General features: G+C 43.8%; 4 protein-coding genes across 8 annotated transcripts in view; all 4 read right to left on the bottom strand.

Moving 5' to 3' along the window:
• LOC129830374 (lens fiber major intrinsic protein-like) overlaps positions 1-1,830 on the bottom strand; it is a 3,007-nt gene extending 1,177 nt beyond the window's left edge. The window contains exons 1-2 of the mRNA XM_055892904.1: positions 1,004-1,830; positions 236-400 (exon numbers count right to left, since the gene is read on the bottom strand). Of these exons, the coding sequence (XP_055748879.1) occupies positions 236-400; positions 1,004-1,363 (525 nt within the window). The 5' untranslated portion in view covers positions 1,364-1,830. The remainder of the gene's footprint in view (positions 1-235; positions 401-1,003) is intronic.
• A 1,769-nt stretch (positions 1,831-3,599) lies between these two features.
• LOC129830372 (aquaporin-4) lies at positions 3,600-10,130 on the bottom strand. Of its 3 annotated transcripts, none has more exons than XM_055892901.1 (6): positions 9,949-10,130; positions 8,173-8,367; positions 7,868-8,029; positions 7,592-7,756; positions 7,337-7,417; positions 3,600-7,115 (listed from the first exon to the last, which is right to left on the bottom strand). In XM_055892901.1, exons 1-6 carry the CDS (start codon positions 9,961-9,963, stop codon positions 6,900-6,902), a joined length of 834 nt encoding a protein of 277 aa, XP_055748876.1. In that variant the 5' UTR covers positions 9,964-10,130; the 3' UTR covers positions 3,600-6,899. The 3 variants fall into 3 exon arrangements, with proteins under 3 accessions (XP_055748876.1, XP_055748877.1, XP_055748874.1); XM_055892902.1 differs by having other exon boundaries at positions 8,173-8,364; XM_055892899.1 differs by lacking the exon at positions 9,949-10,130 and having other exon boundaries at positions 8,173-9,914.
• A 3,453-nt stretch (positions 10,131-13,583) lies between these two features.
• LOC129830371 (bromodomain adjacent to zinc finger domain protein 2A-like) lies at positions 13,584-50,832 on the bottom strand. 2 transcript variants are annotated; one of them, XM_055892897.1, is made up of 29 exons: positions 50,729-50,832; positions 49,770-49,899; positions 48,556-49,452; positions 33,218-35,464; positions 32,072-32,323; positions 31,544-31,942; positions 29,384-29,444; positions 29,063-29,171; positions 28,672-28,773; positions 27,505-27,730; positions 27,259-27,320; positions 27,091-27,156; positions 26,350-27,000; positions 25,942-26,156; positions 25,666-25,740; positions 25,368-25,536; positions 25,221-25,283; positions 24,939-25,083; positions 24,235-24,836; positions 23,895-24,114; positions 23,443-23,598; positions 23,016-23,176; positions 22,520-22,585; positions 21,772-22,055; positions 21,428-21,563; positions 19,054-19,200; positions 14,871-15,148; positions 14,538-14,681; positions 13,584-14,379 (listed from the first exon to the last, which is right to left on the bottom strand). In XM_055892897.1, the coding sequence occupies exons 1-29, from the start codon at positions 50,729-50,731 to the stop codon at positions 14,220-14,222; spliced, it is 8,226 nt and encodes a 2,741-aa protein (XP_055748872.1). In that variant the 5' UTR covers positions 50,732-50,832; the 3' UTR covers positions 13,584-14,219. The 2 variants fall into 2 exon arrangements, with proteins under 2 accessions (XP_055748872.1, XP_055748873.1); XM_055892898.1 differs by lacking the exon at positions 22,520-22,585.
• A 10,510-nt stretch (positions 50,833-61,342) lies between these two features.
• Positions 61,343-71,025, bottom strand: LOC129830369 (prostaglandin E synthase 3-like). 2 transcript variants are annotated; one of them, XM_055892895.1, is made up of 8 exons: positions 70,803-71,025; positions 67,399-67,512; positions 67,110-67,179; positions 66,870-66,968; positions 66,553-66,690; positions 66,364-66,420; positions 62,572-62,599; positions 61,343-62,411 (listed from the first exon to the last, which is right to left on the bottom strand). In XM_055892895.1, coding segments are annotated over exons 1-8 (528 nt in total). In that variant the 5' UTR covers positions 70,805-71,025; the 3' UTR covers positions 61,343-62,391. The 2 variants fall into 2 exon arrangements, with proteins under 2 accessions (XP_055748870.1, XP_055748871.1); XM_055892896.1 differs by having other exon boundaries at positions 66,601-66,690.
• Between the last annotated feature and the right edge of the window lie 120 nt (positions 71,026-71,145).

The raw sequence follows: 71,145 nt of genomic DNA, 5'->3' as shown, positions 1-71,145 counted from the left end.
CTGTTTTTTTGTGTGGATTCCACTATGAGTACCTTTTGTTCAGTGTGTGTTTGTTCCCCTATATCTGTGTGTGTGTGTGTTCCCCTATATCTGTGTGTGTGTGTGTTCCCCTATCTGTGTGTGTGTGTGTGTGTGTGTGTGTGTGTGTGTGTGTGTGTGTGTGTGTGTGTGTGTGTGTGTGTGTGTGTGTGTGTGTGTTACTCTGGGTGTGTGTTAGTGTCAGTGTGTTGCTCACCCCCATGAGGTGTCCGACGGTGACAGCGAAGCCGATGGACAGGGCAGCAGAGCCCATGCGTCCGTTCCTCCTCTCATCCGTCACGGCAAAGACACAAATCACCAGCTGCATGGTCAGAAACACCTCCACTGTGGTGCCCATGCCCAGACTGATGCCAGGCTGCAGCTGTAGATGGCCAGAGGAGAAAAATATGAATCAAACTTGAGGTCCTTTGTGGACAAGTCATTTTGTAAAATAAGTCTGTCCTCTTTCTATTGACGTGTATATTGTTTGCACAGTTAGATGTGGTCTTCAAGTTAGGTTCGTAACAGGACATGTCAGGAATGACTCAATCAAAGATGCAACACAAATCAACCCAAACTGTTTTTTACATACATTTTTTCATCAATGCTTACAGTGGCCTCACCGCTATAGCCTCAGTTTTACATAACACTGATGGCTTGGATTGTGCTCATTGTACAGTAGCAACTGTAGTTACCAGAAGGTTCCGTGATGATTCCCTAATCCCTGTTCATCTCTACCCTTTCTAAATCCCCAATTACATTCAAGAAGCCTCCCGAAGCTAAACCAAACAATTATCAAACCTTATCAACATTGTTGACTGTTGTTGATATATATATATATAATATTTTTTTGCTTATTTGAGCTAACAAGGGTCCAAAATGGCACCCTATTCCCTATATAGTGCACATATTTTGCAGTGCACCATGAAGGGAATATAGGGAATAGGCCCAGTGCTTTTTGAGATGTGGGTGAGTGGTGTCTTACCATGTTGAGAGCCATGTTGCCCCTCATGTTTTTTGGGGTGACCCCATAGAGCACGGCGACTCCGGCCACGGCCCCCAGAAACTGGGCAGCCCAGTAGAAAAAAGCGCGGAACAGGGACATCTGGGAGCCTACCAGATAGGCGAAGGTGACGGCCGGGTTAATGTGGCCGCCACTGATGTGGCCGATGGACTGGATGATGGTGGCAGCCGCCAAGCCGAAGCACAGCGCCACGTGCAGGATGTGGTGAGGCCCAGTGGTCCAGCGCAGCGCAGCGCCGATGCCGAAAAACACAAAGAACATGGTACCGAAGAACTCAGCGAAGACCGCCCGCCAAAACGCCATGGACCGGAACTCCCACATGCTGACCGTTCACTGGACGCTCCTCGGAACGGGAAATGTTCTTGGGGAAAAAGTTGTTGGGGTGAATCTAGAAAAAGCTTGTACCTTCTAAAAGTCTAAGTGATCTTTTTTGTACTGTTTCTGATGCACACACAAAAAAAAAAGTGATTTCCCTTTGGCAGTCAGCTAGCTGGGCTGACCTAAACGTTGTCTCACTGAGCCAATCAGTTGGAAGACAAACGGTTGAAAAAGTCAACAGAGGAATCCACCGACGGATCTATTTCTAATCTACGAACGATCTGGAGTTGCCTCGCAGGCAGTCGAACATCAACTCAGCTTTGCTTGCCTCCACTAGCCGCCTGTCGTAGAGACATAGGGGTGTGTGTGTGTGGGGGGGGGAGTGTGTGTCTCAGAATAGTTGTCAAGAGGTGTGCATTGATGCTAGAGGAGTGGTTCTAGAATAGAGACAGGGATAGACGGAGTGTCCTGTGGACGTTTTAGCCTCTCTGACGGAGGGGAGAGGGCCCGCCGGGGGCTTTATAACACCCCCCCAGGGGCCCCGAGTGACGCCATAATCCCCCCTCTGGGCCAGGGGTGGGGGGGGGCGGACATACAGGACGACCCGAAAATCAAACAAACTTAACCCCTCTGTCGCCCCCCCACAATACACAGAGCGGGAAGAGAGGGGGAGTATCACGGGATAGGGTGATTGTGAGGAGAGAAGGAAGGGAGGGGGGTGAGAGAGTAAGAGAGGAAGAGAAAATAGTGAGAGTGAGAGTGACATGAGAGGGAGGAGGGAATCAAGAGAGAGCAAGTGACTGGGTGAATAAGAACTAGGTATGGATATCGACCCCACAGAAGTGATGAGGGGAGTTTGTCTAGTTGACATAGTGGCATATGTACAGTACGTCATCTGTTGACATGTTATAACCATGATAACCATGGGGACAAGTGCTGATGGCGGGGAACGGACACACACACAGATAATACAGTGATCCATGGGGGGGGGGGGCAGACAGAAGAGCCTAACGCCAACAGTGTGCGGAATTAACATGTAGACTGAAATGCCTGACCTTGTGAAACCATTGTCTTAGCATCGAGCATGTACGCCGCATGTGAACAGCGGAGCTGCTTGGTTGATACAAATGTGTTCGTAGCCATCATTCATGACTGATAAGATGTCAGGAAGCGCGTGTTGTGCACAGAAGGGAGGGAAAACAAATGAATAGTTGACACAATCAGCTGTGGATTAGTATCATGTCTGTATGTCAGTCTGGTCTGTAACATCTACTAGGTAGAGGTGAATGCACTCACACAAAGCAGTGCATTTAATCACTGACCTCAAATCCAAACGGCGATGTTAACAGAGGTATTAAGCATACGTTAGTAGTTATAAGCAGTACTTAGGGGCTTTGAGCAAGACATTGGGACCTTAAATGTCTGCATATAATGTACAATAACAGGGCACTTCTTAGAGGTAATGAACTTGACATTGACACCCAAAGCACAGGACAGAGGCATGCATATGAACATATAAACGTTGACTACTGCTGCAAAGTGGTTGGAAACAAATACGTTTAGAAAAACGAACAGAATTAGTCGAACTATAAAATATCAGGACTTCCAGAACAGTCAGGTATAATTTAGACGCAGGTAGCCGTTTCGTCTCTTTCTCACTCTCTCTTCCTCGCTCTCCATCTCTCCAGGAGGTGCTGGGATGTTCAGTGGAGAATTGATTAGGCAGAGGTTTGTATTGTGTATGAGGGTGTGTGCCAGGCAGGAGGGGTGAGAGGCAGGGTGACCCGCTAGCAGCCAAAGCCCTGAAAAATCCCTGTATGGGTCTGGGGAAAGGGGGAGGGACAGGGCAGGACAGGAGTGGGGGACAGGGGAAACAGGGGTTATTGAGCTCCAACACTGGAGCATCGAGCTGACCAGTCCAGAGCCATCACTGGGCAGAGTGGGCTTTAAATGGAGAACGCTGAGCTCAGCATTTCAACTCTCTAAAAACACGCACAATGCAAAATGCTGACTGCACAAGGCAGTTATTTCCTATTGTTTGTTATGCGGAGTGAGAGTGTGTGTGTGTGTCTGTGCGCGTGTGTAGATTAGAAAGCAGATCCACGTGTGTTAGAAACTGAAGGTGCATTCGTATGAGTGTGCATGTTAGACGATGTCTGCGCGCACAAATTTCGAGCTAGAGTGTCTGTACGCTCGCGCAACTCTTGAGTGTGTGCAAGAAATATCATTATGGTTTCAATAACGATTGCCCAGTTTTTTATTCTTAAACATCCATAACTTTATAGAGTTAACAAAAAAACAATTCAAAAAGTTGTACATTTGCAACGAGACATCCATAACAATTCAGGTAACAAAACCCAAAATATATTCAAAAGGTATATCATCCCCCAAAATGCTAATTATAAACCCAAGAATCTTTTAGAAGGGGGTAGGGAAAAGCTGATCCCAAAACCGGTTTACACCTGGGCCATTAGAGGGCTCTTGTCTGAGGACTGATTTGACAGTGAATAGCAGAATAACAGAGCTTCGAGGGGAGCGAGCCTTAGGAAGATGACAGCGATGGTGGCCTATGTTAGCGTGTCAATGATCAGAGTACAGAACGCTAGCCTCTTTAGCATTTCAAAGCATTCACAGACAACAGGGTGAGTAATGCTAAAATAAAAGGATTCTGTGTTACAAAACGGACATTTCTTTGAGTGGTTGTTGGGTTATATATCACATTTCTGCGTAAATTAGTATAACATCACTGATAACACTGAATATTGATAAAATTGTGTAATAGATCTATAATGTATGTACAATTTTACATGTTGTGGCTAAGTGTGAAGGTTACACATTCATATGTATTTAGAAATTATAACTGTGTTGTCTTCATCATTATATGATCATATTGTATATTTAAGCAATAAGGCCTGGGGGTGTGGTATATGGCCATTATACTACGGCTAAGGGCTGTTGTTAAGCATGACGCAACGTGGAGTGCCTGGATACAGTTCTTAGCCGTCGTACGACGCAACGTGGAGTGCCTGGATACAGTTCTTAGCCGTGGTATATTGGCCATATACCACAAACCCACGAGGTGCCTAATTGCTATAATAAACTGGTTACCAATGTAAAAATAAATGTTTTGTCATACCCGTGGTATACGGTCTGATATAGCACAACTGTCAGCCAATCAGCATTCAGGGCTCGAACCACCCAGTTTATAATATTGCATTTATCTTATGCTAATGTACACAGAACATTCTCCAGTGTTAAATTAAACACTGGTCCAGTGTCTATACAGGTCCACACTTTTCAGTGTTAAATTAATACACTGCTTAGTGTAAAGTGTTATTTGCATATTTCCCAGAGTGCCTTGTCTTTCGAGTGAATTGTAGAATATTGATGAGTGAGAAAGTTACATAGGGTCAAAGGGCATACCCCCCAAGGAATACTAACGTCCCCTGTTATCCGTAAAGGTGAGATGTTAGCGTGTCTTGGGGGTATGATCTTTGACCCTATGTAACTTTCTCACTCATTATTCACAATTCATTCAGGATTACCGTAATCATGGTAGCATCCACATTAATGTAGAAGTGTTTAGAAACATATTCTATTCTTATTTACAATAAAAGTGACTCCAAAACGACACAACATTATTTACCATGAATTTCTTTAGGACACAAATCATCTGAAACACAACCAAAACAAACTGCAAATGCATCCAACAAGTTTGTAAAGTCACAAGCTTGATGTAATCATTGCATGGTAGGAATATGGGACAAAATACCAAACTTTTGACTACTTTATTTCCAAGACTCTTTAGATGAGTCAATAACTTTTACCCACCTTTTTTAGGGGAAAAAACATTACTTGCTAAACTAAATCTCTTTCTCTGTGCAATTGTGTTAGTATAAAATAATATAATTTTCCCTTTTTTTATTGGCACTTCAAAAAGTATGCATACCCCTTGACTTATTCCACATTTTGTTGTGTGACAGTCTGAATTCAAAATTGATTAAATAGATTTTTTTCTCACCGATCTGCACACAATGCTCCATAATGACAAAGTAAAATACATGTTTTTATAAATTTTTGCAAATGTATTGTAAAATGAAATACAGAAATATCTCATTTACATAACTATTCACACCTCCGAGTCAATACCTTGTAAAAGCACCTTTGGCGGTGATTACAGCTTTGAGTCATCTTGGGTATGTCGGTATCAGCTTTGCACATCTGAATTTGTGGATTTTCACCCATTCTTTTTTCAAGCTTTGTTAAATTGGATGGGGAGTGGCGGTGAACAGCAATCTTTCCACAGACTTTCAATAGGATTCAAGGATTCTTGTTCTGAAGCCATTCCAGCATTGCCCCAGTCTAAGGTCTTTTGCACTCTGAAGCAGGTTCTCATGAAGGATTTGCCTGTGTTTGGCTTCATTCATTGTTCCCTCTATCCTTACCAGTCTCCCAGTCCCTGCCGCTGAAAGGCATCCCCATAGCATGATGCTGCCACCACCATGCTTCACGGTAGGGATGATGTTAGATGGGTGATGAGCTGTGCCTGGTTTTCTCTGGACACAGCGCTTTGCATTCAGGCCAAAGAGTAACGTTTTTGTTTCTTCAGACGACAGATTCTTTTGCCTTTTTGCAAACTTTTTTGTGTGCTGTCATTTACCTTTTTGTCAGGAGTGGCTTCTGTCTGGCGACTCTCCCGTAAAGCCCAACTTGATGAAGTGCTGTAGAGACTTAGCAATCTGGCAGGTTCTCCCATCTCAGCCAAGGAACTCTGTAGTTCTGTCAGAGTGGTCATTAGGTTCTTGGTCACCTCCCTGACCAAGGTCCTTCTTGCCTGGTTGCTCAGTTTGATCAGACGGACAGCTCTAGTCAGAGTCTAGGTAGTTACATATTTTTTCAATTTCCCAATGGTGGAGACCACTGTGCTCTTGGAAACCTTCAACACTCTAGAAATTATTTTATACCCTTCCCCAGATATCTGTCTCATCACAATTCTATCTCAGAGATCTACGGACAGTTCCTTGGACTTCATGGTATAGTTTCTACTCTGACATGCACTGTCAACTGTGGGACCTTATATAAACAGGTGTGTTTCTTTCTAAATCATGTCCAATCAATTGAATTGACCACAGTTGGACTCCAATCAAGTTGTAGTGACATCAAGATATGATCAAAGGACATTGAATGCACCTGAGCTCAATTTGGAGTGTCATAGCAAAGAGGTGTGAATACCTATGTAAATGAGATATTTATGTATTTCATTTTCAATAAATTAGCAAAAAAAAATCTAAAAACAGGTTTTCACTTTGTCATTATGGGGTATTGTATGTAGATAGGTAAGAAAAACATCTATTGAATCCAGGTTTAATTCAGGCTGTAAAATGTGGAATAGGTCAAGGGGTATGAATACTTTCTGAAGTCAATTTAGCTCATTATTTGAATCATTTATTTTATACTGTTATTATTGCTCATCTTTATCAAGGGTGTCAATAATTTCAGACCCCACTATATATTGTTGTGTAGCATGATGTGTCCCTTTCTAGTTTTGCTCCTGTTTGTTGACCTGCTTAGCCCTCATGGCGGTCTGGGTGACGGTGGACAGGGAGGACCGGGATACGCTGGTTGCCTCCACCATCTCTATGTCCTTACAGGTCAGACACGCAACCAGCTTCTGCCTCGATGCACTGGGGGCAAAGAAGAACTCATGGGACACCCCGGCCAGCACTGCACCCAGCACCGGTCCAATCCAGTACACCTGGGGGAGGGATGTGGAAGGGGGGAGATAGTGGTTAGGACTGATGGAGACATGGATAGAAGAAAGAGGGAAAGAGCTGAAGGGAGGGAGTGAGAGAGGGTGGGAGAGATAGAGCAAGAGAGAAAGAGAGAGCAAAAGAGAGAGAGAGCAAGAGAGAGAGAGAATTTGTTCGGTATGCAGTTCAAGGTGATATTGTGACTAATAGATGTGGAGGGTTTTACCCAGTGGTTTTCCCAGAAGCCAGTGATGATGGCTGGACCCAGGGAACGTGCCGGGTTCATACTGCCTCCAGAGAACCGACCCTAAGAGGACACATACCCAATGATTAAAACATAGTACAGTAAACTGAACTAAACTACACTACACAAAACAACACTAATAAACGAAACGATTAAACTAAACTACTCTCAACTACACTAAACTTTTAAACTAAATTACATTAGAGATAAGAGGAATCAGACGTGAACAGTTCTGACCCCAATGAGCACGCCTGCGCTGAGAGAGAAGCCGATGGCCAGGTTCCCTGGTTCTGTGTTTTCCCTCCGACGGTGGTCCTCCACAGAGAACACAGTGAAGACCAGCTGGAACGTTGCCAGAAGCTCCATCCCTAGAGCCTGGGCCGCGTTCACCTCGAGAGGAACCTAGAATTGGAGGAAGGGAGGGGTGTTAGGGTTCCAAATGAAACAAAAAGTCTAAAAGAGTAACATGATTAGATTTAGATTCCCCCCCCCCCTCCTTTTACACACACTGACCCTGCTGACGAAGCAGTCTGCGTTGGTTTTGAGGGGCAGGGCGAAATAGAGAGCCCCGGCCCCCAGGGAAGCCCCCAGACACTGGGCTCCCACGTACACCAGGGCCCTCACCAGGTCCAGCCTCCGCGTGGCCAACAGAGACAGGGTAACTGCTGGGTTCACCTGCACCATGAGAGAGAGAGAGGCATAGAGTTAGAATTGACACTCAATCACAGTAATCAATTTACAGTCATTCTGTGGAGAAAGGTTAGAGACACACACATGCATACAGACACACAACCATAAGTCCAGAAAGGCAGGTTCACCTGGGCTCCGCTGATCTCTCCAAAACAGTGTCCCAGGGCAACAGCCACCATGCCTGCAGCCAGGGCTGGGTAGAGGGGCCCCGTGGAGGCCTCTCCAGGGCCCGGCACAGAGGCCCCCAGAACAGCACTCACAAACACCAGGGAACCCAGCAGCTCGGCCAGCATGGCACGCCAGAACTCACGACTACGCAACTCCTCAGGGAGAGGGAACAGGGCCACATGTTTTAATCCTCCTGAGACAAAGCAATTCATTTTTGTCCTCTCTAGTGGACATCAGTTCCCTGTGCATATCTCTGTATTAAGTCCTGTTGTCCTTTTGAGAAGACATTCTGGGCTTTTCAATCATATCACATATGTGGGGGCGTGACCTTGACAACTTTATCTTCCTGGGGCCAGACTCACAAAACCTTATTAAGAAGACATTTCTTCTTAAATGCCATTTTTTCCTTAACTATAGACTTAAGAAGAAAGTTAAGCAAAGTTGCTATTCCCTAAAAAGGTTATTGGAAATGTTCTTGCACAGAAAGTCAAGATTAAATTTATTTTCAAGAATCTAATTTTCTTAATTCCAAGATAGCTAAACCCGTGTATTAAATTCAGGGCAGTGAGAGAAAAAGCAATTGAAAGCAATTGAACATGTTTCATTCACTCACAAACTTCATCTGAAATTTTCAGTATTGATTCTTTTAAACCCAAGAACAGGTTTTAGAAACGTAATCTCAGCAAGAAATATGCTAATTGCTAGCTAGATAGCTAGCTAAATTGGTTGCCTAGCAAGAAAAATCTTAAGAATATTCCTAAGAAGATATTTGAGAAGTTCATAAAAAAAAAAATTACATCTGAGGATATTATTGAGGAATTGCACTTACAAACTATCTTATGAAGTTCTTTATCTTACATATTTTTTACAAAATAGTTTTTTTTTGTGAATCTGAGCCCTGGTTCTTAAAAAAAGGTAAAAATGTGCACATTTTATGGAAATTTGAAAAGAAGTGTGTGTAATTATTATCATTTTTGTGAGTTTGATATTCAAATTGTTTCTAGTAAGTAAATATATCAGAAATAGTTAAGTGAGTTGTCAGGCCTGTGTTATAATTTGTTCACATTAAATAAGAGCTAAATAAGAGATTATCAAGAAATGTCCTCTGTAGTGGACACCCGGATGCCGCAACTATGATTTTTACGTACTATACCCCCACAAAAAAATGTAAATCCCAAACCATTTTTTTCAGGATATAGCATTAAACTACCATTGTAAATACCATATCAAACCCAGTGTCTTGAATATAAAAATAAGAGTTTTATTAGCATGCTAACCAACCCACGCCTCTCTGATACTTCCATTTCGGCTTATCCTGAACACTTATCATTAGATTATGGTAGATGTGGGCACAATCCAAATCAAATGGCCTAGCAAGTTATAATGAAGTTATGGAACTAATCTGTGGATTGATCATTATCAATGTCTGAAGAGGCCTTACCGCCACGTTGATCCACGTTCAGGTTATTAAAATAACTTGACTAATTACCTGATAATGTCCAATCACTTCTTGCCAACCGGTGGTAAAAACCAAGCTTTCTTTTTTATACACACACACAGCCACACTCACAAGGCTGTCATTGTAAATCATTATTTGTTGTCTTGAACCAACATTAGTTAATTACAGGTGAAGTAAGATAAAGGAAAAGTAAGCATCTACATTGGGTTTATGGAAACTTTATGAATGTCTTTATAAGTTGTGTAGGAAGTTAAAAAATATATATATTTTAACTCACCTCACGTAGTGTCATGTTGAACAGGTTGAGTGCGTAATTATCTGTCTTGTTTTTCTCTCTGTCCGTTTCTGTCCTTCTGCGGGATCCTTTTCTCTGTCTGCCTGTCTCGCCTTCTGTTCGTGTGTTTCGTCTGTGTGACTGGTCTTTCCCTGGAGGAGCGTCTGAGTGGCCCAACCACAACACAAGAGGACTGCCCCCCTCTCTGTCCCCCTCCTCACCCCCCTCTCTCACCCCTCCTTTTACTGACCCCCTTCCTCTCCATTTTGCCTCCTCCCTCTCCTACCTGTGTGTTATGAATTAAGTGGAGTGATTGTCCAAGTGTGTTTGGGCACCATTCCCCCTCCCCCAGTATGAGGCTATGTTCCCCAAGCGAGGGCTTCTCCTCCTGGGCTGAGCTCAGCTGGAGTGTCCTGAGCACCTGGCACACATCATAGCTCCTCGGACTCATTTTCATATCAATGACACTGAGGAGAGGCCCATTACTGAGTAGAGATGGAGAGAGCTAGAGGAGCCATATCATGAACAGGCCATTTCATTACCAAACACAATTACATTGTCCACATTATGGGATGGACTGATCAGCAACTGTATATGGGTACAGTTTGATTGGATCCAACCACAAGGTCAATCTATCCCATATATTGTAATCAATACTTTTTTGAATGATTGATAGCTGTAACAACGTTATCATGTTGGCATAGAGAAACAGAGGCAGAGAAAAATATAGAGGCTGCAGTGATAGTGGGATGAGTGCAGGGGTGTCTGAAGGACAGTGAAAGGTTGACCTTGACGTCATGATCCTTCCACACGGAAAAGAACTGAACACTTTCCTGGTATTAAAAAGGGCAAAAGGTTTCTATCTAATCTAAAGTTTATCTTCAATGATCTAATATGTAACTGTTCATCTCCCACGCACCATGGCATCTCCTCCCGCCCCTCCTTTTTCTCTCTTTCATCAACCTACTTGTGAGGTACCATTCGAATCTCCATGGAGACAGTCTCTTTCATGATGCAGTTGCCATGGCGCCTATTGTGATGCTGGCTCAATGGATGCTTTTTCTCATCATCTTTGATAGGAAACAAATACCCCTGTGAAGATCCACCCTAAAAAAAACACACAGAGTTGCTGTGTTTTAACATTCACAATGTATTTACTTTTTGAGGTATTTGATAACCATTTTACAAACATCATCCTTGCAATAAAGTCAAGATATGAGCCAAATTGCACGGCCATGAGTCTCAAGTTGTGACGTGTTGTGCGACAGGCTGTGTGATAGTTTTGATTAGAACTGATTAATCAAACAGATCAGGCTTACATTTTTTAAATGGCTGATAGAGTGGTGTTTGGGGGACAAGAGGGGACCAGACGAGGTCAATGTCCAAGAGAAGCCCCCTAGGCTTCAGGGGCCCACTCCGTACAAGACCCGGTCCAGAATTAACTGGTTGGGGGGGAATGGTAGCGTGCCCCATTATGGGTGGATTACCCCACTTCACAGGCGTTGTTATGCCCCTTTTGTGGAGTTAAGCCCCCCTGTGTGGGGCAGGATGGGTGGGGTCGAGCAGTGGAACCCGCTGGCTGGGGAGTTTTCAGTCCCCTCCACCCAGAGTGCTGACACTAACACAACCATGTGCACACACACACACAAACCCCCACTCAGACCTCTAACTGGTTGCCACTAAAACCCCTCGAAAAGTGCCAGCTAAGGGATACAAGGGAGATATAGACCATCCATCAATCCCATAATAAAGAGTGCATGGATAGTGTCAGAAGAAAGTTACGCCGTTATCTCCCTCTTCCATAGCATCAACTTCTAAACGATCAGCACACTCACCCATTCTGGTTTCTGTGTGAAAGGTGTAAATGAGACCTCTTCCCCCTCGGTCCCATTTAAGAAGAGGAAGTCCAGCTGGCGCCGACTGGAGGGCCTTCCCTGCAGCATGTGCTCCAGACAGGGCTCACCAGGGTACTGAGGTGTACATAGGGTTGTCTGCAAGTGTGTACAGCGCCGCTCTTACACCTCCATTCAAGCGGAGGCTACTGTACGAGACTGCTACAGTGATTTAATAAAACACAAACAGGAGTGAAATGAGGACCCAGGGACATTTGGAGTGTCGTCTCTCTACTAGATGTTTTTTTATTCAACTCACAGTACATTCTACAGATGCACACGTGTTACATCACCTCGATACAACATGGTCTCGTAATACGTCCTCTTAAAAATGATAGATTGGTCCTAGAAATATAGAAAGGAACAAATTTAAAGTCACAAAAACTGTACATTATTAAAAATTCACTTAACACCACATTTGCTTTTATTTTCATGTCTTTTCTTTTTAAATATAGAAAAAAAGAATGTCCCTTTTGTGTAGCAAGGAACACAACAATGCATTTCCTATCGACTGGTTTCAGTTCAGTGTAAGAAGCTTTAAATAAAACCTGGATTGTGGAGTATCGCCCTGCCGCCGTCATACCTTTCCCATAACCCACCAAACATGCCACGCTATGGAGCGCAGTGGCCCCTTTACAGAGAAAAAAATGTATTCATAATAAGAACGTGAGGTTAGCTAAATGTGCACACACTTGTATAGACGCCTATTTTCAGCACGAGTCAAGAACAAAAGGTTTCTCCTAACACACAAGCTATGCCTGTTCTCTACTGCCAAGCTGCAGAAACCTACACACAAACACCTCTCAACGCACATTTCCTGTTATTCCGCAGTATTCAGAAAGAAAAGAGTAATAGCATCTCCCCAACCTGAAAGTTAAGCTTGTATTTTGTGGGAAGGGGGTTATGAGCTCTTGTTTTAGAAGCACAGGCCTGTGTCTCTACGTTAAGTATCAAATTGACGATTGAACATTTTCAGTGTTTCCCAAATACCTGTTAAGATCCTTTAAACTTAGAATGCAGATATATTTTTTAATTGCTAGGAAATATTGAGTGACATTTTTCCATAACATCAAAACAATTCTTCCAACAAAAGGATGTCGGTAAAAACATGACATATTGCTACAGAAGAGTCAACCAATAATATTTCAGCAGCGTGCTAGTTTTCCGCACAATTTGGCCAATATGGTAAGCTGCAACACAAAGCGAACAGTGTTTTAAACGGAGGTTTAAAATGGCGGTAGCGTCTTATTAGTCCTATTCACACAGTCTATGGGCACACCTCACCTGAAAATTCCCATTGCTGTGACTACCGGTCTTCGTTGTGATTACGAAGCAGTGAAAACACAAAACAGTAAAAAAAAAAAAGCCTCCAGTTTCTGAAACCAGTGTCCTTCACACAGCAGCAGGGTAATCGTGTGTATGTGTGTGTGTCTGTAGGTGTGTGTGTGTGTGAGTTAGGGGTTGGTTACGTGTGATGTGACAGTCTTTAGAGAGAAAAAAACGATCCTTTCCACTTTGTTTTACTGGCCTTTTCATAAATCGTCTAAACATCTCAACTAAGGAGTCTGTACATATTCACTACAAGCTATTGCTATTAAATAATCCCAGCTATTGTACTCTTTATATATATATATATATATATATATATATATATATATATATATATATATATATATATATATATATATATATATATATATATATATATATGTATAGAGAGAGAGAGAGAGAGAATATATAATAAAAATATATTGAGAAAAATTGCTTCTAGGCATAAGACCACACATTACATTTCCATTGAACAGTTAAGAGAGTATCCAATCCCAAAGTGTTTGAGTTTAGAGCGAACCGTAGGGTTTTGATCCACTTGTGGTCGAAACGAGGTCAGAGCATATCCGTCTGAAGCGAAGTGGTCGCATTGGTCTGGCAGACCTCCTGACCGGGACCATGACACAGGGCAGAATTTGAGAACCAATCAACTCAGGGCCTCAGCCCCTCCTCCCGCCCCCCAGAGCAAGGGATGGACCAATATCGTGGCCTTGTTATGAGAAAAGGGGTGAGGCTTAGGAGAGAAGGTGACGACAGCAGAATTCCAAGCAGGTGGTCAGGTGCAGAAGTGAGAGTGCAGTGGGAAGGCGGGAGGGAAGAGAGGTGGAGAGCTCAAACATCCCCCTCTCTGTCATCCAGAGAATTTCAACCCAACAGGGTCGAGGTTTGAAAAAGGAAAAACAAGAACGACAGACAAATAACCAAATCTATACATATCTATACAGCGCTGGAGGAGACTCCAGCCCAGACAGTCTTAGTAGTAATGGAGAGCATAAGCGTCAGGCAATGGGGTTAGGGCACTGTCCTTGGCCCCACCCCCAGCGCCCTGGGCTCCTATTTGTCCTTGCTCTCGTAGAACTCCGCCCAGCGGTTCTCGAAGAAGCCCTTCATGGAGTGTCCAGCCATGCCCACCTCGGACGTGTCCTCGTTGAACTGCTCGCAGTTGTTGAACACCAGATGGGCGTCCGCTGCAAACTCCTCACAGCTGCAGTACCTGGGAGCAGGGGAGGAGAGGGGAGAAAGACAGGTCAAATATAAAGGTGACAGGTTTTCAGTAACATTATGGAAAACGAGAGAAACGGGCCTCCTTAAGGAAGTTTGGGTCATGTTGTAGACTGACACACAGACAGAGAGTGAAGTAGTGCCCTGTACCCTCCCTGTAGCAGCCTCTCCCTCATGGTGAGGAAGTCCATGGGGTTCTTGATGATGCGTCGGTAGCCAGGCACCATGCGGGGGTTGACTGGCTCCAGGAAGGGCCAGGCGTCAGCGTGAGACTCCATCTCCATAAGGATGATTCTACACACACACACACACACACACACACACACACACACACACACACACACACACACACACACACACACACGTTAGAAGTGGTCCTACAGAAACCAGTGTAACAAGAAGTGATCTGAAGTCAGTAAATGGAAGCTCGTGGTCCTTTAACGACTAACACTGAGGAGATAACTGATCTAAGTTCAGACTCACTCGCAGTAGGTGAGGTCGGGCTGGTTGCGAGTGGTCATGCGGCGGCGCTTGGCGGGCGAGAAGCCCGTCGTGCATCCCCCGTCTCCCGAGTAACGGGAGGAGGAGGATGAGGTGGGGCCGCCGTCCTTATGTCGCATTGCCATGCCATCACCACCGCCACTACGTCTGCTGGGCACCGTCTCCTCGCCAGAACTGTCGTCTTCGTACCTCCTCTTCTTCACCCGGGTCCTCTGCTTGGAGGAGCGCTGGTTGCTATGTGGTGACTCACCGTCACTCGCCTTATAAACAACAACGGGACACAGTGAGACAGAGAGTAAATAACAGCCCTGGGGAAAGGTTAAGGAGGACTCAGGGCCACTTTACAGAGTAGCAGGTTTTGAAGGAGATGCGGGCGTACGGTAGCCTGGGTGACGCGCGGCCCACGTGACCACACAGCGAGCTGTGGGTAGAGAGGCTGGTGTTAGCATGACTAGGCCTAAGGGCCTCACTGCTACTGACAGTATTACGGTTTAATAACGGGTTCAGTTTAAAATTAAATTCGTCAAAACGACAGGGCAGATAATTGTAATCACATTGCATCAATGTGACTTTTTCAAAAAGTAATCAGTTTCTCAATCTAACCCAGGTTGAAAAGGCAGGAGATTTCTATCTGCGACCTTATGAACCCCTGCCCTCTGGTAGAGGCTTGGCAGACTTTACCTATTGGAACAAAACAAAACTCATTGCAGTACATGAATGTCGTTTTTCGTCACAAAATAAAGGGGCTCCTTGTAGTACGTAGGCCTGCCTACCTCGCTTTCAACTCAGTTTTGCTCCTCTCAAATTTTGAATAAAAAACTTTTTCAAATCTCTGGAGCAGCTGATATCTACCTTCATCTGGAATAGCAAACCTTCCAGAATAAAAAAAAAATGCTTCAAATAAACCACTCTGAAGGTGGTTCAGCTTGACCTAATTTCAAATTCTATTATTGGGCTGCTAACATTCAGAAACTCACATTTTGGCTTCATACCCCTGGGACAGACTGGTGCCTTCTAGAAGCTTGGTCCTTTCCTCTCTCACTTCCCTTAGCTCCACTAGACCCATTACTGCATCCAAATTTACTTCTAATCTGGTTGTAGTTTCTTCTCTTAAGATCTGGACAAAGTTTTGGGAACCATTTTTGGGTTTTAAAGGACCCTCTGTACTGGGATCCATTTGCAACAATCATTTTCTCCCCCTTCGTCTTTGGATTCTGCCTATTGTATGTGGAAAAACAAAGCCTTGATAAGCTTCAAAGACCTTTATGAAAATGAGGTCCTCTGCAGTTTTAACGATCATCTCTCTACCCTTCCCACTGAACGAACAATGACTACACTTAAGTAAACACAATTACGTTTAGATTTGACTCCCAATACAGTTAAGACGTTGAACTAAAATGCCTCTACCGCAATATATACACTATTACTTCTAATATGACAAGATCAACTGAAAAATGTATTCTCACTCATCTATTCTTATTTCCTTAAAAACAAAGCCATTTCTATTACATATATACAGTTGAAGTTGGAAGTTTACATACACCTTAGCCAAATACATTTAAACTCAGTTTTTCACCCTTTCTGACATTTAATCCTTGTAAAAATTCCGTCTTCAGTCAGTTAGGATCACCACTTTATTTTAAGAATGTGAAATGTCAGAATAATAGTAGAGAGAATGATTTATTTCAGCTTTTATTTCTTTCATCACATTCCCAGTGGGTCAGAAGTTTACATACACTCAATTAGTATTTGGTAGCATTGCCTTTAAATTGTTTAACTTGGGTCAAACGTTTCAGGTAGCCTCCTTGCTCGCACACGCTTTTTCAGTTTTGCCCAGAAATGTTCGATAGGATTGAGGTCAGGGCTTTGTGATGGCCACTCCAATACCTTGACTGTTATCCTTAAGCCATTTTGCCACAACTTTGGAAGCATGCATGGGGTCATTGTCCATTTGGAATACCCATTCACAACCAAGCTTTAACTTCCTGACTGATGTCTTGAGATGTTGCTTCAATATATCCACATCATTTTTCTTCCTCATGATGCCATCTATTTTGTGAAGTGCACCAGTTCTTCATGCAGCAAAGCAACCCCACAACGTGATGCTGTGACCCCCGTGCTTCACGTTTGGGATGGTGTTCTTCGGCATGCAAGCCTCTCCCTTTTTCCTCCAAACATAACGATGGTCATTATGACCAACAGTTCTATTTTTGTTTCATCAGACCAGAGGACATTTCTCCAAAAAGTACGATCTTTGTCCCCATGTGCCGTAGTCAGGCTTTTTTATTGCGGTTTTGGAGCAGTGACTTCTTCTTTGTTGAGCGGCCTTTCAGGTTATGTCGATATAGGACTCGTTTTACTGTGGATATATATACTTTGTACCTGTTTAATCCAGCATCTTCACAAGGTCCTTTGCTGTTGTTCTGGGATTGATTTGCACTTTTCGCACCAAAGTACGTTCATCTCTAGGAGATAGAACGCGTCTCCTTCCTAAGCGGTATGACGGCTGCGTCCACAGGCACACCTCCAATTGCATCAAATTATGTCAATTAGACTATCAGAAGCTTCTAAAGCTATGACATAATTTTCTGGAATTTTCCAAGCTGTTTAAAGGCACAGTCAACTTAGTGTATGTAAACTTCTGACCCACTGGAATTGTGATACAGTGTATTATAAGTGAAATAATCTGTCTGCAAACAATTATTGGAAAAATTACTTGTGTCATACACAAAGTAGATGTCCTAAACGACTTGCCAAAACTATAGCTGGTTAACAAGACATTTGTGGAGTGGTTGAAAAACGAGTTTAATGACTCCAACCTAAGTGTATGTAAACTTCCAACTTCAATTGTATAATTGGCTGTATAGATATGTTTATGATACAGATCTACCAGGGCCAAGACATCTTGTGGCATGCCACAGGGTATGACAATTGGACCTGTATTATTCCTAATCTATATCAATGACCTTGGTGCTGTATCTATCGTACTTCCCATTCTCTTTGCTGATGATACTAATTTGATTTTATCACACAAGAATTTTGATTCACAAATTAATGAAGCCAACAACAACACATGGCCACATTTTCTGAATAGTTCCAGAAAAACAAATTATTTTTAAATGCAATTTTTTCCCCCCAACTTTATTGTATTCACTAGTAAGAATACGAAAAATTGTTTAAAAAAAGAGCCAGAATCTCAATTGGTGGGAATGAAAAGGAACACGTTACATCCACTAGATTCCTCTGAGTTTTAATAGATTAAAAGTTTTCCTGGAAAGATCATATTCAATTTGTCTGCAGCAAAGTGATGAAATCTGTTGATATCATCAGAAAGATTAATGGTTTGGTTCATCAGGCTTGCTTCCTAACTCTATAATATAGCTTAATTTACCCATATCTCATTTACTGGTCAGTACATATGCCTCATACCTACACAAAATTACTCATAAAAAATACATTTGCAAGACTAGCCACCTTCTCTAATTACCTGGCTCCATCTATACCTTTGTTTAAGAAACTCAATATCTTGTCTATTTACAACAATGTACGACAATTATGTACTTCCCAGACAGTTTACCTAAACCCTTCAATGGATTCTTCCAGGTTAATACTGAAATACATCTATACAATTATCTTCACATAACATCATCCCTCAGCGAAGACTGGGGTCAGCCTGATGAACCAAACTACTAAGTAATCTCCTCCATATAGCCTAACTCTCTCACACTCACACACATTTAAACAAAACAAATATATATATTTTTTGTGTGATTACTAATCAATTAATTTATACTTAGGTTATGTTATCGGTTAAAATTTTTGTACTTATGTATTGAATATATTTTTTTGTGGTGTGGTTTTCATGTAAGCCCTTGGGCTTCCAACCACACATTGTTTTTTAAATAATTATTTTATCTGTATTGTTGTCTATCACTTGTTTTTATGGTGCAAATAAATACAACTAAATACAATTAAAACTATGCGATTCCAGTCTATTTTAAAATGGTAAAAACAGGTGCTAGCCATGTTGATCCCCAAAGAATCTGACTCCGGCAAACGCACGCCCTTTAAATGACCGAGTAAGCTGTGGATCGACCTTTAGGTGAACAGTGACCACTGCTGTAATCCATAAGGGTAGCCGAGCAGAACCCCAGTCAGTCCTCACCTTGGAGAAACAGGTGGGGCAGAACCAGTCCCCCTCTGGCACCTGGGTGACCTTTGGCCTCAGGCAGTACATGTGGCAGCCGCGGTCACAGCAGTCACACAGCAGCAGGTACTCATCATTATCACCCTTCCTGCACACTTGACACGTCTACAACAGACACACAGGTAGAGTCTTGAAGACAAAATTTCTGTTGCTGTCTTTGAGATTATGATAGTATACTGCATGTGTTTACTGGAAGCTGCTTTGGATTTTGTTATTTTTTTTATTTCATCTTTATTTAGCCAGGTAGGTAAGTTGAGAACAAGTTCTCATTTACAACTGTAACCTGGCCAAGAATAAAGCAAAGCAGTTCGACACATACAACAACACAGTTACACATGGAATAAACAAAACATAGTCAATAATACAGTTGAAGAAAATCTATATACAGTGTGTGCAAATGAGGTAAGAAAAGGGAGGTAAGGCAATAAATAGGCCATGGTGGCGAAGTAATTACAATATACCAATTAGACACTAGAGTGATTGATGTGCAGAAGATGAATGTGCAAGTAGAGATACAGGGGTGCAAAGGAGCAAGATAAACAAAATAAATAAATACAGTATGGGGATGAGGTAGTTGGATGGGCTATTTACAGATGGGCTATGTACAGGTGCAGTGATCTGTGAGCTGCTCAGACAGCTGGCGCTTAAAGCTAGTGAGGGAGGTAAGAGTCTCCAGCTTCGGGCCGCCCGGGTGGCGCAGTCGTCTAAGGCACTGCACCGCAGCGCTAGCTGTGCCACCAGAGACTCTGGGTTCGTGCCCAGGCTCTGTCGCAACCGGTCGCGACCGGGAGGTCCGTGGGGCGACGCACAATTGGCCTAGCGTCGTCCGGGTTAGGGAGGGTTTGGCCGGTAGGGATATCCTTGTCTCATCGCGCACCAGCGACTCCTGTGGCGGTCCAGGTGCAGTGCACGCTAACCAAGGTCGCCAGGTGCACGGTGTTTCCTCCGACACATTGGTGCGGCTGGCTTCCGGGTTGGATGCGCGCTGTGTTAAGAAGCAGTGCGGCTTGGTTGGGTTGTGTTTCGGAGGACACGTGGCTTTCGACCTTCGTCTCTCCCGAGCACGTACGGGAGTTGTAGCGATGAGACAAGATAGTAACTACTAACAATTGGATACCACAAAATTGGGGGAAAAAAGGAGGGTAAAATTAAAAATTTAAAAAATAATTTAAATAAGAGTCTCCAGCTTCAGTGATTTTTGCAATTCATTCCAGTCATTGGCAACAGAAAACTGGAAGGAAAGGCAGCCAAAGCAGGAATTGGCTTTGGGGGTGACTAGAGAGATATACCTGCTGAAGCGCGTGCTACGGGTGGGTGCTGCTATGGTGACCAGCGAGCTAAGATAAGGTGGGGCCTTACCTATTAGAGACTTGTAGATGACCTGAAGCCAGTGGGTTTGGCGACGAGAATGAAGCAAGGGCCAGCCAACGAGAGCGTACAGGTCGCAGTGGTGGGTGGTATATGGGGCTTTGGTGACAAAACGGATGGCACTGGGATGACACTGCATCCAATTTGTTGAGTAGAGTGTTGTGGGCTACTTTGTAAATGACATTGCCGAAGTCGAGGATCGGTAGGATGGTCAGTTTTACGAGGGTATGTTTGGCAGCATGAGTGACAGATGCTTTGTTGTGAAATAGGAAGCCGATTCTAGATTTAATTTTGGATTGAAGATGCTTAATGTGAGTCTGGAAGGAGAGTTTACAGTCTAACCAGACACCTAGGTATTTGTAGTTGTCCAAATATTCTAAGTCAGAACCGTCCAGAGTAGTGATGCTGGGCGGGCGGGCAGCAATCGGTTGAAGAGCATGCATTTAGTTTTACTTGAATTTAAGAGCAGTTGGAGGCCACCGAAGGAGTGTTGTATGGCATTGAAGCTCGTCTGGAGGTTTGTTAACACAGTGTCCAAAGAAGGGCCAGAAGTATGCAGAATGGCGTCGTTTGCGTAGAGGTGGATCAGAGAATCACCAGCAGCAAGAGCGACATCATTGATGTATACAGAGAAGAAAGTTGGCCCGAAAATTGCACCCTGTGGCACCCCCATAGAGACTGCCAGAGGTCCGGACAACAGGCCCTCCGATTTGACACACTGAACTCTGTCAGAGAAGTAGTTGGTGAACCAGGCGAGGCAGTCATTTGAGAAACCAAGAGATGTTTAGTCTGCCGATAAGAATGTGGTTGTTGACAGAGTCGAAAGCCTTGGATCAAAGTGTCTGCTATCTCTACTAATGTTCTATATTACTAATTTCGCCAACATCCATCCTCCTCCCTTTATAACAATGGTTTCTACTCTCAGTGTAGATATTGAGTATTGCTAAAGTGGATTTGTCCTCACCACTTTGACCACGGACCTCTCCCAGGCGATGGCCTTCTCCAGCTGCAGCAGACACAGACATAGCTGGGGGGCGCTCCGACAACGGTCCAGGGCCTGACGCCATGTCCGCAACCTGGAGGTTATCTCACTCTCCAGGCTGGGGGGGGGGGGGGGGGAGATTACGGAAACAGTTAAAAGCTTAAGTGAGAAAAAAGGTTAAAACACTCTGAAGTGTTTTAAGCAAATTGACCAAATGCTACACAAATCAAATCCATCCTATTACGATTAAACCCCGCTCCCATCCACTCCATCCTTTCCAACCTCTAACCCTCTAGCCTGACTTTGACCCTGTCCCTTCCTCTCACCTCATGACGTCCATCTGGCCCATCTGGCTCTCCTCGGGGGTGAGCGGGGCGAGACGCACCACCTCGGCCAGGTTCCAGAGGGGCTCCTTCAGGTAGCGCCGGTCGATGTTCCTCTCCAGGTTGGCTAGGCGCAGTACTGCCAGGTCTAGCGGGTGACTGGCCACGCGAGGCAGGTCCGACCACTCCTTCTTGGTCCGCACGATCCAGTCGTCCCGGGGGTCCGTGTCATGCTCGTAGTACTGCAGGTCGTCACGTGTGGAGTCTGCCTCTGGGACCGTGTAGGGCTGAGGGGAGGGAAGGAGGGAGAATGACAGAAAAGAGAATATTATAGTTCGACAACCAAAAAGCAGTTAGCAAAGGACTTTGAAGCTAGAGAAAGACTCAAAAGGGCTGTGAGGTAAGGTAAGCGACATCAAGTGAAGACAAACAATACATTTGTATAACGACGTAAACTAATTAACAACATAACAGCAGGCCCCTAAAAAAGGACAGAGGCAGGGTGAATAGAAGGAGCAGAGAGACAAACAGCTCGTATTTCTAACAGTAAGGAGCAGGGGTGTTAAAGAGAGAATTCTACACATTCTGATATTTGGGACAACTCCATGTTATTTTAAGAGGTGTAGGAAAAGAGGAATTGTAACAGATACAATTCTAAAGGAAAAGGGGAAACATGAAGATGTGTGAACGAGTGTAGATCTTAAAACAGGGTGACGACGAGCGAACATTAGATCTGAAACCTGGTTTGTACCTGGAATCCTGCGCCTGGCGTTTCCGTGCTATTGTCAGTGTCACTCCTTCCATTCTGGGGAGCCATCTTGAAATATAAGTCATGGACATGTGATGTGATGAGTGTGACCTCTTTTTGCATGACACTATGACATGGGGGGGGGGGGCCGCACATTCACTCTATACAAACGGCAGCAGCACAGGCCAAATACGCCACCCTCTGGACATTCAGTGCAACTGCAGCCGTAGAAAAACTGACAAAATGATTAAGCTCTGGCATATCTAACAGCCACCCACTCTACCCACGCAGCCCTGGGTGCATCTCCACAGTCTAAAGTGTCTTCCTCGCCTTTGTCCGCACAGATCTGAAAACGCTGTAAACGTGGGGGTGACTTATTTGGGAATCTCCTCTCCCCCAATTCTATTTCCAGGTCTGTGTAGGGAAAGGCATTGAACCAAACACTGGAATCCACTTTAGACTACTGCAACACAGCCCCACTGTCCCCCTGGCGCCTCACCTTGAGGTGAAGGTCAGCGGCGATGACCCTCCGCTCCAGGTCCTCCACCCAGCGGAGGGCACTGACGTCTGTCTCCAGGGCCCGCTCCTGAACCTGCCACGTCTGCTGCAGAGCCTCCAGCAGGGCCTCGCCCGCCTCCACCTTCACCTGGAATATAGTGTCTGGTGAGAGGACAGGGTGGACGAGCGGAGAAGAGGCAAGGGGACAGAGAGGGAGAGAAGGAGAGATGGTAAAGAGAGAAAGGGAATGGAAAGACGTGTTGTAATCCAGTTTCCATTCATTACAAAACCATCCTTATTTAAACCAAGTCCCATTGATGTCAAAAGCAGCCTCAATATAAAACACAAGCAATCTAAAACACAGTACACCTTTTATTATCCACATCTTCCCCTATAGCTGACTGAGTGACCAGTGTTCGTTGCCTCACCGTTGATGGGCCGTGTGCAGACCTCAGCCAGGTACTCCATGTGTTTGGCCAGGTGTTTGTGGAGCACCTTCTCCCGTATGCCTCGCGGGTGCAGGGCCTGCAGGGTAGCCGTCAGCTCCTCAGGCTCCTTGATCCACCACCAGCCACGCACCATCGCTAACGCAACAGCAGCAGCACACACATTAGACACCCGCATCGCGCCTAGCATATCATGTTAGCTAACCATGCTAGTCATATCGGCTAACCACACACAAACATGTCAACCACTACTGATTACATCTTGATGAACATGCTAGTATTTTCGGCTAACCATGCATAATCATGTAGGCCAAATCAACAGCTCAAATTGCAGCATGTTTACATTGCTGACAAGTCTCATCAGAAACCGCAGTGAGGAAATTTGATACACGTAACCACAGTGGTTTTGGAATGAGCTTGAATTGAAGGCTTACATGCTGGAATGGGCTTGACCACGAGCTGAGTGAAGTACTGCTGCTCTATCTCCTGGAAGAGCGTGGAAGGAGGGCGGCCACGACGCTTAGCTGCAGCCCCTCTAGCTCCAACCCTACGGGCGGGACTGCTGCCCCTCCTCCGCCTGCGCCCCGGTTTGGCTGGGGTGGGGGTCTGGGTAGGGGCCACCTGGGGTGGGGAGTCCGAGGTGGCTGGGACAGACTGGAGAGGGAAAGGGAGAAAGTGTGCTTGTTTACTAAGAGATCATATGAAAATGCATGTAGAGTGTTCTCTCCCATGAGGGTCCTGGAGAGTGTGCAGGGGGCTGAGGTTGGGACTCACCTGTAGCAGAGGAGCGGCGAGAGCGGGCAGGGTGCTGGGGGTCAGAGGGAGGCGTTTGGGGGGGGTGATGGGGGGGGTCTGGGATTCTGTTAGAGAGGTTTTGTCACAGGGCTGTTTGGGCAGCAAGTTGAACCACTGCCCCTGCTTCTCCGCCATCTCCTTCACACTGTCCTCTGGTTGGCTGCCTGTTGCTGGCTCCGTCCCGTTAGTTATGGCGCCCTGCGATTGGCTGAGCCAGTTGTGGAAGGCGGACTGCGTGAGGTCTTGTGAGCCGTTGGTGGTGGCCTCTGGGGCAATGCTTGGCCCAGTCTCCTCCCCGCCGGACTTGCTGCTACGGCGACGGCGGCGACACTTGGCAGTGCGAAGGTGTAGCTCCACCTCTGGTTTGATCTTGCGGGGGCGACCCCGGGCCCTGGGTCTGCTCATGAGAGAGGCGGTGCCAGGGAGAGGGTCCTCCTCAGGGGGGAAGGAAGTCTGAGACTTGGGAGGGAGAGAGGAGGGGAGTGGGGCAGGAGGGGTAGTAGGAGTGAGCGTCTCCTCCACTTTAGGTTCCCTCTTCAGAAGAGTGATAGGCACCTCCTTCACCAGGATATCTTCTGACGCTACCAGACAGAGGAGAGATATGTTTAGAGTCAATAAAAATATGCTAAAGAACTTTTTTTGTTGGCTAGCAGAGGGTTGAGGGCAGGTTCTCTGTGACTCACCTAGGATCTCCTCAGGCCCCTCCACCAGTACCCCTCCCAGGTGGGGCAGGACCCAGTATCTCCGGCGGAACCGGTCCTGGCCCAGAGAGACTGCACGCAGGGAGTGGGACGACTGGAGCAGCTTCTTACGGAAAAACACCTGCCGCTGCGGAGGAGAGGAAATACTTAGGGCGACATTTTGCAAATACAAAACAACCCAGAGATGCGCACACAACGTAATTAGAATAGACACGACAGAAAAAACGAATGCGGAAGATGGACTGCAGAGTATGTTAGCCTTACTTTCGTTAGCTTATCGATCTGCCTCTCCAACTCCGGAACGCTGTCATTGGTGGGGCTGTCAGTCTGTGGAAAGGGCATTTGGTGAGTACAATATATAGTACATCCTCACCGCCACATTGAATTTGACACACACACACACACACGTACGTCGCCGAGTTTGGGCTCCTCCTTGGGCGCGCGGCGGCCCCTCTCCATGGAGCTGCTCCCTTGTAGAACGACGTTCTCCTCCTCTGCCACCCTGACACTGCGCCTCCTCTCCTCTAGACACAGCTCCTCCTCAGACCGCCCTGTACGCCGTGCTAGAGCTGCCTTCAGTCTGCGGGAGCACATACACGTCAGATCACACACATCAGATATCAAAACACACACAACATCAGTGGTATCACACACTCTCCTTCCACCAACTAAGACAAAGCTAAATTAAAGGAGCCGTGACTGGTCTTACTTGCGCAATTTCCCCTCGATGATCCACTTGTTCTTCCTGTAAGTAGCCATGTTTTCCAGTGTGTTGTCAATCTCACTGCGATGCAAAAACATACACAGGTATCACTTAAATGTGGGAAATTCTTTCCAGAAGGGGTTTCTTTTGACACCTTTCCATTGTGAAAGATATTTGCATCATACTTAGGATACTTTATTAAACAAACATGAGCAGTAATAGTAGTGAGGGCATATGAAGGTTGACAGTAGCTCCTTAGTTTATCTGTATTGTCACCCTGACCTAATGACGATGTTGCTACCGTTGAGCTCCTCCACCAGGAAGCCCAGGATGGCAGCCTTTGTGTCAGGGCCGAGGGCATGGAAGGTCTTGGTCCGCAGCACGTTGCACACCCCCATGTCAAAGCCGTGGTACTCCAGGAAGATTCGCAGGCCCTCGGACACTGTGCTGCGAGTCAGCTCCAGATCCACCAGCTTCTCCCCTAGGATCTTCACCGACTGGAGGGAGAAGGGACCTGGTTAATCTGTTGAACTAGGGTTTAACATGCAACGTACAACTACATTTCTAAAATGGTCAACTATTGCTAACAGTAAAATGTCAACATGAAGACAGAACAATTAAAAAAAAAAATTTTTTTTAAACAGGAACACCCATCTCCAATACTAGCTCCATAGAGTTCACAACACACACCTGGTAGTACGGTGGCAGGCCTGGGTCGTGTAGTGCAGCCTCCACCAGCTTGATGAGCAGATCCTGGACCTCGCCTTGGCTGTCTCCCAGGCCCAGGAGGCTCTCCTGCAGTGTGCTGAGGCTAGGCACGTCCCTGGGGATGTGGAGGCCCAGCACCTTGCCATAGCTGTGCAGGAACTCCACCACAGTCAGGCAGTGGGAGAAGGCCACGCCAGAGAGAACCACGCCAGGGATCCGAGACAGCTCCGGAAGGGGCTGGTGGTCTGTGAGACACATGTCCTCAGTGGGCTTCTTCAGCTGCTCCAGGATCATCTGCTGTCTCTTCCTCTCCTCCAGCCGTCTCTGGGACTGGGCTCTCCTTTCCACCTGCTTCTTAGCTGCCAGGGCCGCCTGTGCCGCAGCCTCCGCCTCTGCCTGGGCCTTAGCCAGGGCCTTGGCCTTACTCCTGGCCCCCAGCACTCTCTTCCCCTGGGCTACCCTCTCCTGGTCCGTCTCCACGACCGGTAAAGGCACCGCAGCTTTCTTCTTCCTAGGTCCACGCTTTTTGGGCTCTGGGGCGGGCGGCTGTGGGGGGGCAGGCTGTGGGGGCTCTTGGTCGGCTGGTTCAGCCTTCACCTCCTCCTGGTCCTTGGTCTCCTTGGCTTTATCAAGCTGAGCACAGGAAACACAGAAGGCGAGGGATTTATTAGATAAAGAGGGAGACCAATTTGTGTTTTGGTCATAAAGAAAGTAAATCCTTACCTTCGCTTGCTTTTTCTCCTGTCGGATCTTCTTATTCTTGTTATTCTCCTTTCTTTTCATCCTTGCCTAGAAGAGAGTAACTTTTTGACTTAGTGTGTTGGAGGCAACCTGAAAACACCAGAAAGATGCAATTTTAGTCTTCAGATTTTGATACTTGGTACACCATACCTTTCTCTTCATTTTCTTCTTGATTTTGACAAGTTTCTCCTTGTCCTCCTCAGTCAGAGCTTCTAAAAATAGAGATCAAACAGCTACATTCAAGACGTCAAAACCCCAACCTAATACAAGCTTTTTGATGCAGACATATTCTACAATATTATGTTTCTGATCCAGTCTTGCCATTGAATCAGTCTGTATAGTGGCCTACATTCCAACCAGTGAACAGACTCATTTCGCCAGGCTATGTCCACTCACCCTTGGCCTCCAGCCTCTCCAGCATTCTGGCGTCAACCTTGCTAAGCAGGTCCACCATCTTTGGTTTGGGCGGCCTGCCGGGCTTTCGGACTAGCCCACCCTTGGTGCGCCGAGCTCGGGGGCGGGGCTTCTCTTTGTCAGGGTTCGGAGGACGGCCGCGTCGGCCCGTGATGGCCATGATCATGGAGGGCACCTCCTCATTGGCCAGGAGGCACCATTTCACTCCCTGGAGGAGATCATATGAAAAGATTAATGGGAAATGTGTCTTCCTTATGATATTACACTATAGCCCTATTTGCATGGGACTTGTACTACTAGAGAACATTGGTTAAGTAAACTATTCCACAGGATTAGTTTTTTCCTAATTGTATTTATATTTTTTATTAAGCCTGGAGTTTTTTTCCTTCTAATCGTGAAGATATTTCATCATGTCCAAGTGATAATAGGCTACACTGATATCTCGAGACTGGTTCACAAGTTTCTAAACCATCTTCGGTATAGTGTCGCCATAATATTTGAATTGCGGAAGTGTGATCATAATCATTAGGATATTTCAGCGATCCGAGGTAGAAGATGTCCTAAATGCCCCCCTGCCTTCAGATGTCAGCTAAACAGCGCACTTGCACTAGATACGCGTTTTTAGGCTATGGATGAGAAATTGAACTGTCATCTCCAAAAGGTCAGTTGTATGCTGCTTTGCGATTTATTAACCTCACAGGTTGCATTAAATAGGCACAATATCTTTTAAATGGTGCATTTGGCGATGTTCAATTTAATCGCAAAAAGCTAATAAACAAAAGCATTCACTGTGAATGTGTAGGCCCTTCATATATAGGCTACGCAAAGCACTTTCTTGCTCAAACCGCGAGCAACGCCTGTCAAACTTAAGACATTTCTCTCAGAACACAGGGATGTCAATTCGCAGGGATTTTGGAGTTCTGGCTGGAATTGTTACTCTCCTGCCATGTAAAAATGACTGACATGGCAGATTCGGACAGGCCTTAAAATACAGATTTGCTTTGTGCTCGTACACATAATTACATTACCCAACCTTCCCCGGTAAAACTAATCCCGTCCGAATAGGGCTTATGACAGTCTGCATTGAGTTATTACTACAGCTATTTATGATGACAGATCTGTCAGCACAGGAAACAGATCCACACACACCTCAGCTGAGTCCATCTCTTCGTAGAAATCTCCTACGGGCATGCGGGGGCTGAAGCTGAAGTGTTCCCTGGTCACAGCGGTGTCCTTGTGCTTGTTCAGGTACTGAGGGAGAACAAGAGCATGGGTCAGTGACAGAGCCAGGGAACATGGGAGAAAGCCAGATCATAGGTCACCAAGTCACATGTGATCCACGCACAGTATGAGCAACTGACGGTTCAATTAAATAAGATCAAATGCAACTGCTGTTTGTATACTAAAAACATGTTCTCTTATAGTTTCTGTGTGACGTGGTAAATGCCCTGCGGGAAAGATATCCCACTGTATCAAGAGATATTTGTAGCTGCTGACCTTCTGTGACAAAAATGTTTTACTCTAACTCGGGGCCATTTACCTTGATGACTTCTGGAAACTGCTTCATCCTCCTCCCGCAGGGGCTATAGTACCAGGTCTCCCCCTTCAGCCGGTCCTCAGTCTTCCTGACTCGGACTTCCCTCCTCCAGCTAAAGCACAGATCAATAAAAAGTCACGTTAAGAGCCACATTCAACACACAGTAGTTCATAATATCCCTGCAGTCGGCCTAGAATAGAAGGATGAAACCGAGGAGTATTGTATTTATGGGTGAACACTAACCTGCACTTTCCACACATTTGAAATATTTTGCACAGAGACACACTAATTAGGGGAGCTTTTCACAAGTGTGTGTATCATTACCCATGGAGCAGAGGGAAGTGGACCTGCTCCTCTGTTGCTATCCTCCTCCTGGGGGTGTCACCTGTACAAGGATCAGAGAATTAGAGAAAGAGAGAATTAGATTTGTACCGAATTACTCTCATCCATCAACATCGGTTTAGAGCATGGTTCCCCCAAGTTTTCAGAGCCAAAAAAATGTATTAATATTTTTTTTAAAATATATATATACACACACCAAATGAGCAAGCAACACCTGTCACACCAAGTAAGTTTAATTTTGGAAAAAGTATTCCCATGCATAATAGGGAGATACTGTATATGTGGTCACATACAAATCAAATCAAAATGTTTTGTCACATGCTTCGTAAACAGGTGTAGGCTAAGAATGAAATGCTTAATTTACAGGTCCTTCACAACAATGCAGAGAGAAAAACCTAAGCAAGGTATGAAATTATGTTTTTCGAATATCTGTTTGGGCTTCTTTGCGTTCAATTTGCAGTCTACAAATTATTTGTAATTATGTTCCAGCCACCTGACCATCTGAAAAAAAAGTGTCCCGCAGATGAATCTAGTTGATGATCCCTGGTTTAGAGTTTATAATCATTGGGTCATAACTACACTGAACAAAAATATAAATGCAACATGCAACAATTTAAAATATTTTACTGAGTTACAATTCATATAAGGAAATTGGTCAATTGAAATTAATTCATTAGGCCCTAATCTATGGATTTCACATGACTGGGAATACAGATATGCATCGGTTGGTTACAGATACCTTTAAAATAAGGTAACGGCGTGGATCAGAAAACCAGTATCTGGCATGTGACCACCATTTGCCTAAAGTAGCGCGACATCTCCTTTGCATAGAGTTGATCAGGCTGTTGATTGTAGCCTGTGGAAGGTTGTCCCACTCCTCTTCAATGGCTGTGCGAAGTTACTGGATCTTGGCGGGAACTGGAACATGCTGTCGTACACGTCGGTCCAGAGCATCCCAAACATGCTCAATGGGTGACATGTCTGGTAAGTATGTAGGCCATGGAAAAACTGGGCCATTTTCAGTTTCCAGGAATTGTGTACAGATTCTTGCGACATGAGGCTGCGCATTATCATGCTGAAACATGAGGTGATGGCGGCAGATGAATGGCCCGACAATGGGCCTCAGGATCTCGTCAAGGTATCTCTGTGTATTCAAATTGCCATCGATGAAATCCTATTGCGTTCGTTTTCCATAGCTTATGCCTGCCCATACTGTAACCGCATCACCACCATGGGTCACTCTATTCACAACGTTGACATCAGCAAATAGCTCACCCACTCATACGCCGTTTGCCTAGTACAGTTGAACCAGTGATTCATCTGTGAAGAGCACACTTCTCCAGCGTGCCAGTGGCCATCAAAGGTGAGCATTTGCCCACTGAAGTCGGTTATGACGCCGAACTGCAGTCAGGTCAAGACCCTGGTGAGGACGACAAGCATGCAGATGAGCTTACCTGAGACGGTCTCAGACAGTTTGTGCAGATGTTCTTTGGTTGTGCAAACCCACAGTTTCATCAGCTGTCTGGGTGGCTGGTCTCAGAAGATTCCGCAGGTGAAGAAGCCGGATGTAGAGGTCAAGGTTTGGCATGGTTAGACGTGGTCTGCAGTTGTTAGACGAGTTGGACGTACTGTCAAATTCTCTAAAACGATGTTGGAGGCGGCTTATGGTAGAGAAATGAACATTACATTCTCTGGCAACAGCTCTGGGACATTATTGCAGTCAGCAAGCCAATTGCACGCTCCCTCAACCTGAGACATCTGTGGCATTGTGTTGTGAGAAAACTGCACATTTTAGAGTAGCCTTATTGTCCCCAGCACAAGGTGCACCTGTGTAATGATCATGCTGTTTAATCAGCTTCTTGATATGCCACACCTGTCAGATGGATGGATAATCTTGGCAAATGAGAAATGCTTACTGACAGGGTTGTAAAATTTATGCACAACATTTTAGAGAAATAAGCTTTTTGTGCGTATGAAACATTTATGGGATATTTTATTTCAGCTCGTGAAAAATGGGACCAACACTTTACATGTTGCGTTTATATTTTTGTTCAGTATACATCTAGAGAAACAACAACAAAAATATATATATACAATCATTTCCAGAATTTCCAGAATCAAAATAGTTAGCGTGTTCATTACCAGCAGTGGAACTGTCATCTCCATCATTGTCGTTATTGCCATCATTGGGTTTAGTGTCAACATCAATTTTCGCTATTTTGGGTGGCATCGGTTCCAGATTCTTGACCCTAACCTTCTTGGGTTTGATGGCCGGCGGGGTCTCGCCACTGGTCAGACATGGTTCATTGATGGTAGTGATAGGTCCACTTTGACCAGAAAGTAAGCCTTCAGCAGAACGTTCAGCCTCTACTGTGACTGCTACTGATTCTGTCTTCTTTCTCTTTCTTGGTGGTCCCTTCTCCTTTTTCTCTACTACCTCTCCTTTCTCAAGCTTCTTCTTCTTCCTCTCCACTTTTATCTTATCCACCTTTGGAGTTTTAACAGCGGACCTCCTCTGTGCTTGGCCGGGGACCTGGGGAACTGGAGAGAAAGACAACAGAAAGTCAGAAATCCTTGCTTGGCCATTGTACACAACTTTGTTTGCTCAAAATGAATTGGAGTTGCACAGAAATATCATAAAGGAAAAAAGGGACAAAGAAGTTGGTTTACCGGGAGTGGAGGCTGTTGGAGTGCGTGGCTTCCTGGGTTTCCTTGGTGTCTTTTGGCTGTTGGTGGGTACGGCTGGGGCGGCTAAGGGTAGGAGTGGGGCTGCAACCAGGTTCCCCACCAGGGCACTGAGCGCCGCTGTGTGCTTGCCTTTGTCCATAACAGGGGGAGCCATGATACTAACGGCACTGGCCTTAGTGGTGCCAGCAGAGTCGGGTATATCCTGACCCTCCGACTCACATTCACCTTCAAACCCTGTCAATAGGTCATAAGATTAAGGGTTAATGGTTAACAACCTCAAATTAACTGACAGTCACTGTTTGTTGACAAAATAAGTGCTCCCATAGCTGGCTGTGATAAATAGAGTTGATAATTAATCAACTGTAATTTCCAAGACCCAACCAACAACTCTTCAACCCACACACTATCTTACATAAAGGTGCTACACATGATGTAAAAAATATTTAAGCTGTAATTTTAGAAAATGACCATAACATACTGCATCTGCAGTAATAGCGTAATGATAGTGTTTCACAGTGTTACTTAACCACCAGCGTTGTGATTGGCTGTGATTTTGCTTCCTGATTTCTCCCGCTGGAGAGGCATCTGTTGTCAAAATGGGAAAGCTGTTCTGACTTTGTGGCTGTATCTAGTGGAAATCGCTCTGTCATTCCCTGGTTGCAAGAATTCTACACTCAATTTCAGTTTAAGTGAGAAATCAAGCACTTGGTTTAGGGATCAATGTACCATCTAAATCACTGTGAAATTATTTTGTCAATAACAAAGCATATGATTTTTTTCAGCTGTTTGAAGCCGGTGGACCAAAACCGAAAGTAAAAGGCTCAAGCACAGAGTTGAACCTTTTACTTTCGGTTTTGGCCCATCAACTTCAAACAGCTGTAAAAACCATATGCTTTGTTATTGACTAAATAATTTCACAGCGATTTAGATGCGACCGATATTAGCCTTTTTTCACACATGTTCAAAACATCTAGAAGTGACTGTTGGGATTCACAATACATTTGAGATCATTTGGAAAATTAAAAAGGAAGGAAACCAATGTGTAATTTTGTAATTTGGGTGAAATAACCCTTTAAGCTAACTAAATACAAACATAGGTTGTCATATCAACTATGGCAAGGATCTTACCTTTGTAGGCTGGGGGTGGTTTGGCAGGGCCATTTGAGCTTGACCGGGAAACGTCATTCTGGGAGGATTCAACACAGGAGTCCTCCATCTGAGAGGTGTTGTTCAGAGAGGAATCCAGCATGGACACCCCGGTACTCAGGCAGCTGTCAATGGTCTCCTCTGCCTGGGAAGAGTCCTCTGTTTGGGTATCATCCAGTGTCAAGTCCCTGGAGTCCTCCACAGAGGAGAAGCTGCTATCTATTGTAGTGTCAGCAACATGTGATATTTCATCCTCACGAGAGGGGTGATCCATGAGAGAGCTGTCACCCAAACAAGAGGTATCATCAAATCGAGATTTGCCGCCATCTATGCGAGAGCTGTCATCCAATTGAGAGGCGACATCCAATCGAGAGCAGTCTTCATCCATGCGAGAGGTATCATCAAACCGAGAGGTTTCACCATCTACACGGAAGCTGTCATCCAATCGAGACGTGTCATCCATTCGAGAGTTAGCGCAAAGTCTAGAAGTGTCACCAAACTGAGATGTGTCGTTGAGTGACGAGTCGTTACAGGCATCATCCTCTTCAGTAAAGCTGGTTTTCTCCATCCTGGTGCTGTCGAGGCACGTGGACACCTGCGACGACTCGTACGCAGACTCCTCATCCGCTGACTCGTCCATCTCACAGGTGTCATCCAGACCTCTTCTCTCCAGGGGAGAGTATGAGTGTCTCAGGGGGGCGGTGTCCATTCTCTCCGCACGCATTTTGTCGTCAAAGGAGTTCTCTTGGTCCTTGGGAGGCGGAGGAGTCCCAGGAATATCTGTGAGGGGTTTGTGTGAGTGTTTTTCAGATTGACGAGTAAGAGACTTGGTGGCATCCATCTTTGATGGTGTTCTAACTGGGTCGACTTTAGGCTGTGCAGAACTCCCCTCTGGTTTTCCATGTGGTTCTACAGAGGGTTCCTTCTTGTTGCCCATGGCCTTCTTGTTCCCCATGTCTCGCTCCTCTGGCTCAGCGGAAAACATGTGTTTAGGGGGTTGTGGAGGAGCAGGAACGGATAGGGAAGGCGCAGAGACAGCAGGAGGGGTTGAGGGGACCATATGAAGAGCAGTCATCACTAAAGGAGGCACAGACACCAAGGCAGGAGGCTCAGACATTGAAGAAACTCCGGAGGCTTGAGCTTTAGGGCCTTGGACTGTTAAAGGAGGCATAGATACCTCCTTTGGAGAAGAGGACACTGCAGACGCAGACTCTGTGGAGGGAGGAGAAACTACTGGGGGAGGAGTAGACACAGATCGAGGAGGTGAGGACACTGATATAGAAGGTGCACTGACTGTCCAAGGAGGATTGGGCACTGCTGAGGAAGCTTGCCTGACTGCAACCGAGGTAGTAGACACCGCTGGGGGGGACACAGAAACCGCTGGGGGAGGTGCAACTGCAGATATTGATGGAGTCCAAAACTTTTCTCGAGGAGTTCCAGATAAAGCTGTGGGAGAGGAAGTCAAAGGCGGTGGTCTGGATCCTTGAACCATCTGCTGAAGTGCAGAGATGGGCGCAGACATGGAGCGCAAGGGAGCACACACCATGGTAGGAGTAGAGACCATCGCAGGAGGTGCATATGTCATGGGAGCAGTCTGATGTGCCACAGACACTGGGGGAGGAGCACTGACTGGATGCGGAGCAGACACAGCTGGAGGTATAGAGGATTTGCCCAGGAGAAGAGGTGGTGCAGGTGGCTTGGGAAGAGGTACAGACACTGACGAGGGTGGAGATGCCCCTGATGGAGGTGTGGACAAAGACACTGGAGAAGGTCTTATGCTCATCAGAGGAGGCGAAGACAGCCCAGGAGGAGGTCCAAGCACAGGGAGAGAAGGAGAAGAGGACATGGGAGCCTCTGAGTTTCGGGGAGGCGCAGAACTAACAGAGAAGGATGAAACGACAGGAGGTCCTAATGTACCCATTGGAGACGTAGACATTGCAGGAGGTGCAGAGAGCCTAGAATGGGTGGAAGGCGCAGACACAGCCGGAGGATGGGACGACATCGAGTGTGGAGGCGCAGGTAGCGCAGACTCCCTCGCTGAGGTTGCCATTTCATGGTGCTGGGCCATTGGCTGCTCGGAGCGCTGGCAGTAGTCACTGGTGGGCCCCATCGGGGGTCCAGGGGGCATGGGAGGGTAGCTGTCGCTTTTAGGCAGCAGCTGGGTGACAGATGCCCTCTCCATCCCATTATAGCCTTTATCCACATCCTTAAACACTTCACTCATCCGCCCTAAGGAACAGGAACACAAGCAACAGTCAGACCATTAGAAACGACAGAAACACAACACAGCAGCCACAAGGTAACTCTAAGAGGGAATCTGGAGAGCAGATGGCGCTTTTAAAAAACACCTTGGGGACAATCTGCTGCATGCCAGCGTGCCACCTCAGTAAGACAGCAAAGGCAGCAATATAAATAGTGTCTGTATCATTGCAAGGGGCGAGGAGTTTTTCATTATGCATTGTGGTGCACATTAGATTTGAGGTATGCCACAACCTACGGGTGGCGGTGGAGAATAAGGATATGTGTAGGTGAGATACACAATTTTGGATGACAGTACATTTGACACATTCTCTCTTCTCCGCTCCTTACTGCATGTGCTGCCATAGAAATAAAATGAATAGAACGGGTGTCACCCAATCAAGTTAACGATGGCATAATGGGTCGACTGGTGGCCATTGTGAGTGTACCCATAGGAGCAAAGCAGGCAGGAAGTAAAATATGTACTAAAATATGAGCTGTGATTTGTTGAATCAACTGACATTACAAAAAATACATTCCATTGATAATTTGAATGAACATTCTACATTACCATGGAAATATTGCATCGCAATACCAAGCAGCCATTGCGAGTGTACCCATGAGTTTATCAGTCAAATTGCCAGGGTTAGAGGATCCAAGCCTGTTCTATTAATTATATTTCTATGTGTGCTGCTGCTGCTGCAGCATTGCGGTCATTCGGTCAGCTGTTCATTCAGAAAAAAAAGGATAAAATTATATGCTGCTGTTCTAGAATGTAAATTGTTGCATTTTCCCGCAATTCTCTGCGCCCCTCCCTGCATCAAGACCACATAGTCAGCTTCATATGAGGCTTCATAAGACGATCTATATTATATTTATTATTTGAAAGAGGCTTTGGTATTAGCCTGTGAGGGGCTCTGCGTGTGAGACAGGGCGGGAAACCTGAGGTGCAAAGTCTGGTGTCTTTGATACAATAGCGGCGTACAAACAAAGTGAGAGCGGGGTATGGGCATATTACATATGGCGACCATGGCTAAGGGAAACGCTGGCATCCTAAATACTTTTTCTTCACCTGTCCTGTGACCTGCCAGTGGACAATGTGGCCGTTGACGACAGCTATGTCTGTCAGGTGGAAAATGTACTTATTGTACAATTTGAGGGACTTTCTGGCACACTCAACAAAACTGCTCTGTATGCCCACTTTGTCAACTGCTCCCATTTTCTTATTGTACTCCAAGACACAGTCCGGCTTCATTTTCCTCTCCGGTGACATAGTCCAGTTTTCCAGTGACTGACATTTTATAGGTGTGCACAGTGGCCAGAACATGTGCACTGTGTTTTTGTTGTTGTGCTATTGACTGCCTTCACTCCACCTCCCCCTTGCTCATTTACTTTTAGAATATTGGTATCCCCTTCCTGTTGGATCTCACGATGCCACAGGCCCCTGTGTTCTCCCTCAAAAATGGTACGAGAAAAGGGTAAGACTACTGTCCACAAATACAGCGTGCCCCTTTTCCAAGTCTGGCTGCAACATGGTGACCACTACTGATCCAGATATGGCAAGACCCTCAACATCTATTATATCTGTGGTGGAGCCGGTGTAGATGATCAGGTCCTGTACGTATCTTGTCAGACAGTCACATAAAACAATGAACTTCACTCCAAATCTGTGGCGCTCTGATGGGATGTTTTGGCGGAACGCAAGCCTCCCTTACCAAGCCATGAGAGACTCATCAATGCACAAATCCTGTGAGGCACAAACACTCTTCAAAAATGCCCTGGACAAGCTGCCCAGGACATTACCAATTTTATGATGGGGGTCAGCGAGGTTGGCAGTGGCGTTGTTCACTAAGTGGAGCGCTCTCAGCAAGACAAGGAAGTAAGTCCTGGGAAAAGGGGGGGGCTGCAGCATATGGTCAGTGGTCCCTCATACAGCCCTTCTTCACTAGCCCCATCAGCAACACTTTGAAGAGGAAGGTATATAGTGCATTCGGAAAGTATACAGACCCCTTGAATTTATTCAAATTTTGTTATGTTAGACTTATTCTAAAATTGTTTATTTTATTTTATTCCCCTCATCAATATACATGCTTGGACCAGGGTTGCACATTCTCGGTTATATTCAGAGGTGGAAACTTTCGTTAGGAATTAAAGAGAAAATATGGGAATAAAGGGGAATATGGGAATTAAAAGAAATATATGCAATTTAATATTAATACCATTTAAATGTACAGTTGAAGACGGAAGTTTACATACACCTTAGCCAAATACTCAGTAAAACTCAGATTTTCACAATTCTTGACATTTAATCCTAGTAAAAAGTCCCTGTTTTAGGCCAACTGGAATCACCACATTATGTTAAGAATTTGAAATGTCAGAATAATAGAAGAATGATTTATTTCAGCTTTAATTTCTTTCATCACATTCCCAGTGGTCAGAAGATTACATACACTCAATTAGCATTTTGTAGCATTGCCTTAACATTGTTTAACTTGGGTCAAACGTTTCGGGTAGCCTTCCACATCCTTCCCACAAGTTAGGTGAATTTTGGCCCTTTCCTCCTGACAGAGCTGGTGTAACGGAGTCAGGTTTGTAGGGCCTCGTTGCTCGCACATGCTTTTTCAGTTCTGCCCACAAATGTTCCATAGGATTGAGGTCAAGGCTTTGTGATGGTCACTCCAATACCTTGACTTTGTTGTCCTTAAGCCATTTTGCCACAACTTTGGAAGTATGCTTGGGGTCATTGTCCATTTGGAAGACCCATTTGCGACCAAGCTTTAACTTCCTGATTGATGTCTTGAGATGTTGCTTCAATATATCCACATCATTTTTCTTCCTCATGATGCCATCTATTTTGTGAAGTGCACCAGTACCTCCTGCAGCAAAGCACCCCCACAACATGATGCTGCAACCCCCATGCTTCACGGTTGGGATGGTGTTCTTCGGCATGCAAGCCTCCCCCTTTCTCCTCCAAACATAACTATGGTCATTATGGCCAAACAGTTCTATTTTTGTTTCATCAGACCAGAGGACATTTCTAGAAAAAGTACAATCTTTGTCCCCATGTGCAGTTGCAAACCGTAGTCTGGCTTTTTTATGGCGGTTTTGGAGCAGTGGCTTCTTCCTTGCTGAGCGGCCTTTCAGGTTATGTCGATATAGGACTCGTTTTACTGTGGATATAGATACTTTTGTACCTGTTTCCTCCAGCATCTGCGTGGTTCCATGGTGTTAATACTTGCATACTATTGTTTGTACAGATGAATGTGGTACCTTCAGGAGTTTGGAAATTGCTCCCAAGGATGAACCAGACTCGTGGAGGTCTACAACTATTTTTCTGAGGTCTTGGCTGATTTCTTTTGATTTTCCCATGATGTCAAGCAAAGAGGCACTGAGTTTGAAGGTAGGCCTTGAAATACATCCACAAGGATACCTCCAATTGACTCAAATTATGTCCATTAGCCTATCAGAAGATTCTAAAGCCATGACATAATTTTCCAAGCTGTTTAAAGGCACAGTCAACTTAGTGTATGTAAACTTCTGGCCCACTGGAATTGTGATACAGTGAATTTTAAGTGAAATAATCTGTCTATAAACAATTGTTGGAAAAATTACTTATGTTATACACAAAGTAGATGTCCTAACCAACTTGCCAAAACTAAAGGTTTTTTAAATAGAAATTTGTGGTGGTTGAAAACGAGTTTTAATGACTCCAACCTAAGTGTATGTAACCTTCCGACTTCAACTGTAGATGTTTTTTGCATTGGATATATTTACCATATCATCCGGAGACAGAAACATAAACCTTTTACCTTATCATAAGTAGACATAATTGCAAATTATTAAATTCTTATGTATAGAAAAAAATTTGTTTAGTTACGAATTGAACTTTAATTAAATGAATTGACCAAAAAGATTTTCAACATACATCTGTAAAATGACAGTCTGGTAACTAAAGCTTTGGTTGTGTTCCTCTCAGGCTTCCATGTCTTCTCCCTAGACCTCCCTGTCGGCGGCAGGTAGCGTAGTGGTTAGAGCGTTGGGCCAGTCACTGAAAGGTTGCTAGATCAAATCCCTGAGCTGACAAGGTAAAATATGTTGTTCCACCCCTGAACAAGGCAGTTAACCCACTGTTCCTAGGCTGTCATTGTAAATAAGAATGTATTCATAACTGACTTGCCTAGTTAAATAAAGGTTAAAAATGTCCACCTCTTGAACATCAGACTGAGGCCTCATCTTCACTGTCACTTTCCAACCTTGTTGAGGATGGCTTGTTGTCCGTCCAACCTTGCTCGTATGACCACCAATTCTTCAATCCTTGTATTGTTCAGCCTGTTGCGTGCTTTGGTGTGTGTGTTCCCAAACAAGGGCATTTGCGCTCTGAGGCGGCTGATGTTGGTGGGATTTGGAGGATGAAGGCAACAGGGGAAAAAGCCTCAGATCCACAAAGTCCCTTCCACCGGGCCTGATGAGATATGTTGGCGCGACTGCCATCTTGCATCTCCATCCCAAAGCCCTTGCCTGGAAGTGTACTTCGCCAGACTACCAAGAACCTTGCCCTCATCCAGGCCAAGGTCGCGAGACACGGTAGTGATGACACCATAGGCCTTGTTGATCTCTGCACCAGACAGGATGCTCTTGCCAGCATACTTGGGGTCCAACATGTACGCTGCGGCGTGTATGGACTTCAGTCTTCACGCTTTATGATGCATTTCAGAACTCCAGCTTTCTCTGCCTGTAACAACAGGGAAGTGGGCAGGACAGTACGGATTTCTTCTCTTACATCTGCAAGCAGAGTCTGAACATCAGACAGGTTGGCATTGTCTCCCTCAATCCGTGCTGCTGCTATAGGTTTCAGGAATTTCAGGCTGCTTTCCACTCTCTCCCAAAATACATAATGCAGGAGGATCCTCTTGATGGGGCTGTCCATATCGGCAGACTGTGATATGGCCATTTTTTGGAGACTCCTTCCCCTCCAGGAGACTTGTCAAACATGACGACAATACCACCCCAATGGGTGTTGCTGGGCAGCTTCAATGTGGTGCTCTTATTCTTCTCACTTTGGTTGGTGAGGTAGATTGCTGCTATAACAAGTTGACCCTTCACATACCTAACCATTTCCTTGGCTCTCTTATAGAGTGTATCCATTGTTTTCAGTGCCATGATATCCTTGAGGAGCATTCAATGCAGAGCAGCACAGCCAATGGGTGTGATGTGAGGGTAGGACTCCTCCACTTTAGACCAAGCAGCCATCAGGTTCGCAGCATTGTCTGTCACCAGTGCAAATACCTTCTGTGGTCCAAGGTCATTGATGACTGCCTTCAGCTCATCTGCAATGTAGAGACCGGTGTGTCTGTTGTCCCTTGTGTCTGTGCTCTTGTAGAATACTGGTTGAGTGGTGGAGATGATGTAGTTAATTATTCCTTGCCCACAAACATTTGACCACCCATCAGAGATGATTGCAATAGTCTGCTATCGCTATGATTTGCTTGACCTTCACTTGCAGCACCAAGTCTACGACCAAAGGGCCCTTTAACAGCTTCTACCCCCAAGCCATAAGACTGCTGAACAATTAATCAAAATGGCCACACGGACTATTTACATTGAACCTCCCCCCTTTGTTTTTACACTGCTGCTAATCGCTGTTTATTATCTATATATAGTCACTTTACAAATTACCGACTAACCTGCACCCCCGCACATTGCCTCGGTACCAGTACCCCCTGTATATAGCCTCGGTATTGTTACGTAATTTTCCTTTCAGACCCTTGACTCAGTACTTTGTTGAAGAACCTTTGGCAGCGATTACAGCCTCGAGTCTTCATTGGTATGACGCTACATGCATGGCACACCTGTATTTGGGGAGTTTCTCCCATTCTTCTCTGCAGATCCTCTCAAGTTCTGTCAAGTTGGATTGGGAGCGTCGCTACACAGCTATTTTCAGCTCTCTCCAGAGTCCGGGCTCTGGCTAGGCCACTCAAGGACATTCAGAGACTTGTCCCAAAGCCACTCCTGCGTTGTCTTCGCTGTATGCTTAGGGTCATTGTCCTGTTGGAAGGTGAACCTTCGCCCCAAATCAAATCAAACTTTATTTGCCACATGCGCCGAATACAACAAGTGTAGACTTTATCGTGAAATGCTTACTTACACGCCCTTCACCAAAAGTGCAGTTCAAGAAGAAGAAAATATTTACCAAGTAAGCTAAAATAAAGTAATAATAAAAAGTAACAAGAATAATAACAAGGCTATACTTTTTATTTTATTTAACCTTTATTAAACTAGGCAAGTCAGTTAAGAACAAATTCTTATTTACAATGACGGCCTAGTAACAGCATACAGGAACTCAAGTCCCTTGGTTCACCTGACCTAGAATTCCTCACAATCAAATGCCGACCGCATTATCTCCCAAGAGAATTCTCGTTGGTTATTGTCATAGCCGTGTATATCCCCCCTCAAGCCGATACCACGACAGCCCTCAAGGAACTTCACTGGACTTTATGCAAAATGGAAACCATGTATCCCGAGGCTGGATTTATTGTAGCTGGGGATTTTAACAAAACACATTTGAGAACAAGGCTACCTAAATTCTATCAGCATATTGATTGTAGCACTTGGGCTGGCAAAAGACTGGATCACTGCTACTCCCTCCTTCCGGCAAATCTGACCACGACTACATTTTACTCATCCCTTCCTATAGGCAGAAACTCAAACAGGACGTCCCCATGATAAGGACTATTCAACGCTGGTCTGACCAATGGGAATCCACGCTTCAAGATTGTTTTGATCACGCGGAACTGAAAGCGCGAACCACTGCAATTAACCATGGAAAGGTGACTGGCAATATGGCACAAAACAAACAGTGAAGTCATTCCATCCTCAAAGCAATCAAACAAGTGAAATTTCAGTAGAGAGACAAAGTGGAGTCACAATTCAACGTCTGAGACACGAAACATATGTGGCAGGGTCTACAGACAATCACGGACTACAAAAAGAAAACCAGCCACGTCATGGACACCGACGTTGTGCTTCCAGACAAACTAAAACACCTTCTTTGCCCATTTTGAGGATAATACAGCGCCACCGACACGGCCCGCTACCAAGGACTGTGGGCCCTCATTCTCTCATTCTCATTCTTCGACATGAGTAAGACATTTAAACACGTTTACCATCGCAAGGCTGCCGGCCCAGACGGCATCCCTAGCCGCGTCCTTAGAGCATGCTCAGACCAGCTGGCTGGAGTGTTTACGGACATATACAATCTTTCCCTATCCCAGTCTGCTGTCCCAACATGCGTCAAGATGGCCACCATTGTTCCTGTACAAAGGTAACTGACTATCACCCCATAGCACTCACTTTTGTCATGATGTGCATTGAGAGACTAGTCAAGGATATCACCTTACCCGTCACTTCAATTTGCGTACCGCCCCAATAGGTCCATAGACGATGCAATCGCCATCACACTGCCCTATACCATCTGGACAAGCGGAATACCTATGTAAGAATGCTGTTCATTGACTACAGCTCAGCATTCAACACCATAGTACCCTCCAAGCTCATCATTTAGCTTGAGGCCCTGGGTCTCAACCCCGCCCTGTGCAACTGGGTCCTGGACTTCCTGACGGGCTGCCCACAGATGGTGAAGGTAGGAAACAACATCTCCACTTCGCTGATCCTCAACACTGGGGCCCCACAAGGGTGCGTGTTCTGCCCCCTCCTGTACTCCCTGTCGACCCATGACTGCGTGGTCATGCACACCTCCAACTCAATCATCAAGTTTGCAGACGCCACAACAGTAGTGGGCTTGATTACAAACAATGACGAGACAGCCATATAGGGAGGAGGTGAGGGCCCTCGGAGTGTGGTGTCACGAAAACAACCTCTCACTCAACGTCAACAAAAAAAGAGATGATCGTGGACTTCAAGACAGCAAAGGGAGCATCCCCCTTTCCACATCAACGGGACAGCAGTGGAGAAAGTGGAACCCGAGCCAATGCCTGTTTACCCCACTACCATCCAGAAGGCGAGGTTAGTACAGGTGCATCAAAGCTGTGACCGAGAGACAGAAAAATAGCTTCTATCTCAAGGCCATCAGACTGTTAAACAGCCATCACTAACACAGAGGCTGCTGCCCACAAACTTGAGTTCCTTGGCCACTTCAATGGATCACTAGTCACTTTAATGTTTATACTGTATTTTATACCATCTATTGAGTCTTGCTTATGCCGCTCTGTCATTGCTCATCCATACATTTATATGTATATATTCTTATTAAATTCCTTTACTTAGACGTGTGTATTAGGTAGTTGTTGTGGAATTGTTAGATTACTTGTTAGATATTGCTGCACTGTCGGAACTAGAAGCACAAGCACTTCACTTCAATACACTCACAATAACATCTACTAACCATGTGTTTGATGTGTCATCTACTAACCAATAAAATTTGATTTAATTTTGTGTGCCTTTCCAAATCATACCCATGTCCAATCAATTGAATTTACCACAGGTGGACTCCAATCAAGCTGTTGAAACATATCAAGGATGATCAATGGAAACAGGATGCACCTGAGTTCAATTTTGAGACTCATAGCAAGCGGTCTAAATACTAATGTAAATAAGGTATTTCTGTAAGCAACAATTACTTGTTTTCACTTTGTCATTATGGGGTATTGTGTGTAGATTGATGGGGGTATTTTATCCATTTTAGAATAAGTAACTAAATGTACTTTGAAAAGGTAATTAGGTAAAATCCAAACTGCTGTGAAAAACTCAATATTTAAATCTAAAATGTCACAAAAATTGCAAGAACAAATCACTACGGGGGTCATATGTTAAGAATAGAGGTTGACCGATTAATCGCAATGGCCGATTAATTAGGGCCGATTTCAAGTTTTCATAACAATCGGTAATCTGCATTTTTGGACAATGATCATGGCCGATTACATTGCACTCCAAGAGGAGACTGCGTGGCAGGCTGACTACCTGTTATGCGAGTGCAGCAAGGAGCCACGGTACGGTGCTAGCTAGCATTAAACGTATCTTATAAAAAACAATCAATCTTAACATAATCACGAGTTAACTACACATGGTTGATGATATTACTAGTTTATCTAGCTTGTCCTGCGTTGCATATAATCGATGTGGTGCCTGTTAATTTATCATTGAATCATAGCCTACTTCTCCAAACGGGTGATTTAACAAGTGCATTCGCGAAAAAAGCACCGTCGTTGCACCAATGTGTACCTAACCATAAACATCAAGGCCTTTCTTAAAATCAATGCACAAGTATATATTTTTAAACCTGCATATTTAGTTAATATTTCCTGCTAAGATGAATTTATTTTAACTAGGGAAATTGTGTCACTTCTCTTGCATTTTGTGCAACAGGGTCAGGGTATATGCAGCAGTTTGGGCCACCTGGCTCGTTGCAAACTGTGTGAAGACTATTTCTTCCTAACTAGACAGCCAACTTCACCAAACGGGGGATGATTTAACAAAAGGTAATTTGCGAAAAAAGCACAATCGATGCACGAATGTACCTAACCATAAACATCAATGCCTTTCTTAAAATCAATACACAGAAGTATATTTTTTTAAACTGCATATTTAGTTAACAGAAATCCAGGTTAGCAGGCAATATTAAATTAGAGAAATTGTGTCACTTTTTTTTCACTTCTCTTGCGTTCATTGCACACAGAGTCAGGGTATATGCAACAGTTTGGGCCGCCTGGCACGTTGCGAACTAAACATTGAAGGTTGTGCAATGTAACAGGAATATTTAGGCTTATGGATGCCACCCATTAGATAAAATACCGAACGGTTCCATATTTCACTGAAAGAATATGAACAGAAACCAACAGAAACCTAAAGCACAACGGACCCGTTTTGATAACGGGAAAACAACAATATTTCACTGAAAGAATAAACGTTTTGTTTTCGAAACGATAGTTTCCGGATTTGACCACGATTATGATCTTTCAACGCCGATACCGATTATTGGAGGACCCAAAAAAAGCCGATACCGATTAGTCTGCCGATTTTTATATATATATTTGTAATAATGACAATTACAACAATACTGAATGAACACTTATTTTGACTTCATATAATACATCAATAAAATCTATTTAGTCTCAAATAAATAATTTGGTTTAAATAATGCAAATACAAAGTGTAAAAGAGAGTAAAAGTGCAATATGTGCCATGTAAAAAAGCTAACGTTTAAGTTTCTTGCTCAGAACGTGATAACATATGAAAGCTGGTGGTTCCTTTTAACACAGAGTCTTCAATATGCCCAGTTTTAGGTTGTAGTTATTATAGGACTATTTCTCTCTATACCATTTGTATTTCATATACCTTTGACTATTGAATGTTCTTATAGGCACTATAGTATTGCCAGCATAATCTCGGGAGTTGATAGGCTTGAAGTCATAAACAGCACTATGCTTCAAGCATTGCGATTAACTGCTGGCAAACGCAGGAAAGTGCTGTTTGAATGAATGCTTACGAACCTGCTGCTGCCTACCACCGCTCAGTCAGATTGCTCTATCAAATCATAGACTTAATTATAATATAACAAACACACAAAAATACAAGTCTCTGGTCATTAATATGGTCAAATCCGGAAACTACCCTAAGTCTAAATATTGCTGTTACATTGCACAATCTTCCATGTTATGTCATAATTATGTAAAATTCTGGCAAATTAATTACGGTCTTTGTTAGGAAGAAATGGTCTTCACACAGTTCGCAACGAGCCAGGCGGTCCAAACTGCTGCATATACCCGGACTCTGCTTACACTGAACGCAAGAGAAGTGACACAATTTCCCTAGTTAATATTGCCTGCTAATATACATTTCTTTTAACTAAATATGCAGGTTTAAAAAATATATACTTGTGTATTGATTTTAACTTCTCTAGGTTAGGGGGCAGCATTCGGAATTTTGGATGAAAAGCACGCCCAAATTAAACTGGCTGCTACTCAGGCCCAGAAGATATGATATGCATATAACTGGTAGATTTGGATAGAAAACACTCTAAAGTTTCCAAAACTGTTAAAATAGTGTCTGTGAGTATAACAGAACTGATTTGGCAGGCGAAAACCTGAGAAAAATCCATTCAGGAAGTAGTTTTTTGGGGGGGGTTTTGTAGTTTTCTATTCAATGCCATTTCAGCATCCATTACAGTATCCATTGACTTAGGACTCCAAATGCAGTTCCTATGCCTTCCACTAGATGTCAACAGTCTTTAGAAATTATTTCAGGCTTGTATTCTGAAAAATTAGGAAGTAAGAGCAGTCTGAATGAGTGAACCCTAAAGTGTCACAGAGCTTTTTCATGCGTGCGACCGAGAGAGTGCCTTTCTTGTTCACCTTTTATATTGACAACGTTATTGTCCGGTTGAAATATTATCGATTATTTAGGCTAAAAACAACCTGAGGATTGAATATAAACATCGTTTGACATGTTTCTACAAACTTTACGGATACAATATGTATTTTTTGTCTGCCTGTTTTGACTGCGTTTGAGCCTGTGGATTACTGAAGAAAACGTGCGAACAAAACTGAGGTTTTTGGAAATAAAGAGACTTTATCGAACAAAAGGAACATTTATTGAGTAAATGAATGTCTGCTGAGTGCAACTATATGAAGATCATCAAAGGTAAGGGACAAATTTTCTCTCTATTTCTGACTTGTGTAACTCTTCTACTTTGCTGGTTACTGTTTGTAATGATTTGTCTGCTGGGCTATGTTCTCAAATAATCTTAAATTAAGGTATGCTTTCGCCGTAAAGCATTAAAAAAATATATATATTTTTTTATTTATCTGACACCGTGGTTGGATTCACAAGAAGTTAATCTTTAAACCTATGTAAAATATGTTTTTTTCCCTGAATTTTTATAATGAGTATTTCTGTATTTGAATTTGGCGCCTTGCAGTTTCACTGGCTATTGAAGTGGTGGGACGCTACCGTCTTACGTACCCTAGAGAATTTAAGAAAGGCATTGATGTTTATGGTTAGGTACATTGGTGCTACGATTGTGCTTTTTTCGCGAATGCATTTTTGTTAAATCATCACCCGTTTGGCGAAGTAAGCTGTGTAGGCGTCCAAAAATGCAGATTACTGATTGTTATGAAAACTTGAAATCGGACCGTCGACCTCTAAAACATACATTTACATTTTAGTAATTTAGCAGACGCTCTTATCCAGAGCGACTTACAGTAGAGTGCATACATTTTTTATTACATTTTTACATACTGAGACAAGGATATCCCTACCGGCCAAACCCTCCCTAACCCGGACGACGCTATGCCAATTGTGCATTGCCCCACGGACCTCCCGGTTGCGGCCGGCTGCGACAGAGCCTGGGCGCGAACCCAGAGACTCTGGTGGCGCAGCTAGCACTGCGATGCAGTGCCCTAGACCACTGCGCCACCCGCCACCCGGTTTTACCCTGGTAAAACTGACTATCCTACCGATCCTTGACTTTGGCGATATCATTTACAAAATAGCCTCCAACACTCTACTCAGTAAATTGGATGCAGTCTATCACAGTGCCATCCGTTTTGTCACCAAAGCCCCATATACTACCCACTAGAGGTCGACCGATTAATCGGAATGGGGCCGATTTCAAGTTTTTCATAACAATCGGAAATCTGTATTTTTGGACACCGGTTCAACTTACCCCACTCTCCTCTAAATGAAAATATACCTAGTTAACTTATGAAGTGGAAAAAGTAGACACTTTGAGAAAACACTGAAATATATGTTTTCATATCGGCAAAGGTTTTCAGTTCTGTCATGGAAACATTGTTTTTTATTAAATCTGCTTAGCAAATTAAATCACTGACAGCTGAGGCACTGATTAGGCCTAATTGAGCGTAATTGAGTCATCGTTTGGAAATAAAAATCGCTTTGAAATAGGTATTTCGAACTCCAGTGATATATAGTGCCGTTTCCACAGACACTGGCTCTAGCGACCATATGAAAATGAAACACGGAAACAGATACTTACTTCTTTAGTGCCATAAAAAAAGGGACTAGGTTACTCTGAAAACTTGCCACCTGTGTAAATATTTAAATCTTACCTTGCATGACAGCAGGCATCCCCACAGTCCCTCCATGGGGACTCCTCTCCCTGGTCTGGCTCTGGGGCGATCCACTATCCGCCATTGTCGAGGGTGACATCATTGGGACAGAGGCCACCCCCAGGGGGAGGGGGCTGCCAGTGCCTCCCTGGCCAATGTGGTGGTGCTGTGGACTGCCCCGTGGAGGGGTGAAATTTTGGGAGGTAGGGGGCATCATCTGAGCCTGGGACTGAGATTGTGATGGGGGCTGGGGTTGTGGAGCTGGAAGAGGTGGGTGCTGGGGCTGGTAGTAGGGAATCCCATTGGGTACCATGCTGTAGTGCTGAGGTTGCTGCTGGTGTTGCTGCTGGTGATGTGGGTGGTGGTGCGGGTGGAGGTGCTGCTGTGTCTGTTGGTGAGGGGATGACTGTGGAGGCTGCTGATGGTGATGCTGTGAGGGCGCAATCCCAGGGTGCACCTGGCTCTGGTAGGACCCGTACACACCTTGTGAGTTATACCCCATTGCCATGGCTGTGCTGCTCTGCTGTTGCCCCGGGTTACCCCTGTTCCAGTACTGGCCCCCTGTAAGAGTCACGTTTGGTGGGGCCGCCACGGGTGGCTGACGGGACCCAGACATGCCCCCGTTCAGTTGGTACTGTCCATGATCCTGGAAGTGGTGCTGGCTCTGTTGCTGCATCCCCCCAGGTGGAGGCTGCTTCTGGTGCATGCCATGCCCAGGAGACGAGCCCATGGCTGGGCTGTACTGTGGCTGTCCTCCCCACAGGTAGTCGTAGCCCATGCTACTCTGGTGGTGGTGGTTGCTCATGTGGGGATATGAGGCTGTTGGAAGGTGTGAGCCAGGCACACTAGGCCCAATTACAGTAGTGACGCCATTCACATTCATTTCGCCATTCATATCTGTAAAGGTGGTCAGGGGTGAATCAGATTATTAATTGTTCAGTGTGTTCAATTCACACAGCATCCACAGGTCATGCATCCTGCAATCATAAAATGTCCAGTGAATTTAAGGTGAGGTTACATCAATTTGTTATGATATGATCATGATATTGATTGCTTATACACCGAACACCTGGTCTAGAGTTACATACAATATTTTGCTCATTATAAGGGGTCAAGAGACTAGGGCAGAGAGAGATGAAATATAAATCAGTTATTGATATAGAAATAGTGAAGCAGCGAGTAACCACAGCAAATGTGGTTAGAGGGGTACTCACTTTTCTCCTGTGGAGGGAAACTCATGGGAGACCTGTTAGAATAGAGAGAATCCCCTGAGGAGAGTTTCAGTCCTGAGTTAGCAGACACGGAGGAGTGGCTGCCATAGTTGAAATGGTTGTTCGACTCCATCTGAAAAAGACAAGTAGCACAGACCACAAGTCATGAACAGAAACCAGAAAAAATATTTTACCTGCATATCAAATAAAATACAAATCACAAATTCCATGCAGCTGTCTCATAAATAGGCTATTCTTACAAGCATAATACACATGCAATGGATGGTTTTCATAAATAAAATGTGTGTATTATAAAATAAATAGAAAATAGTATGTGTTATTTTAAAAACAAAGTAGCTAGTTAGATCCATACACTAACATTACTTGGTTAGAACTGCAGGCGTTGGCAAGCCTGAGATGGACTACTATGGATGACACGGTGTGGAATTAATTATCAAACATTGCCCTCCCATAGCTCCCTAACAATGTCGCAGTTAAAGCAGCGAAGGGGATGCTCTGGCCAACAAAATAATGGACAATGAACGCCACGGATTGATCCACGGTAGCTAAAGCACAACGGACCCGTTTTGATAACGGAAAACAACAATATTTTGGTCTGAGAAATATGTTTTCAAGATAACTACAAGTTGAAAAAAATGTATATCGTAGTTTACAACAGGTACATATTGTATGGAACGTCAAACCATTCGTAAACCCTATGTTTAACTGCGTTTTTCAACATCCATCCCACGATAAACAGTAATATTAGCACGAAGAGCTAACTAACACTAGTAGCTAGCTGAAAACATTGGCGTTCTATACTACCGTAGCTCGCTGCAACATACATGTTTGGGCCATATCACAAATATATGGTAATGCAATAACCAAAACAGCAGTTAGTCATTTATTAGTTACTTTCGAAGGACATAAAATGTTATTCGATTGTACATAATTCTGCTTACCATCTCACACTGGCTGGGCTAACTACCACACGTGACCATGCGCTCGCGGATATTACCCCCTGGATGGACCTGAATTTCTCTCATCCACAGATCAACTAGCTACCTCGATGATCTGTGGAGCTAGCTAAGTGTTCATCGACATAAATCAAAATGTAGCCCTCTGATAAAAAAAAATCAACATTTGGTTTCTCACTGTGGCTATGTTTAATAAAAACTATTGTTGTACATTTATTTCATGATAACATTAGCTATTTGACGTGTCCAGTTGAAGTTCATTCATTTAATGTTCGCTGGTTAGCTAGCTCAATATAGCTAAACCATCTAGCTACAGTGGCTAACGTTATCCAGTTGCTTATCAAACGGTCAACAACGGAAACAAAAAGGGCTTAGTAGGGCTTGTAATGTTAGTGAAATTCAATAACAAAATTGCTCGAGCAGTTGCATTAAGCATGTTACGTTTTGGTATTGTCGATATATTGACTAGCTATCGTTACTTAATTTGTGTACAACAGTATCTACATATTTTCAAATGAACTTTAATTCAAAACTCGCTAGTAGATAAGTGGCTAAAGCTAATTAAATAACGTCATTTCCAACCAGCGAGATAGGCCTATCTGGTTAGCAACACCGCGCGCAGTTAACATCTGATTTCATGTATTTCTCTGCAACAAAAACAATCCTCCAAGGATGTCGTGAGGTGAGATATAGCTAGCTAGTTACATTTAATACAATCGGGTTTACATTCTAGAATTTGCTGGTTGTTTCAACATTCGACACATCGATACCGCTAAATTAAAGGTTATTTACAATAATCAGCAACTGAAGTTAACACCGTAGTGTAAAACTAGTTAGCTAATAAGTCACAGCGGGTAGCTAGCTACATTCGCTAATAAAACTTATGGAGAATCGAAACATAGTAGGCCGTCTTGGATTCTCATTCTTGTTTACGTTACTGATCATTTTGGATGCTCTTTTGTTAGCAAGGTAATACACATTGTTTTAGCTGTAACGTTAACGTTAGTTGCCTTAGAAATTGCGAGACAGCATCATCCTCACACACAAAAGTTTTCGCCATAAAATTTTATTAAAACTGCCTAACCTTGTAATCCTTGGATTTCAAAGGCACCGATGCCTTTGATCCTCCGATTGAACAAATATGGTTGAAGACGGTACAGGCGATGTAAATAATAAACAGGTTTTCGCTAACCTTTGGGTTTCAAATTAGCAAACATGGCTGGTGTTTGAGCGCAGCCATGATTACAGAAGAGAAAGACATCGAGCCGCAAGAGGAAGTGAATGGGTACACACTACGTGCAGCCTGGTGAGCTCAGGGTCCTACCGCCGAACTATCATAAAATTACACTTGTCATCTGATGTACTTAGGCTACAAACAAAAATTAAGGTATGGATCAATACAATGTAATTAAAAGTACGTATGAATTTGAGTATAAACACAAATGAGTATGGGAAACCGAGTTAGATAAGTATATTTGGTCTAATACTAGACACAGTATATACATAACCTACTGATACTGAAAATATAGGGTGAGTTATCACAGTGTTATTTCGGATTACAAATGTATTTGGCCTGTCATCTCACACATTTCCACACATTTCACTGTCATCAGTGACCATTTGGAGCATTTTCCAAGCTAAAAGTGCATGACCTGAAACCTTCAGCTACATGCAAAACAAATTTCAGCAGCACTCAAACCATCTACATTTGACGTTTTTGTCTGGAGAAACATGTTACTCCTACAACTGGATTGAAGCTTCCTTTGCATGAATTTAAAGGGTGGACCGCTGTGACATCTTCATTTTACCATCATTCAGATCCATGTGGATTTTAATGTTTTTTTATGTCTAGTGCTCACCTGCTTCAAAACAAATTGCCCTCTGGGAGAAATAAAGTTGAAACTTGAATGTCTCGAGTATAGACATCATGATATTAGTTTGTGCCATTTTTTTTATAAAGATAGCCCACTACAAAGTAGGGATATGGTCTCTCACGTCATATGGTTCTTGTCTTGAAGGCCTGCAAATTCAGTGTAGTGCATATGTGTGCTGCTCTGCTACTTTTAATATACTTATACACTGCCACAATTTTAACCTATTAATTTCCTGTTACATTGTTTTAAAGTCTAACGTTTCACGGTAAACGATTCTGTTAAAGGGATACTTCGGGATTTTGGCAATGAAGCCCATTATCTACTTCACTAGGATCAGATGAACTCACAAATAACATTTTGTATGTATCTTCGTGCAGTTTGAAGGGAGTTTCTAACGAGAGTTAGTGCAATTGCTAACTAACATTAGCGCAATGACTGGAGGTCTATGGTATCAGCTAGCATGCTAGTAGATGCCACAGACTTCAGTGGTTGCGCTAACGCTAGTTAGCATTGGCTCACGAAAGTACCTCTAACTTCCTTCATACTGGATGCAGAGACATAATGGTATCCATGAGTTCATCTGACTATTGGGAAGTAGATACAGGGCTTCATTGCCAAAATCCCAAAGTAAATCCCTTTTAATGAAACTAATGTTTTAATTTTGCAATATTGTGGTATAGGCTACTACATCTCTTATAATGAATTAGGCAAATTTCCAGAATGAGAACATAGATTATATTAAAGGAATAGAACAACCTACATTCTAGACTTTCATTAATTTATTTTAGTGCGATAAAATTCATGGTAACATAACTGTGTGCAGGTGTTTCTATTCATTTCATATGACATTTGTTGAACCCTGCACCTGGATAATTCTTGGAAGTGTGTTCTACAGTGGCCTACTTTTGAACAGGCACACACACTATCATTGTGCAAAACATCATTGAACTTTTATAAAGACTATCCAATCCTGCAGCAAAAACCTGCCCTTTAGGACACAACAAGTGACACCACATAATATAAAGTGCATTTGGAAAGTATTCAGACCACTTGACATTTTCCACATTTTGTTACGTTACAGCCTTATTCTAAAATTTATGAAAGAAACAATTTTCCTCATCAATCTACACACAATACCCCATAATGACAAAGTGAAAACAGGTTTTTAGATTTTTTTTTGCAAAAGTATAAAAATAAAACAGAAATACTTAAGTATTCAGACCCTTTGCTGTGAGACTCGAAATTGAGCTCAGGTGTATCCCGTTTCCATTGATCATCCTTGAGATGTTTCTACGACTTCATTGGAGTCCACCTGGGGTAAATTCAATTGATTGGACATAATTTGGAAAGGCACACACCTGTCTATATAAGGTCCCACAGTTGACAGTGCATTTCAGAGGAAACACCAAGCCAAGAGGTAGAAGGCATCTTTCTTATAGCGCCGTGACAAGATTGTGTTGAGGCACAGATCTGTAGAAGGGTACCAAAACATTTCTGCAGCATCGAACGTCCTCAAGAACACATTGGCCTCCGTCATTCTTAAATACAAGAAGTTTGGAACCACCAAGACTCTTCCTAGAGCTGGCCACCTGGCCAAACTGTGCAATCGGGGGAGAAGGGCCTTGGTCAGAGAGGTCGCAAAGAACCTAATGGTCACTCTGACAGAGCTCCAGAGTTCCTCTATGGAGATGGGAGAACCTTCCAGAAGGACAACCATCTCTGCAGCACTCCACCAATCAGGCCTTTACGGTGGAGTGGCCAGACGGAAGCCACTCCTCAGTAAAAGGTACATGACAGCTCGCTTGTAATTTGCAAAAAGGCACCTAAAGGACTCTTAGACCATGTGAAACAAGATTCCCTGGTCGGATGAAACAAAGATATTGAACACTTTGGCCTGAATGCCACGCATCACGTCTGGAGGAAACCTGGCACATTCCTACGGTGAAGCATGGTGGTGGCAGCAGCATGCTGTGGGGATGTTTTCCAGTGGCAGGGACTGGGAGACTAATCAGGATCGAGGAAAAGCTGAACGGTGCAAAGTACAGAAATCCTTGATGAAAACCTGCTCCAGAGCGCTCAAGAACTCAGACTGGGGCAAAGGTTCACCTTCCAACAGGACAATGACCCTAAGCACACAGACAACGCAGTAGTGGCTTCGGGACAAGTCTCTGAATGTCCTCGAGTCGCCCAGCCAGAGTCCAGACTTGAACCCGATCTAACATCTCTGTAGAGACCTGAAAAAAGCTGTGCAGCGACGCTCCTCATCCAACCTGACAGAGCTTGAGAGGATCTGCAGAGGAGAATGGGAGAAACTCCCCAAATACAGGTGTCCCAAGCTTGTAGTGTCATACCCAAGAAGACTCAAGGCTGTTATCGCTGCCAAAGGTCATTCAACAAAGTACTGAGTAAAGGGTCTCAAAACGTATGAAAAAATGATATTTACTTTAATACATTTGCAGAAATTTCTAAAAACCTGTTTTGATTTTGTCATTATGGGTTATTGTGTGTAGATTGAGGGATAAAAAAAAAAAATCAATTTTAGAACTAGGCTGTAACGTAACAAAATGTGAAAAAAGTTAAGGCGTCTGAATACTTTCCAAATGCACTGTATTTAATCTTCAGTTTTGCCAGAGTTTCATTTCACAATAAAATGGGCACATTCAAGAAAAGCATAAAACAAATACCATAATATTGTTACTCAAAAGAAAGACTGTACTCAAGAATATGATTTTGAATCGATAACTATTGCTTTCTCATTAAGCCATTTCACATTATCCCCTTCATTGTTGAACCCTTTTCAACCCACTACCTCCTCTCCTCTTGTCTCACACTTCCTAATCGTTCCTAAACTATTTAATTACTATTTAATTACTCTCATTCATTACCGAGATACAAATAGCGGCTCTAGGACCCGACGGGATGTCTCCCTCGGAATCATTAGAGCGCAAAGTGTGTCTGGTCAGAATGCAACAGGAAGTGATGATGAGATAGTATTGAGATGGGAGTTTGTCGTTGAAAGATGCACTATGCAGAAATCAATCCGCCATTTCCTGGTTGCTAAAACTCTAATAGTTCGCCTGATTTCTGTTAATGTGACAAAACAAGGAAGTATAGTGTAGAGAATCATTGTACCATCTAAACCGCAGTGAAATATATTTTCCATAACCAAAAAAGTATTGTATTTTCAGCTGGTGTACAAAACCGAAAGTAAAAGAAGCTAAATCGAAACTTAAACAAGGGAAGCATAAAAATAGCTCACATTGAACACATCAACCGCTTCTTAGGGTGTGTTTGTATATTGGGCGTTCGTAAATTCAGAGTGCTGTCAGATTGTCCGTTGGTAAATTCCGAGAGTTGTCACATTGTCCATTTGTAAATTCAGAGTGTTTCACTCTCAGAGCGTTCAGATCACACTCTTGTCTGAGGAGTAGGGTTGTAGGTTTGATCCGAGCATTCTGACCTCACAACAGCAGTTGAGCACCCAAGCTACGTTGGCTAGCTACTTCCAGATACAAATGAGAGAACACCTCACTATGACCATTTTACTTGCCCTAGCAGAGCTGGTTAAGCTGTTTTCATGTTATCTAGAACAATGGTGACTAACTGCTGCTAGCAACAATTCAATTCCGTTTTCTTGCCGACTTTTACTGACACCTGTCATATTCAACGGGTGTTGCGTGTTCTCAAATCAAATCACATTTTTATTGGTCACATACACATGGTTAGCAGATGTTAATGAGAGTGTAGCGAAATGCTTGTGCTTCTAGTTCCGACAGTGCAGTAATATCTAACAAGTAATCTAACAATTCCCCAACTACCTAATACACACATATCTAAAGAGGTGAATGAGAATATGAACATATATGTATATGGATGAGGGGCATAGGCAATGTGCAATAGATGGTATAAAATACAGTTTGTACATATATGAGTAATGTAAGATATATAAACATTAAAGTGGCATTATTTAAAGTGACTAGTGATCCATTTATTAAAGTGGCCAGTGATTGGGTCTCAATGTAGGCAGCAGCCTCTCTGAGTTACTGATTGCTGTTTAGCAGTCTGATGGCGTTGAGATAGAAGCTGTTTTTTTGTCTCTCGGTCCCGGCTTTAATACACCTGTACTGACCTCGCCTTCTGGATGGTAGCGGGGTGAACAGGCATTGGCTCAGGTTGTTGTTGTCCTTGATAGGGTTGCACATTTTGGGGAATATTCAGAGGTGGAAACTTTCCGTGGGAATTAACGGAAATATATGCAAATTAATATTAATATCATTTAAATATAGATGTTTTTTGCATTGGATATATTTACCATATCATATGGAGACAGATATATAAACCTTTTACCTTATCATAAGTAGACATAATTGCAAACGATTAAATCCTTCCAATAGACATAAAAACAACAATTTAGTTACGAATTGAACTTTAATTAAATGAGTTGACTCTTCACATGGGATGATTTCACTGAACAACAAAAGGGAATATTGAATGATCCCCAATGATCCATCGCATCTCCCCAAAACTTTTTCAACATACATCTGTAAAATGATAGTGTAGAAACTAAAGCTTTGGTTGTGTTCCTCTCAGGATTCCATGTCTTCTCCCTGGACCTGCTCAATGTCCACTTCTTGAACATCAGACTCTGAGGCCTCATCTTCACTCACTTTCCAACCTTGTTGAGGATGGCTTGTTGTCCAACCTTGTCCGGATGGCCACCAATTCTTCAATCCTTGTATTGGTCAGCCCAGCCCGTTGCATGCTTTGGTGTGTGTGTTCCCAAAAAAGGACCATTTGCGCTCTGAGGCGGCTGATGTTGGTGGGATTTGGAGGATGATGGAGGCAACAGGGGAAAGAGCCTCAGATCCACAAAGTCCCTTCCACCGGGTGGCTGATGAGATATGTTGGCACGACTGCCATCTTGCATCTCCATCCCAAAGCCTATGCTTGGAAGTGTACTTCGCCAGACTGCCAAGAACCTTGCCCTCATCCAGGCCAATGTGGCGAGACACGGTATTGATGACACTATAGGCCTTGTTGATCTCTGCACCAGACAGGATGCTCTTGCCAGCATACTTGGGGTCCAACATGTACGCTGCTGCGTGTATGGACTTCAGTCTTCACACTTTATGATGCATTTCAGAACTGCAGTTTCCTCTGCTTGCAGCAACAGTGAAGTGGGCAGGACAGTACGGATTTCTTCTCTTACATCTGCAAGCAGAGTCTGAACATCAGACAGGATGGCATTGTCTCCCTCAATCCGTGCAATGGCTACTGCTATAGTTTTCAGGAGTTTCAGGCTGCTTACCACTCTCTCCCAAAATACATCATCCAGGAGGATCCTTTTGATGGGGCTGTCCATATCGGCAGACTGTGATATGGACATTTCTTGAAGACTCCTTCCCCTCCAGGAGACTGTCAAACATGACAACACCACCACCCCAATGGGTGTTGCTGGGCAGCTTCAATCTGGTGCTCTTATTCTTCTCACTTTGCTTGTTGAGGTAGATTGCTGCAATAACTTGATGACCCTTCACATACCTAACCATTTACTTGGCTCTCTTGTAGAGTGTATCCATTGTTTTCAGTGCCATGATGTCCTTGAAGAGCAGATTCAATGCATGAGCAGCACAGCCAATGGGTGTGATGTGAGGGTAGGACTCCTCCACTTTAGACCAAGCAGCCATCAGGTTTGCAGCATTGTCTGTCACCAGTGCAAATACCTTCTGTGGTCCAAGGTCATGAATGACTGCCTTCAGCTCATCTGCAATGTAGAGACCGGTGTGTCTGTTGTCCCTTGTGTCTGTGCTCTTGTAGAATACTGGTTGAGGTGTGGAGATGATGTGGTTAATTATTCCTTGCCCACGAACATTCGACCACCCATCAGAGATGATTGCAATAGTCTGCTTTCTCTATGATTTGCTTGACCTTCACTTGAACTCTGTTGAACTCTGCATCCAGCAAATGAGTAGATACAGCATGTCTGGTTGGAGGGTTGTATGCTGCGCGAAGAACATTCAGAAATCTCTTCCAATGCACATTGCCTGTGAGCATCAGAGGTGAACCAGTTGCATACACAGCTCGAGCAAGACATTCATCAGCATTTCTCTGACTACGTTCCTTCATTGAGTCAAAAAAACTTCTGATTTCAGGAGGACCATGAGCTGTTGCTATCGATAAGGTGTCTGATTCATCATTTACACCTCGAATAGAAATAGAGGGACTTTTGTCAGAGGTTGCTTGTTGTGAGCGTTGAGGGAACTTTATGCACTTGGCCAGATGATTCTGCATTTTTGTTGCATTCTTCACATATGATTTGGCACAGTATTTGCAAATGTACACAGCCTTTCCTTCTACATTAGCTGCAGCGAAATGTCTCTACACATCAGATAGTGCCCGTAGCAATTTCCTGTAAAGATTAGGGGAGAAAAATTGAAAAAAAAAACAGATACAATTCCATGTACAGATTAATAGTTAAGCAGTTAGATTAAACAACTCCTTTGTAAGATACATTTTTCTTTTTTTAAAGAAACATGTATGGGAACAGGGGAATTAAAACTCCTCAGTTAGCAGGCTCAAGCAAGCTAAAACCCACATGGTAGCAAAAACTAACTTGCAGAAATTGTTAAGTTAGAAATGATTGAAACACACGTTGTTGTAGGCTACTATTTACTAGTTAACAAAAAATCATGTATGTCAAATAAAATATATTCACCCCACCCAGTATTGTAATCAAAACTTACCAGAAAGCATGTTGTCCTTGGCTCAGACAGTATAGTAGTGTGGGCTCAATAGCATCTCATTAGTGTGCAAGATCTTGAGAATCAGCTGTACATGTGATGGAAGACTGCACTGCACATGATGGAAGAATTCACTGTGCATGCAGAGGGTTGTAATTCCATTGAATTGGGGATAGTTTAACCAAAATATGCCACAAGACCTAGAATTGCTTTATGTGTATCCCACAAAAAAAAGGTTCACTGTTATAAGCTAACTTTTTTGATGAATTTAAGCAAAATTCCTCAAATTCTCGGGCTTTACTTCCCATTTTCCGGAAAGATTCCGACCCTCTGCAACCCTACTTGATGATCTTTTTGGCCTTCCTGTGACATCGGGTGCTGTAGGTGTCATGGAGGGCAGGTAGTTTGCCCCCGGTGATGCGTTGTGCAGACCGCACCACCCTCTGGAGAGCCTTGCGGTTGAGTGCGGTGCAGTTGCCATACCAGGCTGTGATACAGCCCGACAGGATGCTCTTGATTGTGCATCTGTAAAGGTTTGTCAGGGTTTTGGGTGACAAGCCACATTTCTTCAGCCTCCTGAGGTTGGAGAGGCGCTGTTGCTCCTTCTTCACCACACTGTCTGTGGGTGGACCATTTCAGTTTGTCTGTGATGTGTTCGCCAAGGAACTTTCCACCTTCTCCACTGCTGTCCCTTCGATGTGGATAGGGGGTGCTCCCTCTGCTGTTTCTTGAAATCCACGATCATCTCTTTTGTTTTGTTGACGTTGAGTGAGAGGTTGTTTACCTGAAACCACACTCCGAGTGCCTTCACCTCCTCCCTGTAGGCTGTCTCGTCGTTGTTTGGTAATCAAGCCAACTACTGTTGTGTCGTCTGCAAACTTGATTGATTGCATCAATTATTCTGCGTGTCAGATGATTGCTCTGAAATCTGATTAGATGGCCAGAGTGAATTTACTAACACACACTTAGACTTGTTTTCAATGAGAATTACATATATACAACTCACATGAATTTAGTCGTCCCTCAAGTTACATATTGCAGCTTTAATAAACCTACATAAATTGAAATAATTGTATGTACATTTATATATTTTTAGTGACACTTTTCACCCATCACACCAGAACTGAACGCAGTATGCTTTAAAAAATATACATATATATAGCCCTGTTCTCATTTTAGTGTAATTAATTACAGATACTGATTGTATATGTACTTTGACATTTAATGCTTGTTGTACAGATAAAAATAGTTCTCGGTGGCCATCTTTCAGCCTCCCCATCCCCTATACCCGGTGGTCATCCGCTGCTCAGACATGTCACTCTCCTCTCCATCATTTCACCATGAAAGAATGGAGGATAACAAACGATACAATATATCCTCAAATGTTGATTATAAACTGGGTGTTTCGAGCCCCGAGTGCTGATTGGCTGACAAAACATTTATTTTTACTGCTCCAATTACATTGGTAAGTAGTTTATAATAGCAATAAGGCACCTCAGCTGTTTGTTGTATATGGCTAATATACAATGGTTAAGGGCTATTTCCAGGCACTCCGCGTTGTGCTTAAGAACAGCCCTTAGCCATGGTATATCACCAATATTCCACACCCCCTTGTGCCTTTTTGCTTAATTAGTCCAGGCTATTGTAGCCTATTTAAACGTGCAAGGTTGGGGGGGGGGGGGGGAGACAAGCGCACACCCAAGCACAGGTGTATGGCCGCCCAATCGCTCATAACGTTATTGGTGATAGATATTGAACATGGAGCAGAATTATTTCTAGGATATTTATTTTCCTTCTTCAGCAAGCAGCTGTCCAAATATGTCTGGAGGTTGAGGCATACAGCTTTATACAGTAGCCTGTTCTTGGTAAATTGTTTTGGAAAAACAGTGATTCATGTATTTCAGTAGCCATGTCGCACCCCACTGAAAACCGTACTCTAAAACTGCTTTGACACGCATAGACTGTCTTCAAACACACACACCGTGTGAAACATGAGTCTTAGTTTATTAAAAAGACGTAGACAATAAAATAAAAAAAATCCACTGCAATTCAACATCAATTTAAGTTCTTCAGCCTGTGATAACCTGACACGTTGACATACACACCAATAACGACGCTTATATTCGTCTCCCCCGACTTACATTTTCTTGACAGTGCAAATATAATTTGGTCATTATACAAGTTTACCATCTCATATCTACAACCCCCTCCCCACACAAGGGGTATTTTAACTGCCATAACTCTAAACAGATGGAATATTCTTTAGGGTACAAGACAAATCCAGATGTTTACAAAGGCCTAAACAGATAGGAATGTGTGTGCTCTATTCCTGTGTAAATGTGTGATGAATAACTAAACTGCTGTTGGATCGCAAATAGTAATACAGGATTAGTCAAATAAAAAAATTGATAGTGGGGAGCAACATGTCAAGTCAGATGCCTGTAATGAATTCCAGAACATTTAAAATCTAAATGAACATAACATTGATACACTGTTTGCGACATAACAGGTGAGGAAGAAAGGGAAACATGTAAGCTTAAAGGCTAAGCTACTGAAACATGGAACTGTTTCTCTGATCAATATCTATATGCCACAGGGGAGGCTCACAAGTGGGAACAAAACAGAAAATGTTCAACTGTTCTGGTACACTGCTCAACTAACTTACCACAGAACCTTGTGGGGGAGGATAAAACAGATGTTTAATTACTTTTCATTACATTTGACAATCTCTTCACATGTATTGCTTTCTAGGTTGAGGATGACTATACAGTACATCCGTAACAAATCATGAATGCTTAATCTAATAATAGTAAAACAGGACACGCCAAGAGTGCAGCACTGCAAATGGAAGTGGAGACTGCTACTCTGTACAACACTATGCATATCAACCTTAAGTGGACTGATTGGAAATTAGCTCTGGAGCAGAGGCTATGGATTTAAACATGGCTACCGACTCATATCTGTACAGATTTTTGTCTTCAATTTCAAGATAGTTTGATTCTTCCTTCCATCCCTCGTCCAGGTTTGAGGTTTTTCATTCCAAATCAGGCATTTCTGGGAAAAAATAATAATTAATAATGGAAAGCAAATAAATAGCTATGTGATAAAAACAACAATATACTTCGGATAGCACTTAACATTTCTGGGTTAAGGGATGTCAGAGTATAAAAATTATTAGAAATCACAGTGTCTGATGAGAAAACCGTTCACTTACTTTCATCGTCACTATCTGCAGACTCATCCTAAACAGGAATAGAAATAAGCATGAGAAGTTGCATATGAAAGGGCTCCTGGCTGACAATTTAGTCGCATTTTGCGACCCGTTGACTTGGCTGTGGATGTTCAATTTGTAATTGGTCGTAGGGATGCGAGCTGCACATTCTACATGGTCACCTCATGCAAAACTTCCTATTTTTCTAAGCAGTTAAAACCATGATTTGCTCAAAAACAAGTTAAGAGCATTATCTTCATGAATCCTGCAATGAAATGATCTGCCATGGCCAAGTGGGCCACTCACTGCCTTTCCCGGGAAGAAGAAAAAAATGCTCTGGGAGAATCTCTTCTGATTGTATAACATTTAAAAATCCAATTGCGGGGGAAACAGCTATCCCGTGTTATACGGTTGTCACTAGAGGTCGACCGATTAATCGGAATGGCCGATTTCAAGTTTTCATAACAATCGGAAATAGATAATTTTGGAGGCCGATTTTGCAACAACAAAAAAAATGTGCGCCTTTATTTAAGTAGGCAAGTCAGTTAAGAACACATTCTTATTTTCAATGACGGCCTAGGAACGGTGGGTTACCTGCCTTGTTCAGGGGCAGAACGACAGATTTTTACCTTGTCAGCTCTGGGATTCAATCTTGCTACCTTACGGTTAACTAGTCCAACGCTCTAACCACCTGCCTCACGAGGAGCCCGCCTGTTACGCGAATGCAGTAAGAAGCCATGGTAAGTTGCTAGCTAGCATTAAACTTATAAAAAACAATCAATCATAATCACTAGTTATAACTACACATGGTTGATGATATTACTAGTTTATCTAGCGTGTCCTGCGTTGCATATAATCGATGCAGTGCGCATTCGCGAAAAAGGGCTGTCGTGTACCTACCATGCCTTTCTTAAAATCAATACACAGAAGTATATATTTTTTAAACCTGCATATTTAGCTAAAAGAAATCCAGGTTAGCAGGCAATATTAACCAGGTGAAATTGTGTCACTTCTCTTGCGTTCATTGCACGCAGAGTCAGGGTATATGCAACAGTTTGGGCCGCCTGGCTCGTTGAACTAATTTGTCAGAATTTTAAGTAATTATGACATAACATTGAAAGTTGTGCAATGTAACAGGAATATTTAGACTTATGGATGCCACCCGTTAGATAAAATACGGAACGGTTCCGTATTTCACTGAAAGAATAAACGTTTTGTTTTCGTGATGAGTTTCCGTATTCGACCATATTAATGACCTAAGGCTCGTATTTCTGTGTGTTATGTTATAATTAAGTCTATGATTTGATATAGCAGTCTGACTGAGCGATGGTAGGCACCAGCAGGCTCGTAAGCATTCATTCAAACAGCACTTTCGTGCGTTTTGCCAGCAGCTCTTCGCAATGGTTCAAGCATTGCACTGTTTATGACTTCAAGCCTATCAACTCCCGAGATTAGGCTGGTGTAACCGATGTGAAATAGCTAGCTAGTTAGCGGGTTGCGCGCTAACAGCGTTTCAAACGTCACTCGCTCTGAGACTTGGAGTAGTTGTTGCCCTTGCTCTGCATGGGTAACGCTGCTTCGAGGGTGGCTGTTGTCGATGTGTTCCTGGTTCGAGCCTAGGTAGCGGCGAGGAGAGGGATGGAAGCTATACTGTTACACTGGCAATACTAAAGTGCCTATAAGAACATCCAATAGGCAAAGGTATATGAAATACAAATGGTATAGAGAGAAATAGTCCTATAATTCCTATAATAACTACAATCTAAAACTTCTTACCTGGGAAAATTGAAGACTCATGTTTAAAGGAACCACCAGCTTTCATATGTTCTCATGTTCTGAGCAAGGAACTTTAACGTTAGCTTTCTTACATGGCACATATTGCACTTTTACTTTCTTCTCCAGCACTTTGTTTTTGCATTATTTAAACCAAATTGAACATGTTTCAAGTATCTATTTGAGGCTAAATTGATTTTATTGATGATTAAGTTAAAATAAGTGTTCATTCAGTATTGTTGTAATTGTCATTATTACAAATAAAAATCGTCTGATTAACCGGTATCGGCTTTTTTTGGTCCTCCAATAATACTTTGCTCCGTTCATCTTCGCCTCAATCCTGACTAGTTACTCGGTCCCTGCCGCTGAAAAACATGCTCACAGCATACTGCTGCCACCACCATGCTTCACCGTAGGGATGGTGCCAGGTTTCCTCCAGACGTGAGACTTGGCATTCAAGCCAAACAGTTCAATCTTGGTTTCAGCAGACCAGAGAGTCTTGTTTCTCATGGTCTGAGAGTCTTAGGTACCGTCTGGCAAACTCCAAGCGGGTTGTCATGTGCCTTTTACTGAGGAGTGGCTTCCGTCTGGCCACTACCATAAAGGCCTGATTGGTGGAGTGCTACAGAGATGGTGTCCTTCTGGAAGGTTCTCCCATCTCCACATAGGAACTTTAAAGCTCTGTCAGAGTTAACATCGGGTTCTTGGTCACCTCCCTGACCAAGGCCCTTCTCCTCCGATTGCTCAATTTGGCCGGGCAGCCAGCTCTCGGGTGAGTCTTGGTGGGTTCCAAACTCCTTCCATTTAAGAATGGAGGCCACTGTGTTCTTGGGGACCTTCAATGTTGCAGAATTTTTCTGTTACCCTTCCCCAGATCTGTGCCTCAACACAATCCTGTCTCAAGAGCTCTTTGAACAATTCCTTCAACCTCATGGCTTGATTTCTGCTCTGACATGGACTGTCAACTGTGGGACCTTATATAGACAGGTGTGTGCCTTTCCAAATCATGTCCAATCAATTGAATTTACCAAAGATGGCTCCAAACAGGATGAACCTGTGCTCAATTTCGAGTTTCATAGCAAAGGTTCTGAATACTTAGAAATGAAAACATAAATACCCGTTTTTGCTCTTTGATTATGGGGTATTGTGTGTAGATTGCCGAGGAAAATGTTTTATTTCATCCATTTTAGAATAAGGCTGTAACGTAACAAAATCTGGGAAAAAGCCAAAGGGTCTGAATACTTTCCGAAGGTACTGTACTTCCATTCATTTTTTAAACTGGTACTAGGGATCTTCAGACTAGTCTTGTGAGCCTTATGGTTGTCCTAGAGCAAAACAACCGCATGTACGTGTTCGTAGTGTGTAGGCAAAATTGTTTGAACGATACACACAGAAAATTGGCATCAGAAGTTGTACTGACCTCAGACAAGTCCCGTGACTCAGTGAAAGTCATCTTTCCACAGAAGGATCATAATAGTTTGTTGGTCAAACTGGAAGATTTGGACGCTTTGTGAGAAGGACGATTTTCGCAGTGTCACCATGGCAGATGCCGAAGAGCGATATAGACGTAGCCCACTCAAAAAAAACATATCTTAAACAGGGATTATGATGGATTCCCCCCCCTTTTTTTACATGAATTTGATTTCCACGGGGCCACAGAAATTGCAGGAGAAGGGTTAATAAAGCACTGAATATCTTTATAAAGACGATTACTCATTTTCTCTATTGCATGCCGCCGCAGGACAAACTAGTGCAACCAAATCATGGGCTGATGCAACCAACTGGAGAAACCTAGTGGCAACGGCGCCACAAGGGGAAATTTTAGTGTGACTTGCTGATATGACTGTCGCAATTAAGGTTTGAACATATTGTGCCCCACACATTCTTCCAAAGAGACCGATCAGTCATTAGCAAGCCCATACACAAGAGGCACATGACTAGAGCGTGACATTGTGTTTTTGTACAAAGTCAGGTAAAGTGAAACGGAGAAAAAGAGAATGAACTCCACAGAGTAGCTCTTACATCATCAGCACCATCTAGATCAGGTAGGTCATCTTCCCCTCCCATGTTGTTCATCATCTGCAATCAGAATTACAAAGAACAGCCTGAGCCAAATATCATCACGCTGCCATGTACTCATTTGTACAGTCTTGGCCCAACCGTTCATACAGCAATCAAGAGCAAGTTCACCAGTTGCCCTAGGGCCCTTACTTTAGCCATTGCTTCTTGTGTGTTGAACGCCATATCCCCATCTCCTACCTCTGAGAAACGATCGAAGTTGCCTAGCTCCTGGTCTGAATCGTCCTCCCAGTCTTTCCAGTTGTTAAAGTCGAAGCTGAGCCAAGTTAGCTGTTGAGGGATAGCATGTATGACAAAAAGGCTTGCAGATGCTCGTTTGGAGGTCATCTTCCTAGCTCCTTACATGCATTTAGAATTCAGCGTGTTCCGAAATCAATTATCAACCAATACTTAAGCACAGAATTTTTATTTAACTATATATGGCAAATACATTAGAGACTAGAACTGACCTTAGCCTTCTCTTTTGTTAGCCTCAGCCACGGCTTCCCAGGTTCTGCTTTTCGCAAACAGCACAACACTGACCGATCTGTGCGTTTGTGCATGGATTCCTGTGTGTGTGTGTGTGTGTGTGTACAAGAGATACATGAACACTTTCATCCCGCAAAATTAAGTTCCGTTAGTTTATACATCATGCAATCTGTACCTCGTCCTGATGACAGGATGACAATGTAATGAAGTGATTGACTCACATTTTGATCAATGGCTTCGAAAAGGTCTACTTCATTCTCGTGTTTGACTTGGTCAGTTCCTCCAAGACAACTGGTAAAGGGAGGGGCGAAAAGAATTCAGCCAAAGTGGTCCCCGATGTATGAACTACACAGTGACACATCCAGCCCAAAGTGGGAGGGTTAAAATCTACTTAGTAGTTGCTAAAGTCCCGGAGCACATATTTAAACTGAATTAGAGGGATTTTCAAATGCCTAGAGCAGTCCAGCAAACCTTTTCTTTTAAACTCCATTGACAGATGTCATAACTCACCTGAAAGCAAACTTTGCTTTCTCAAAATTGATCTTGACATCCTTGCTGTCCGCTACGCAGAACTCGATGTAGACGGAGTCCCGTCTGTCATACCACTTAGCAGTCGCTGGATGCCTGGAAACACAGATCAAGAAACTCAATGAATGCCAACGTTCCCCATAATATTTTGTGAATTGAGAACCCCCCCCCCCCCGCGCAGGACAGAATGGTTGGCTTCAGTATAACCAGAAGAGCATAAGTTACTGTATCTATAATCACCCTAATCATTACACTGATCCTACAGCTGTACCCAAGGGTAACTTCTACCCCAGTGATACTAACAGTGGGAGGCGGGGACAGACAGCTGTGAAGCACCTGCATGGAGCAGGTGGGACACAGTTGCGAGTTGTGACACAAAGGCTCACCGTCAAAGACAGGTGTATCAGGTTGCCAATAAGGCATCAATTTGCTGCGAGTACAGTAAAGGCAAGATGGTTCCAAAATGGAAAACGGCTGAGCATTTATTAAAAAGCAACCCGGCTGTCAACAGATTCACGTTGATCATACCAAAGAGGATGGAAAATACTGATGCAATGTCAAAGCTGATTGAAACATCTATAGCTCTTCAAAACGGACATTATGTCATACCAATCACATATGCAAAGTTCCCTGTGCAAACTCAACTGTGATAATTTATAAACATTTAATTTTTTCATTAATTTAACTACTTCCTGCTCTCATGTGATTCTGTAATTAGATTATTGGATTAGAAAAGCCCCAATTACAGTGCATTCGGAAAGTATTCAAGTATTCAGACCACTTGATTTCCCCCCCACTTTGTTATGTTACAGCCTTATTGGAATGGATTAAATTGTTTTTGTCCCCCCTTCAATCTACACAAAATACCCCATAATGACAAAGCACTCAGTACTTTGAAGAACTTTAGGCAGTGATTACAGCCTCGATTCTTCTTGGGTATAACACTACAAGCTTGGCACACCTGTATTTGAGGAGTTTCTCCCATTCTTCTCTGCAGATCCTCTCAAGCACTGTCAGGTTGGAGGAGGAGCATTGCCGCACAGCCATTTTCACGTCTATCCAAAGATGTTCGACCAGTCCGGGCTCTGGCTGGGCCACAAGGACATTGGAGACTTGTCCCAAAGCCACTTCTGCTGGAAGCTGAACCTTCACCCTCAGTCTGAAGTCCTGAGAGCTCTGGAGCAGGTTTTCATCAAGGATCTCTCTGTACATTGCTTTGTTCATCTTCATCCTGACTAGTCTCCCAGTCCCTGCCGCTGAAAAACATCCCCATAGCATGATGCTGCCACCACCATGCTTCACCTTAGGGATGGTGCCAGATTACCTCCAGATGTGACACTTGGCATTCAGGCCAAAGAGTTCAATCATGGTTTCATCCAACCAGAGAGTCTAAGTGCCTTTTGGCAAACTACAAGCGGGCTGTCATGTGCCTTTTACCGAGGAGTGGCTTCTGTCTGGACAGTACCATAAAGGCCTGATTGGTGGAGTGCTGCAGAGATGGTTGTCCTGGAAGGTTATTTGGAGCTCTGTCAGAGTGATCATCGGGTTCTTGGTCACCTCCCTGACCAAAGTCCTTCTCCCGATTGCTCAGTTTGGCCGGGCGGCCAGCTCTAGGAAGCGTCTTGGTGATTCCAAACTTCTTTAATTTAAGAATGATGGTCCCCAAGAACCATCAATGCTGCAGACATTTTTTGGGACCCTCCTACAGATCTGTGCCTTGACACAATCTTGTCTCTGAGTTCTATGGACAATTCCTTAGGCCTCGTGGCTGGGTTTTTGCTCTGACAGACATTGTCAACTGTGAGACCTTATATAGACAGGTGTGTGCTTTTCCAAATCATGGCCAATCAATTGAATTTACCACAGGTGAATGCCAATGAAGTTGTAGAATCAGCTCAAGAATGATTTTTTTAATCCCCCTTTTCTCCCCAATTTCGTGGTATCCAATTGTTAGTAGTTACTGTCTTGTCTCATCGCTATGGGCTCGGGAGAGATGAAAGTCGAGAGCCATGCGTCCTCCGAAAGACAACCAAACCGCACTGCTTCTTAACACAAGCGCGCATCCAACCCGGAAGCCAGCCGCACCAATGTGTGGAGGAAACAGTACACCTAGCCACCTGGTCAGCGTGCACTGCGCCCGGCCCACCACAGGAGTCGCTAGTGCGCGTTGAGACAAGGATATCCCTACCGGCCAAACCCTCCCTAACCCGAACGACGCTAGGCCATCTTGGTGGTTCCATGACCCCGCTGAACTCAATTTCGAGTCTCATAGCAAAGGTTCGGAATACTTATGTCAATATGGTATTTCTGGTTTTATTTTTAATACATTTGCTAACATTTTTACAAACAAGTTTTAACTTTGTCATTAAGGGGTAGTGTGTGTACAGGTGAGAAGGAAAAAAAGTGTCATCCATTTTAGAATAAGGCTGTGACATAAAATGTGGAAAAAGTCAACGTGCCTGAATACTTTCCGAATGCACGTAGCGTTATCTACTATTACGAACAGTCAACAATGAGCATGATGTATCATTAGCCAACTAAGTTAGCCATCTCGCTTGGCTTCCGTACAGCTACAGTCAGCAGTAGGATAAATCTTTCATTTTGTTGAGAGCAACAAAACATTATCTAGCCATTTGCACGGTATGAATAAACATTTCGTTATAGAAATAATGAACGATGCATAATTTTGCTGTAAAGCCTCTTAATCTGGCTAGCTACTTAGGCTAGATAGAGCTCTTTGAACGTTAAATCTCGTGAAGGGATTTCCGTTCTGTGGCTAACGTAAGCTAACTAGTTATGTAGGTAAGACCAACCCATGGTGACTGATCGATATGCTAACTAATCTAGCTAGTTAAAAGTTAAATCAGTTGTAGAATGTTTTACTACCTGGCTAGTTAGCTAGCGTTAGCTCACTGAAACATGGTCAGGAAAGCACACCACACACGCCATGCGGGGCCATGCACTTGACCACACTAACGCGTTAGCTAGCCAGCCAACTTCCGTTACTGTAGCTAGATAGTAGAAACTAACTAGTTAACTGGCGAACTAATGGGCAAAATTCCCATTAGCAAAAAGGGACCGAGTAAACAGAAAACGAGTAAATGTTAACGTTAGTAGCTAGCGCTAGTTATCAAATTATGGACATTGGCAATCATTGACTTGCATTGTAAATTAGCTTGGTAGTTAACAGATAGCTATGAAATAAGGCCTATCATCGCTAGGTGTTCCTCCCGTCTTTCGCAAAAGCATGTTGGTATGCTAGGTAGCTAGCAGCATAACGAACCCAGCATAACGAACCCAGCGACGTTAGCTAGCTACTGGCGCTAGCGTTCTTTTGCTGGCTAAATTGTACAGGAGCACGCGCTCGCCATTCCTCACAAACTTACATGTCTTGTTGTATGTCAAATACCGTTGTGATCGCCGTCTCCCTGGGGATACACAATTCAATTTAGAATACGGTCCTTAAGGGGATTTCGTTTCAATGGACTGTAGAAAAGTGTGCGCAAACTACAAAAACTGTGTATTGTATATCCACACACTGCAAGGCCACCCTGTCTACACCTCGCGGACTCTGAATCGGACCTGACGCTGTGACGCAGCTACCGCGCCTTCGACGTTTCTAGAGCCTTCACGAGCAGGGTTGCCAGGTCTAGCCACATTTTCTAGCCCAGTGACTACTCAACATCTACGACATGGCCTGAAAAATAGCCCAAATGTTGTTGCCACATT

This window comes from Salvelinus fontinalis, chromosome 31 (genome assembly GCF_029448725.1).
Source record: "Salvelinus fontinalis isolate EN_2023a chromosome 31, ASM2944872v1, whole genome shotgun sequence".
NCBI lineage: Eukaryota > Metazoa > Chordata > Actinopteri > Salmoniformes > Salmonidae > Salvelinus > Salvelinus fontinalis.
The sequence above is the reverse complement of the archived record's forward strand: the minus strand, read 5'-3'. Positions and strand labels throughout refer to the sequence as shown.

Bases quoted from the DNA above. Each gene is read 5' to 3' on its own strand.
- LOC129830372 (XM_055892899.1), bottom strand. From the start codon at position 8,424: ATGAATTGCTTTGTCTCAGGAGGATTAAAACATGTGGCCCTGTTCCCT. The intron at 8,030-8,172 runs GTGAACCTGCCT...CTCATGGTGCAG, and splicing joins GAGAGATCAGCGGAGCCCAG to GTGAACCCAGCAGTTACCCT. The intron at 7,757-7,867 runs GTCAGTGTGTGT...CTCCAATTCTAG, and splicing joins CAGACTGCTTCGTCAGCAGG to GTTCCTCTCGAGGTGAACGC.
- LOC129830371 (XM_055892897.1), bottom strand. The intron at 29,172-29,383 runs GTAATGATACAC...TCTGTGCTTTAG, and splicing joins CACTTCCCTCTGCTCCATGG to CTGGAGGAGGGAAGTCCGAG. The intron at 22,056-22,519 runs GTACAAACCAGG...CCCTCCCCTCAG, and splicing joins CGCCAGGCGCAGGATTCCAG to CCCTACACGGTCCCAGAGGC.
- LOC129830369 (XM_055892895.1), bottom strand. The intron at 66,969-67,109 runs GTGAGTCAATCA...ACACACACACAG, and splicing joins TCGAAGCCATTGATCAAAAT to GAATCCATGCACAAACGCAC. The intron at 66,421-66,552 runs GTAAGGGCCCTA...TTCTGATTGCAG, and splicing joins CACAAGAAGCAATGGCTAAA to ATGATGAACAACATGGGAGG.